Source organism: Xenopus laevis, chromosome 3L (assembly GCF_017654675.1).
Source record: "Xenopus laevis strain J_2021 chromosome 3L, Xenopus_laevis_v10.1, whole genome shotgun sequence".
Lineage (NCBI taxonomy): Eukaryota > Metazoa > Chordata > Amphibia > Anura > Pipidae > Xenopus > Xenopus laevis.
In genome coordinates this window covers 18,568,722-18,640,810 of record NC_054375.1, presented here as the reverse complement: position 1 = coordinate 18,640,810, position 72,089 = coordinate 18,568,722, and the positions used below count along the sequence as shown (strand labels likewise).

The 72,089-nt window shown below is 42.5% G+C and overlaps 1 protein-coding gene across 1 annotated transcript; it reads right to left on the bottom strand.

The window, feature by feature from the left end:
• Positions 1-31,929: 31,929 nt before the first annotated feature.
• On the bottom strand, positions 31,930-71,033 carry LOC108710767 (ubiquitin-like domain-containing CTD phosphatase 1). Its single transcript, XM_041585544.1, has 7 exons — positions 71,025-71,033; positions 70,812-70,941; positions 62,366-62,454; positions 39,865-39,877; positions 37,168-37,177; positions 33,364-33,425; positions 31,930-32,229 (listed from the first exon to the last, which is right to left on the bottom strand). The coding sequence occupies exons 1-7, from the start codon at positions 71,031-71,033 to the stop codon at positions 31,979-31,981; spliced, it is 564 nt and encodes a 187-aa protein (XP_041441478.1). The 3' UTR covers positions 31,930-31,978.
• Between the last annotated feature and the right edge of the window lie 1,056 nt (positions 71,034-72,089).

Below are 72,089 nucleotides of genomic sequence, written 5' to 3'. Positions count from 1 at the left end.
CAGAGAAGCCCAGGTACTGCCCTGAAAACCTTACTCCGGTTTTCACTGACGCCCTTTTGGGGCCCCGGACTTTATGTTGTGGAAATAGGCAGGGATCTTATTCACAAGTGAAGTTTACTGAAATGTGGTATCAGAAGGGTTAAGCAACAGGCTTACTCAGAACTGGCAGTGGTCAATTGCGGGTGGCAAAGGGTCAAAGGCTGGCTGCAAGATTTGTCTTTTTTGACAGGCAAAGCTTCAAAGGCTGGCAGCAAGATTCGTAGTATTAGGCAGGCAAAGGGTCAAAGGCTGGTGGCAAGGATCAGAGTCAAAACAACAGGCAAGGGTCAAAACCAGTAAAGATGCTTTGACAAATTCAGGGGAGCTGAAGACAAGCTTGAGCAATGCGTACAAAGAGAGATGCACCTTTTATTTTAGAATTTGGCGCCAATCGTGAAGTCAACGCGCCCGCTGACATCACAACGCATTGTCCGAGCGGATCGAAGATGACATCACGCTGGCATGTGTCTGGACACCAGTGCTGGTGAGACTCAGGGACCCGGTGCGCTTAAAGGTAAAGGCACACGCCGGTTAAATCTTTCCCAATATCTGGCTCAATATTAAAGGAATTGTTCTGTATCAAAATAAAAACTGGTTAAATAGATAGGCTGTGCAAAATGTTTCTAATATAGTTAGTTAGCCAAATATGTAATGTATAAAGACTGGAGTGACTGGATGTCTAACATAACAGAACATAGCCCAACTTCCTGCTTTTCAACTCTCTTGGTTTCCACTGCTGGTTACCCTGGTTACCAGGCAGTAACCAATCAGAGACTTGAAGGGGGCCACATGGGTCATATCTGTTGCTTTTGAATCTGAGCTGCATGCTGAGGATCAATTGCAAACTCACTGAACAGATATGTACCATTTGGCCCCCCTTCAAGTCACTAGCTCAGAGTTAGAGAGCTGAAAAGCAGGAAGTAGTGTTCTGGCTATTATGTTACACATCCAGTCACTCCAGCCTTTATAAATTACATTTTTGCTAACTAACTATATTAGAAACATTTTTTATTTTGCACAGCCTATCTATTTACACAGTTTTTATTTTCACGCTTAACTATTCCTTTAAACAACCATCTACACATGGCATAATATATGATAAAAAATTTCAATGGGCTACGCCTAATTAATAAATCCTGCTTTTTCTTCACAGTTATATAGTTGGTGGAAAGATAACCAATAGTTACATACCTCTATCACCACCCATGAAGTAGCTGAAAGAATTAACACAAAAATCTGACACAGAATATTTTATGCGTGACTGCTTTATTGGTAGATAAACACATAGAAATCTGGACATACTGTATATAATGTAATATATACATATAATGTAATATTTACAGTAATAAGTATAATGTAGCACACCTAACCCCACAAACGAAAGCTCAGCAACCCCCCATCACAGCAGGTAGCACACCTAACTCCTAACCAATTACAGCACAGCACCCCCCTCACAGCACAACAGCCCCCAATCACAGCACTGCAGCACACACAACTACCCCTCCCCCCAACTAAGGACAAAGCCATTCCTTTTGTTCAGTAAGAGTGTAACCTCCATCTCTACCCACTAACCCACTATTCAGGCTAAGGAAGGGTTACATCAGACTGAGCAACAGCAGCAACTGAAACCATGGCTGATGAATGAATGGATCCAAAATATATGGCAGCGCAGTAACTGTGCTGACTCAATAGGCCACACATACAAAGCAATGTTTTGTGTACACAATAAGACTGCATAGTACAGAATAAATAACGTTTAATTGCTGCTCCATACAGTTACCCATTAATACAGCCCTGTGGCCTATTTGCCCCTTGAGCACTTACTGCCCACATGTCACATTCCTTGTGCTCTCAGCCCCCTAACTAATCTATTTTTGGCCACAACCAAACCATTTTTGGGTTTGGGCTGATTATTTGCCTCCCTGCCCTGCATTAAGGGCAGTGACACACTCTCAGATTGGGGGAGATTTAGTCGCCCGGCAATAAATCACCTCTTCTTTGGGGCGACTAATCTCCCCGAACTGCCTCCCACCGGGGGTAAATCTAGTAAATTGCCGGCGGGATGGCTCTCGGAGCGCTTTGTTTTCTGAAGTCACCCGAAGATTCCTCATGAAGCAACTTCGGGTGACTTTGGAAAACAAAGCACACAATTACCACCCCGCCATCGATTTACATTCTAGTCGGCGGGAGGCAGTTTGAGGAGATTTGTCGCCCCGAAGAAGAGGAGATTTGTCGCTGGGCGACTAATCTCCCTGAATTGTGTGTCTCTGCCCTAAATGTTCCCTGTGGCGGGGGTAATTAATCTGCACTTGGGTAGTAACATTTTTTTTTTTATCAGCTAACCACGGATTGATTGCTATGGGTTACTGCCCAGGTGCAGTCTTGATCAGTGTTGTTATCAATATGAGCTAGACTGTATTTTCCCTTTTCTGCCACCACTTTTACTTACTATGGACACAGGATTGATTTACTATTTCTTACTACTCTAAATCAGTAGTTCTGGAATTGTGGTTATGCCCCGTAGAAGACTGATAAAAGCTCACTGCGGATTTGTTGCTACTAACATACTGCCAACTGCACTTTTGCATTTAGGCACCTATGTTAGTAAATGATCCATTGTACCAATTTAATCTCCTAGATAACACATGGAATCCCAGCCTGAACATCAGTTAGTGTGAAATTTGGGTTGAAAACTTTGAATGGGGGCTCTAAACCCTTGTCGCACCTTAAAGGTTTAAATGCACTAATACATGAAGCTGACATGCTTTTTACTCTCTTCTCTATAAAGATTGCCCGGCTGGCTTTTTGGTTCATGCTTTGGCAATATAACCTCTATATAGTTTTTCCTGGCTTCTCTTTATTTCAGATAATTCCATTCTCATCTGAATGGATTAGATTGTTAGAACTTGTTACACTGCGCTACATTAGGTGCCATATTAATGCTGCATCAGAGAAAGGTCAGTAATGAATATATCATTTTAAAAGCCAATATCAATAAAGCTTAGGGCTTTTACTTGATAGCATTCAAACAAATGCATTAACTAATGGATTAAATGTTAGCATTTTTTTTTAGAGTCATTGATCCCTCTTTACTGAGCAGCTTCTGGGAAACATAAGAAAGGGGATGCTGGGACTTCAAATAGGAAGTCATTATTTCTGGTGTATTATTACAGAATAATAGAAGGGGTTTGGGGGAGAACTGTCCCTTTAATGAGTTACAGTATGGACATACACAGTGGCTGACTCAGGATATGATTCCTAAAGATTTGATAAAAATAATTGTAAACAAGCTGCCAGGGTCAGATGGCATACACCCCCCGGTTTTAAGAGAGCTTAGTTCAGTTTTTAGACCGGCTCCTATTTCTAATTTTCTCCGTTTCGATTTCATCTGGTATGGTACCTATGGATTTAAGAAAAGGTGATGTGATTCCAATATTTAAAAGGGATTACAATCTCAGGATGGCAATTATAGGCCAGTAAATTTGACATCTATGGTGGGCAAATTATTTGAAGGCTTGTTAAGGGATTACATTCAAAATTTTGTCCTAGTGAATGGCATTATGAGCAGCAATCAGCATGGTTTTATGAAGGATAGGTCATGTAAGACAAATATGATTGCTTTTATGCTGGACAGTGGGGAACAGTAGATGTGATCTATTTGGATTTTGCCAAAGCATTTGAAAAGGTTGAAACCTTAACTTTGTGAATTCAAAACGAGTGTGGGAGCTGGTAAGTGAATGTTGCATGTGACTAAGTGTTCCATGTGAATTAAGTGTAAAGCAGCGTTAAAAACCTTAAGGAGTTGCTGTGCATGCTGGGAGTGCTGGGTGCAAGAAGGGACTACTGTAAGTGCAACAGTAACTGACTGCTGTGTGTTCTGTGAGTTATCTGACTGAGACAAACAGCTTTTTCTTTTCTCTGTTTGGGGTAAACTTTTAGATACATTTAGTGCATTTATTTTCTTTTTGTGTTTTAGCTTTAGATTTTCTAAGGGGAACAGTTTTTAAAAAAAGTTAATAAGGGGTGTTATTTTACTGCTGGTAGCAAACAGCATTTTTCCCCCTCTTTCTTCTAATTAAGGGGGAGGAGTTATTTAGGTAAATTCTGATCAGGCTTTGTGTGCTCTGGTTAAAACCTTAACTTTTTGAAATCAAAGCGAGGGTGGGAGCGGCTAAGCGAATGTGTTAAGCAGCGTTAAAAACCTTAAGGCGTTTAAAAACAAAAAGGTGTTTGAGAGGAATTCCATTTGGGAGACTGAACCCAGTGTAAATATAAGTGGGTTTGCTGGTATTACTTAGTGTGTGTCGTCACATGTATGTGGTGTTGGAGCAGCAATTCCATGCAGTATTTACATGTGAGAGATGTCGGTGGGTTTTCATCTTGGAATCTGAACAGGAGACTCTAAGGGGGGAACTTGCAGCACTGAGAGCAGCGGCAAATTTTTGGGGAGGAAAGGAGGCTCGCAGAGCAAACACTGGCAGGGGCTAGTGGAGTGGGGGGAGAAGAAGGGGCAGTGGAGGCTAATGAGGGAGTAAGGTTTGTGACAGTCAGGAGGGAAGTAAATTATCCAGCCCAATAAATTCCATCCAGGATGTGGCATCCTTGCAACATGATCTTGACAAACTGGCAATCTGGGCAGCTAAGTGGCAAATGAGATTCAATGTTGATAAATGTAAAGTCATGCACCTGGAATGTAAAAATATCCAAGCCACTTATACCCTTAATGGGACTGCACTTCCACTGTATAGAGCACTTGTAAGGCCCCATCTAGAATATGCCGTACAGTTTTGGTCTCCATCACCCAAACAGGACATTATTGTATTAGAGAGGGTACAGAGAAGGGCAACTAAGCTGGTAAAAGGTATTGAAAATCTTAGCTATGAGGAAAGACTGGCCAAATTGGAGATGGGGTGATATGATGACTATGTATAAATATATAAGGGAATCATATAATAATCTCTCTAATGCTTTATTTACCAGTAGGTCTTTCCAGCTGACATGAGGTCACCCATTCCGATTAGAAGAAAAGAGGTTCCGCCTAAATATTCGGAAGGGGTTTTTTACAGTGAGAGCTGTAAAGATGTGGAATTCTCTCCCTGAATCAGTTGTACAGGCTGATACATTAGATAGCTTTAAGAAGGGGTTGGATGGCTTTTTAGCAAGTAAGGGAATACAGGGTTATGGGAAATAGCTCATAGTCCAAGTTGATCCAGGGACTAGTCCGATTGCCATTTTGGAGTCAGGAAGGAATTTTTCCCCCTCTAAGGCAAATTGGAGAGGCTTCAGATGGGTTTTTTGCCTTCCTCTGGATCAACTGGCAGATAGGTAGTTAATAAAAAAAAAAAAAAAAAGGTTGAACTCGATGGACATGTGTCTTTTTTCAACCTTACATACTATGTTACTATGTTACTATGTAAGTAGGGGACAGAAGGGTAGGGGGGCTGGTCCACAGCTTGTCCAAAACAACAAATTCACCATTTTGGCTGAAGATGCTGGGGAGGAAAGCTCTGAACTAGTCTGTATGGAGCAGACTGACTCTCAGAGCACCCTGGGAGGCAGTGACTCTAATACGGGTGGTGGGGGGGGAGTGGAAGGAAAGGCATGTTTTAGTTATAGGGGATTCAATTATTAGAAAGGTGGATAGGGTAATCTGCCTTAAGGACCCTTCATGCCCAACAGTCTGCTGCTGGCCTGGTGCTAGGGTTCAGCATGTGGTGGAACAAGTGGACAGATTATTGGGAGGGGCTGGGGAAGACCCGGCAGTCTTGGTACACATAGGTACCAATGACCAAGTTAGAGGAGGTGGTGAAGTCCTCAAGAACAATTTTAAAAAACTAGGTGCAAAGTTGAGGGCGAGGACTTCCAAGGTAGTTTTCTCCGAGATATTACCTAGGCCATGAGCAACGCTAAGAAGACAGCGGGAGCTTAGGGAGATTAATGCGTGGCTGAGAGATTGGTGTAGGGAGGAGAGTTTTTGGAGAACTGAGCAGATTTCTCAGTCGGCTACAGGCTCGCTAGGGATGGGCTGCACCTCAATGATGATGGTGCAGCTGTTTTGGGGGAGAAGGTTGGAGGAGATCTTAAACTAGGCGTGGGGGGGAAGGGTTCAGTAAAAGATTCAGTGGAAGACAGGTTAGATGAGATAGTGGGCAAAGGAAGGGAAAATGGGGGAGGAGATTTGGTTGGGGGTACTGTTAAGGATAGGGAGGACCACATGTCATTTGTTCAATATGGCATTAGTATTAAATGTATGTTTGCAAATGCAAGAAGTCTGACTGGTATAATGGGAGAGTTGGAGCTGCTGGTGCTGGAGGGAAAATATGATGTGATTGCTGTGGCCGAAACATGGCATCACTGGGCAGTTAATATCAGCGGCTATACTTTGTTTCGGAGGGACAGAGGCAATAGAAAAGGAGGAGAGGTATGTCTGTTTGTTTAAAAGCTTATATAAAGGAGGAGGTTATGTTAGGAAATGAGGGGGCAGAAGTCTTATGGGTAGAGTTCTTCACCAATTGTAAAGAGTCCAGCAAATTAATTGCTAATGTAAGTGAGGAGGAGGCGAAGCTCCTGATGCAAATAGAAAAGGCTGCTAGTTTGGGTTAAGTAATGATAATGGGGGATTTTAATTACCCAGATATTGACTGGAGCAACAGTACTGCCAGATCAGTTAATGGGAAAAAGTTTATAAACTTGTTGCATGACAATTGTATGACACAGGTTGTTGAGAAGCCAACCAGAAAGTGATCTAGTGATTTCTAATGACCCAGAACTTGGGCAAATGTGAAAGTCATTGAACCCCTTGGTAATAGTGACCATAATGTTATATCATTTAATGTCTGGTGCAAAAAACAAATATATACTGGGGCCACAAAAACCATGAATTTCAGAAAAGCTAATTTTAGTACCTTGAGGGCTGCCCTTCAGAGCATTGATTGGGGCATTAAGTTTTCAGCTAAAAACACAGAACAGAAATGGTTGTCATTAAAAATGACATTAAATCATTACTGTTCTCAATTTATTGCCTTAAGGAGTAAATGTAGAAGCTCTCAGAATCACCCTACGTGGCTTATTAGAAGTTAATAGGAAAGAAGAGAAAGGCATTTAAAAACTACAAGTCTGTTGGGGCAGAAGTTGCATTTAATGAATATAAATACTATAATAAATGTTGTAAATCAGCAATCTGGAAAGCAAAGAAAGGAACTGAAGAGTGCATTGTGGCGGAGGCTAAGACTAACGCCAAAAAGTTTTTTAAATATATTAATAATAAAATGATGCGGGTTGAGAGTGTTGCTCCATTAAATAATGGTACCAGTATGGTTGTAACAGATACAGAAAAGGCAGATGTACTAAATCAGTTCTGTTCTTGAGTACAATAGAGGAGTCTGAGTTCCCAGGCTCACTTCATAGCTGCACTGATGGCTCAGGTCAATCTAGTCAGTGGCTGACTCAAGATATGATCCATAAAGCTTTAATCAAAATTAATGTAAACAAGGCTTCAGGGCCTGATGGCATACACCCCCAGGTTCTAAGAGAGCTTAGTTCAGTTTTAGACCAGCCCCTATTTCTGATTTTCTCAGATTCACTTTCATCTGGTATGGTACCTATGGATTGGAGAAAAGCTAATGTCATTCCAATATTTAAAAAGTGATTACAATCTCCTGGCAATTATAGGCCTGTAAGTTTGACATCTGTGGGCGGCAAATTATTTGAAGGCTTGTTAAGGGATCACATTCAAAATTTAGTCCTAGTGAATGACGTTATGAGCAGCAATTAGCATTGATTTATGAAGGATAGGTCATGTCAGACTAATTTGATTGCTTTTTATGATGAGGTAAGTAAGATGCTGGAAAGTGGGGGCAGTAGATGTGATCTATTTGGATTTTGCCAAAGTGTTTGATACCGTGCCCCACAAATGACTGCTTTCTAAACTAAGGTCTGTTGGGATTAATGAAGTCGTTTGCACATGGATAGGAAACTGGCTACAGGATCGGGTACAGAGGGTGGTTGTTAATGGTACATTCTCTAATTGGAGTAAGGTTCTTAGTGGGGTCCCTCAGGGCTGGGTATTGGGTCCACTTTTATTTAACTTGTGTATTAATGATTTAGGGGAGGGTATTGTAAGTAATGTATCAGTGTTTGCAGATGACACAAAACTATCCAGCCCAATTAATTCCATCCAGGATGTGGCATCCTTGCAACAGGATCTTGACAAACTATCAATCTGGGCAGCTAAGTGGCAAATGAGATTCAATGTGGATAAATGTATCAAGCCACTTAATACCCTTAATGGGACTGCACTAGGCAAATCCATTATGGAAAAGGACCTTGGAATCCTTGTAGATCAGGCATGTCCAAATTTTGGCCCGTTTTCAAATTTACACCGGCCCTCAGCCTCCATCATGAAATTAATAATAATGCAGCCCGCCAGCACAGTGCGATCAGGAAATGCGTAGCCGTAATATTTGAGCTCATGATTAGTAAAATGACTGCTGCCTGTGTGATGAAGATGTTAGTAATAGACACGAACTGGCATGTAGTTTACATGGCCACTTCTGCCATGAGGCAAGGTGAAACCCTTGCCTCAGGCGGCAGCGAGCGGCCAGTTACAAGGGGCGGCAAAAAGCCGCCTCTTGTAACTTTAAGAGCCGAACTTCCGGGTTTTAACCCGGAAATTCGGCTCCGCTAGTGCAAAGAGCGCTCTAGCGCTCAATGCACTAGCGATACTGCCCCCTGAAACCCGCTCTGACGCTAATTTTTAAGCGGGGCGGAAGAGGAGGGGGGCGGCATCTGGGCTGCTACCTCAGGCGGCAGCAGCCCCAGAATCGGCGCTGGTAGTTTACTGTACTGGCACGTCAGTAGGTCTATTGACACCTTCAGCCCTAAAGAAGTATGCGAGATCAACGCCTCACTACGTGCCAGTACGAGTCTATTGCTAATACCTTCAGCACACAGGCAGCAGTATAGACCAAGTGGCAGATCATTTCACTAATGTGCCCAAATATTACTGCTACGTGATTTCTTGTTTAAATAAATGAGGCGCAAAGAAAGTCCAAACAGACTCCACTTCCTAAACACTGTTTACGCGTCCACCTCCAGGAGTGAATGATTCTGATCGCAAGCTAGCTACCTTAGAATGGATGTCAGACTGAATGGTTGGCCCCCACACATTTTCACATCACCAAATCTGGCCCTCGTTGCAAAAAGTTTGGACACCCCTGTTGCAGATGACAAACTTGGCTGTAGCAAGCAATGCCAGTCAGCAACATTAAGGGCAAATAAGGTATTGAGCTGTATTAAAGCGGACATTGATTCACGGCAGGAAGCAGTCATTCTTCCACTGTATAGAGCACTTGTAAGGCCCCATCTAGAATATGCCGTACAGTTTTGGTCTCCATCACTCAAACAGGACATTATTGTATTAGAGAGGGTACAGAGAAGGGCAACTAAGCTGGTAAAAGGTATTGAAAATCTTAGCTATGAGGAAAGACTGGCCAAATTGGAGATGTTCACGCTGGAGAAGAGGCGCTTAAGGGGTAATATGATAACTTTGTATAAATATATAAGGGGATCATATAATAATCTCTCTAATGCTTTATTTACCAGTAGGTCTTTCCAGCTGACACGAGGTCACCCATTATGATTAGAAGAAAAGAGGTTCCGCCTAAATATTCGGAAGGGGTTTTTTACAGTGAGAGCTGTGAAGATGTGGAATTCTCTCCCTGAATCAGTTGTACAGGCTGATAGATTAGATAGCTTTAAGAAGGGGTTGGATAGCTTTTTAGCAAGTGAGGGAATACAGGGTTATGGGAAATAGCTCATAGTACAAGTTGATCCAGGGACTAGTCTGCCATTTTGGAGTCAGGAAGGAATTTTTCCCCCTCTGAGGCAAATTGGAGAGGCTTCAGATGGGTTTTTTTTGCCTTCCTCTGGATCAACTGGCAGATAGGTAGTTAATAAAAAGAAAGAAAAAAAAAAAAGGTTGAACTCGATGGACGTGTCTTTTTCAACCTTACTTACTATCTTACTATGTAACTGCAACATAACATCAACCACGTCTGAAATTTGCAGTGATAGCCCCTATCCAGGAGGGAAGCCATGTGTCCCCCAAACGACTGAAGAGAAAGAGATTTAACGGTGAGTACACCAAATCTCCTTTTCTCCGTTGTCTGCTTGGGGGACACAGGGACAGTGGGGACATACCAAAGCTGTCCCTTGAGATAGGGTGGGAAGGATAGGCCTATGTGGAACATACCACCATGGCTGAAGTGCCTTCCTACCGAAAGGAGACTCAGAAAAAAACGCAAGGGATCAAAATGGTAGAATCTTGTAATAAGTGGATAGAGAACCACATGGCAGCATTACCCAGCTGAGCTTAGAGCATCTGAGCTTAGGGCTAGATGTACTTTTCGATTCTGCCTGGTGGTCATGAGAACCACCTCCGGTACTCTCCACCAACTTGTTAGGTTGATGAAGATGTCTTCCGTCAGCGACCATTCCCCTGGATCTAACGACTGTCCGTATAGGAAGTCTGCTTTCCAGTTTTGAAGTCCTGGAGAGTATATGACTGGCAGTGTGTTTGGATGTTTTTCCCCGCCCCCTGAATAAGACATTGACTTCGTGAAGCGCCGCTCTGGTGCTCCTTGGTAGTTTATGTAGGCTACGGCCGTGGAGCTGTTGGATTGTACCTTAATAGCTTGATGTCTCAGTTCCAGTTGCCAGTGCATTAAGCCAAAGTGGATTGCCTGGATTTCTAGCAGGTTGATTTGATAGTTTGCTCTCTTCCAGGTTCCAACGATCCTAGCTGGGGGTCTGTCCAGTACCACACCCCAACGGGGTGGGATTGCATCCGTTGTTAGTGGGTGCCATCGGAGACGTTCGAGTGGTTTTCCGGAGGACATGTTGGTTAATCTAAGCCACCAGATGCGAGATACTCTTGTCTTGCTGGAAAGTCTAAATGTTTGAAGAAGTGACCTTCGTTTTCAGTCAGAAAAGGTGTTCCATTGCAGATCCCCGAGACGGAATTGAGCAAAAGAGAACCTGCTGCTATTGTGGAGACCATGATCCCTAGGACTTTCATGCAGAACCTGGTGGTGTGTTCTGGTTTTTCAAGCAAGGACCTAAGCAAGAATTGCAGGCGGTATATCTTCTTGTGATGGAGAGATCTCTGAGTTGAAGTGCATACTGAGAAAATTTGTCAATTGACTGGGAATCAGAGAGTCCCGGCTGAGACACCATCCCAGATCTTGTAGAATGGTGACTGTGACCTGAAAGGCCTGTTGAATCTCTGACACTGAGGGTGTCTTGATTAACTGGTCGACTAAATACCGATTGATTGAAAGCCTGGGTTTCTAAGTACTGCAGTGGTTGTTCCCATTACCCTTGAAAACATCCTTGGTGCTGAATCCCTTATGTCGAGAGGCACCAGGAATTCGCCCAAAGACCTCACTGCGATACCTGAGTGACTCCATCTTGAATTTCTGTAGTCAGGTGACCTGGTCAGCTACTTGAGGTCTAGGACCGGTGAATCGTTCCGTCCTTGTCGGGGACTACAAACAGGTTTGAGTAGTAGCCCTTGGTAGATTCCTAAAGAAGCCAGGAATGGAGAAGCATCGAGGGGGAATGGACTCAATTCCAGGTGGTAATCCCCGGGTCACAATTTTGTGAAACCAGGCGTCTTGGGGGAATGTAACCCCTGAGACACCATTCTGAGGAGTTAGCGAGGTGGCATAATCTTCCCCCAATCTGCCTGTAGTCAGACAGTGTGAGTAGAAAGTCCTGCTAAGGAGGGTTTGTCTGTGGACTTGGGGAAGGATTTGCAACCATGCCATGCCGATTTGGTCTTACCGGCCTCTTCCAGAGGAAGAGTGGGGTGGAGATGAAACTCTGTAGAGAGACCTGCGAGCTGGCACGACCATGGCCGATGTTCTGCCCATATTTTCGGGCGGTATCCAGGGATGATTTGCAGAAGCTGTGGTTTGCCTGTATAATATATGATGATATTCGTGCCTGGGAGTGCCAGACTGAATTGCATCCAGTAGTATCTCTGATCAGATTTGTATCGCTCAACTGACCCATGCAGTGTTGAGGCTGGGTGAATAGAATTGCCTGAGGCTGGAACGTAGTAACCCTTCCAGCTTCTGGATGAAGCATCTGGAACCGGTAGAGCTCTTTTCTTAGATAGGCGGGATACTGATGCGTCCACTGAGGGTGGATTGGACCACCTCGCCCTGGTCTCGGTCGAGAACGTTAAAGCTTTCATTTTGTTTGCCTGGAGACGCCTCTCAGGCTCTTTCCTGTTGAAATGCTATGGGGTAAATTTATCAAAGAGTGAAGTTCCGCCACTAGAGTGAAATTCCGCCACTCTCCATTCATTTCTATGGGATTATGAAAGGCGTATTTATCAATGGGTGAAATTGAAAGTTCACCCTTTGATAAATACGCCTATAAAAATCCCATAGAAATGAATGGAGAGTGGCGGAATTTCACTCTAGTGGCGGAACTTCAGTATTAACTTCACTCTTTGATAAATATACCCCTATGTCTCTTAAATAGAGAACTAGGTTATGCGACAGAGTTCTTGGACTCCTGAGAGTGGAGCATATCTAAAAGTGATAGAATTGTCTCTGAGAAATGTGAGATGGAACTGAAGCCACCACCACTTTCCTCTTCAGAGGGAGATGGGGCCCCCGTTACAGTGGCTAGCCCCCTCAGGAAAGGGAGGCGAATGATGGACTTCTGGCACTTGTCCTACCATCACTCACTAGAGATAGCTGAAGCACAACTAACAAGAGCTGCTTTGGCACTGAGTTTTTAATAGAGGTGGAGAACCAACTCATGACCCTTTGGACCATTAGGACCAGGGGCACGCACCCTAATGACTCAGCTATTCAGGAGAACTCCTTGTCAAGACCAACTAGGAGTTTATCGAGTGATTCTGCCTGTTTAGGGATCCCTGATGCTAGGTGCGGCCCACTCAGAAACGGCCGGTGCATCAGAGGTTAATACATCTGTGGGTGCAGTCCCTGTACCCACCATAGTTGTTGGCTTACTATTAGCTCAAAAAGGGGTCTATGTCCCTAGGACAAACTCTTGATAAGCTGGAGGTTGCCTTGGAGGAGGGCCATCACTGGGGGCCTCCCACATTAAATGTTTGTAGGTCAGACGGACCTGCGTGAACAATGTATTTATTTTTTATACACTGCCATGGCAACCAGACCCAACCGAGTGCGGTGTCGTGAATAAGTACATGTCGGCCACTCTGGGAGCAGTCTGGGCCCTCCGGCTCCCATGCCCAAAAAATCACACACACACTAAGCGATGAGGGGGCAATCAGAGAAGAGGTAAATCACACACTACAAAGGTCTCAACAAAAATAAGAGACCTTAACCCGTTGCCATGGCAACCGCACCCAACCGACTGCGGTGCAGTGAACAAGTGCATGCGGTCACTTCGGAAGCAGTCTCAGCCCTCCGTTCCCATGCATAAAAAACCCCACACAGTACTCCTCCTGTAAAGGGAAAGGAAACATTAGAGGCTGAGTGGTCAGTGTTAGTCCACAATAGACCCCGGTGACAAACCCACGTTGGGAGATGTCACTATTAACCTCCTACTCAGTGTAAGGTTTATGAGCATCTCCTGGTGTCAGTGACACTGAGTGACACTGACTGTATTGAAGAGTCAGAAGCACGTCCTACCTCCTGAGGACACAACAGAAAATTGATCTGGGCTCTGCCTGCTGGGGGGGTATAGCCAGCAGGGGAGGAGTTAGGTCTATTCTTTTTTATTGTTGTGTCCTCCTACTAGTTGCACCAGCTATACCCACTGTCCCTGTGTCCCCCAAGCAGACAATGGAGAAAACTCTATTCTCACAGACTTGAGTTTTTTCTCAAATAAGAAACCATTCAAGTTGTGAGTTCATTTGAGATATAAAAAACTCTAACATTCGAACTTTGATAAAGAACACCCTTAATATCTGGTAGCAGACCCCTTGGAGAGAACCTGGAACTTCCTAATGCCATGAATTAGCTTTTTGCATCTCTCTGGACTCTTTGCTGGGAATATCACAACAACTCAGAGTTTAGTTTTAACCATTCCTGTGTGTGTTATAGTTCCAGGGACAGCAAAGCAACTCTTAAACATCAGCAAACCTCTCCATATTTGACTGTAGGGATAGTGTTCCTTTCTTTGAAGGCTTTTTTTTCTGTAAAAAAAAAAAAAAAGATGTGCTTGACCGAAAAGGTTTTATATTCTGTCTCATCTGTCTATACAACATTCTCCAAGAATGATTGTTCAGGTGTATTTTGATTAACTCCAGTCAGGCATTGAGCCATCCTTGGTCTCCTACATTGGAGCCTCCCTTTACTGAGTTGGCAACGGAACCTTGTGTATAAATGTCAACATAAATCTGACTAGCAGTTGATTGAGTTTCATTCATAACAATTTGAGCAGCCTTCGATTTATTTTCTCTTTTGTTGACATCATAACCATCCAAGCAGTAAAAAATTAGAAAGCCTTTATTTTAACAACATGACTATGACCTCAGACAAACAGCAATGTTTCAGGTTGCCATTGATCTTGGAAATTTTGTCCAATATCGTGTTTAGATGGGTCGTGGCCATTAAGGACCATGCACCAATTACTATTACCGGTTAAGTTAAGATTCAGTAATTTTTCCAGACAGCTTTTATTTGGTGTTTCACTGCAACAAAACACACAAATATATAAGAAAATCAATGTTAATTTTCAATAATTTTCTGTCAGAATTGATGCATCATCTAAAAGAAAAGTGCAAATGTGCCAATGATTTGGCTCCACTATATACATTTGTTTTTGATTTGACACTTGTTATAAGCTGGAAGTGCCCTACAATATGTATCTGGGAAATACATGTATGTGTCTACTAAATACATATATGTGGAAATTCATATTACGAATTTATACTATGCATTTTTGTGCAGACACAAAATACAGGTTGATAGTTAGAAAAAGGGTTCCTATAAAGAAAACATTTACTCTACTTTATTCAATTAATGGTCTCTTCAGCAGAAGATATATTGGTTTATTGGCAGCTCCAAGAACAAGTGATATGCACTCTTACCCATAATGTTCCAAGTTAGTTTACCTTAAGCCCATTTTGAGGATCCATTAAGAAATTCCATCCAATGTCATCAAACATTTATAGTATTATTTTTTCTATAGAATTCTCCATATTTTCCCCAAATTACACCTAGCGGTTTCACCTGAAATATAGAATGACAGTAACATAAGTACACACTTTAACACTTAATCACTGGGCTAAACTGTTCTGATAGATATCTATTTTTCAGGGTGCATTCCAGGGAGGGCCTTTTATCAATGTAGTGTACAACATGCCAACAATTCAGTTATAAAGCCTTTTTTATATGGCATAGCATTATGCTCTCTGTGATAACTCCCTCATGTGTAATGAGGGAAACTGCATTATATGCATGCATGTCCCTAAGCAGGTGACACTTATTTCTGCAGTTGTGGCCATTCCTCCTGAAGGAAGATACCCTAAATCAACGCTGTCCAACTTCTGTGGTACAGAGGGTTGAAATTATTCTGGCCTACGTGGTGGAGGGCCGATAATGAAAGTCAGTGTTGACCACACCCACTTTTAAACCACACCCACTGTAAACCACATCAACATTACCACAAGAACTGTTAAGAGCATGTCCACATTAACGGTGGTAGCACACCAAAAAAATAAATGGCTGGTGCTCACTGCAGGGATATCCCTCATCATTCATATGTGAAAAATGTAAGTCATGTTTAAGCATACTCTTAAATCCATATGCCTCCTCCCCTGTGGATAATACAACAACCCCTCACACATGGTTAAACACCTTAGGGGCCCCTAACAACAATTTCCAAATGCTAACAAACCCCAGAACAAACCTCTACCAGGCTTACATCCCACAGGTAGCGTAGGGCAAGCAGAGAATGGCACACCCAAGCAGCACTGGGCAAGCAGAGAATGGCACACCCAAGCAGCACTGGGCAAGCAGAGAATGGCACACGCAAGCAGCACTGGGCAAGCAGAGAATAGCACACCCAAGCAGCACTGGACAAGCTGAGAATGACACACCCAAGCAGCACTGGGCAAGCAGAGAATGGCACACACAAGCAGCACTGGGCAAGAAGAGTATGGCACACACAAGAAGCACTAGGAAAGCAGAGTATGGCATGCACAAGCAGCACTGGGCAAGCAGAGTATGGCACACACAAGCAGCACTGGACAGGCAGTGTATGGCATACACAGGGAGCATAGGGAAGGCAGAACAGAGCAGGAGACAGGGAAACCTATCAGGACCAGTCTAAGATGATCAGTTCATACTGTGCTACATACAGTGACACAATGCTGGTGCCCAGCCAGCATGTTGTATAAGTGTAAATAGGTTAACAATGTGGGCAGTTTTAGAATTAAAACATCCAACATTCTTGGCAACATTCTTGACAACCACATGAAACTACATAGCCAAACTGGGTGCATCAGAGAGATGAGATCCAAAGTTATTACATTCTAGGAAAGTGAAATAAAAAAGGAAAGGGTCTGTGATATGTCTTCAAAGTGATATTATGCTTGTATTTCTAAATTTAAAATAATAACACAATCCTATGATATGTAAGTTACATTTCACATTTATTTTTCTATAAAATAGGATATCCTGCAAAGGAAGCCCTGTTGCTCTGCTTTTTATGTTTATTCTTATGAGTGGAGGCAGCCATTATTGCTTTCATGTAAAGAAATGGTAGAATGCTTGCCTGGATTTTATGTGTATTTTTTGTGTGCTAGTGCTTGCTAGTACCATTATTTTGGCCAAAAAGAACATTTATTACTGCTTCCTAAGCCATAACTGGTTAATGTAATGCTCCATCAAAATACTTCTGGCCACAGTAATTCATATTCTGAGTATGTTAAAAAAATGATCACTACCTTAAAAGATCTTATTAAAAATGGAAAGTTAATCCCTTTATCTGAGATACAAAAAAGATAGAACCAACATCCTAGAGATGTATGGGGATATAACCAATTGCAAACGTATTTCCAATCAAAAGTATCCATGGACCGGCAAAGACCTGAAACACAATGGGAAACCTTACGCTCCTCTTCAAAGGTCTTGGCTAAACCTCTCTCTAAATTATATAAACTTCTGGTAGAAACTTTGGCGGTAGGCCCAGATACTCAATGTCAGGAATGGGCAGAAGAATTAAAAACAAATATAAATGACAATATGTGGAAAGATATTCTTAAATCCACATTTCAGACATCTAAAGCCGCTAGAACTAGAGAAGCAGTATATAAACTGCTTACACGTTGGCATTATACACCGATGAAGCTGAAAAAACTCTATCCTAACAATAATGAGAAATGCTGGAGATGTAACATATCGGAGGGGAACCATACCCATATATGGATAACTTGTCCTGTTATTCAGGCATTTTGGAAAGATGTTCTTCAGATTATAAATGAGGTTACACAACAAGAGATTCAAATCGATATGCCTCAGACAATCTTGTTGAATATGAATTATGATAGGAGCACAACTTTAAAAGACCCACTCACCCTTCATTTATTACAGGCGGCAAAAGCTTTAATTCCAATAAGGTGGAAATCAACAGAACCCCCAAGTGTAAAGAGTGGTTATCTAAAGTAGAAGAAGTTAGACAAATGGAAGAAATTACTTGTCTAATTCACAACCAAAGTCAGAAATACTGGACAATTTGGCACCCCTGGGTAGAATTTATGAAGAAAATAAATTATTACATATGTGGATTTCTATTTGTAATATTAGTGGTGATTACAATAATGGATAAAATATATGAATTCTTAGTAGATGTTGTTTTTTCGTGAAGAAATGATTGATTGTTTCTTTGGGATAATTGTATACAATGAATAGAACCACACATCTCCTCTCCTCCCCTGTTTTCCTTTCTGTACCCCATTTCCCCCAATTTCCTTTTTCTTTTTTGTTCAAAAATGGAAAAAATAAAGAATTGATAAAAAAAAAAAAAGATCACGGGGGGGCGTGTCGGACGCAGCCAAGATGGCCGCACATTGAAACTGCTCCGTGACACTTGAGACGAAACTAACGGAATCAGGCAACTTATTCTATATTGCGGAGCACCACAGTGTCCTCCACGGCTACCAGACGCCCACCAGGCCCTGATGGCAAATCGCCGTCGGCGAAATACATCCACACGGAGCCGTAATAGATCGCAGAGTGTGCCATTGGTTGCGGCCTATCTCACTCAACCACACCCAGTGACGCCGCGGCGGCCTGTTATGGCGACGCAGGATAGTGATTCCATGTCGGCCTCGCCTGAACTGGTCTCGCAACCTCCGGACGCCTCTGCTGCCGATGCCCTGTTGCTCGGGAAATTTCAACAGATGTTGCAGGGTGAACTGGCGGTAACAGCCAAGAGAATTACTGATGACCTTACTAAACAGATTCAGGACTTGGGGGCCCGAACGGATATGGTGGAGAACAAAATCGATGATATGGTCACGGTGCTGGATGCCCATGAAATGGATATACAGAAACTACAGCAGCAACTCAATGAAGCTCTTTTAATGCTGGAAGACGGTGATAATTGCTCTAGACGCAACAATGTTCGGGTGAGAGGCCTGCCTGAGACGATAACGGATCTGCGGCTTGATATAACGGAACTGTTTTTGGGCCTGCTCCCGAATATCTCCGCAGACAGATTGGAGTTTGATCGTATACATCTGGCACTGCGGCCCTACAAGCAGGGGGACCCCCCCAGGGACGTTATTATACGATTCCACTATCATCAGACTCAGGTTGAGGTGCTGAGGGCTGCGCGGGAGCGAGGCTCCTTGGACTTTCATGATCATTCCTATCAACTCTATCCAGACCTCTCGCCTAAGAGACGTACGATGCAGCCGGTCACCAAAATTCTCCAGCACCATAAGGTACGCTACCGTTGGGCTTTCCCATTTTGCCTTGCCTTCTCTTTTAACAACAGATCCTACTCTATGGATAGTCCTGAGGAGGGTCTCGCCACTTTGGCTAAGTTACAGCTAGTGGAACAGCATCCTTCGACCCCTCAGGCCTCACCTCCTAAAAAGCTTACACCGATCTGGCAGAAGGTGGGACCCGCCAGACCAAAGCCTGTGGTTACGCGAGCCTCTCAAAGGGAGACATGATGAAGTCACCATTTACTACGTGTGTTCGCTGGCCGTTGGCCCCTACTTTGTAACATCCGGGACGCCTACACACTTATTTTTTTTTCCGCTTCAGGATTGAGCTATAGAATCGTCCGTGGCGACTTTCCTTCGCCGGAGATGTTTGACTCTGCAGGGTTTGGACTACTACGATCTACCTTTGTATGACTGCCCTACAATCACCCATCAGGAACATTTTTTCACCATGGAGCACACGACTGAAAGGTTTACTCATCTCCTGCTCCTTGGTTCTCCCTGAATAATGTCGTATGCTTATTTTATGCTTTCATGGTTTTTTTTTTGTTTTCTTTTTCTTTTTCTTGTTTATAATTTTGCATTATTGTTTACCTTATTGTTGCCTTATATGTTCTGATGTGGAGCTCTTGTGTTATGCCCTCCAACTTGCAGGCCTTAGATGGGGTTTAGACCCCAATGTAGGGTTTGTGCTAAGGCCCTAGTGTTTAGTCTATTTAGGACTAACTGGTTTTTAGTTGATTTTTTAAGTTTGTTTTGTTATACTGAGCGCCACCATACCCTAATTTTGTCAGGAAAATGCTTGAGAGTCACATGGAATCTTTATCTACATACTTCTGGGATTTTCGTTTTGATAGTTCTGACTTATGGCTACAGTTAAGATGGCAGTTTCTATAATTTCCCATAACGTGCAAGGGTTTAATTCACCCTCCAAACGGGCTAAAGCTTTCTCCTTTTATAATTCGCTTGCTGCCGATATTGTATGTTTACAGGAGACACATTTTTCTGCTGCCTCCTTTCCAAAGTATTTTCACCACAGATACCCTCTGTTTCACTTGGCTAAGGGGCCGACTAAAACGAAAGGGGTTGCTATTTTTTTAGAGCCGGATTACCTGTTGTAATAGAAAACGTAGTTGCGGATCCGGAGGGCAGATTCCTACAAATAAAACTATCACTCCAGGACTCAAAGTACACTATTGTTACATACTATGCGCCTAACCAAAACCCCCTTTTATTTCTATCCAGAATTATTCAACAGAGTCAGGCGGATAAAGAAGGGGGTCTTATTATTTGTGGAGACTCCAATTTGATTTTAGATGCGGGCTGGGATAGACAGGCTACTCCTCTTTCTACTTCTGAAATCTCTAACATTTACTCCATTCGCCAATTTAGACGCATAGTGGACCGTCATTCACTAGTTGATGTTTGGCGGGAACAACATCCTTACAGTAAGGGCTATACCCATTACTCTTACCCCCACAAGGTTTATACGCGCAATGACCATATCTTTATTTCGCAGGACTACACACCCCAAATATGCACTGCTAAGATCTTAAACGTTCCATGGTTAGACCATTCCCCTGTTTCCCTTCGGTTTACAATAGATAATCGGGTGGCCAGAGGGTACCAGTGGAAACTTAACGATTCATTGCTCATGGTACCTGATATAGCATCTGAAATTGAGTCCACCATAACAAATTACTTTAAGGAGAACGAAACTTCCGTCTCACAAATAACCACCTTGTGGGAAGCTCACAAGGCAGTCTTGCGAGGTAAATTTATTCAATTAAGTTCCAGACGGAAAAAACATCGTAGGCTAGTGATAGACAATCTTACTCGGCAATTAGACGAGGTGATGCAGAAACAGAGTGATCACCCAGAGCTGGATCTAAGAGGGGAAATTCATCAACTCCACCTAGATCTCGATCTGGCTCTCACTCATGAAGCCGAAAAGGCCCTTCGTTGGTCACAACAAAAGTTTTACTCTAACGCAAATAGACCTAGTAGGATGTTTGCCAGAAAATTAAATAATAGCCCTCGTACCATACTTGTCCACCCCATTAAACAATAAAATGGAGGGTTAACAACTAATCCTACCAAAATTGCGCAGGAATTTGCAGACTACTATATGAAGCTATATTCTAGCGTAGGTAACCCAACCACAGCCCAGTATAAGAAAGTGCTGCATAATCTTCAGCTTCCTACGCTTACTGATTCTCAGCTCGCAACTATTGAAGCCGATGTAACCACTGAGGAAGTTACTGCAGCAATTAAACATTTAAAATCTGGGAAGGCCCCGGGTCCTGACGGGTTTTCGGTCCACTATTATAAAAAATTTGCTTTCCTTTTAGCCCCTTACCTATCGCAGCTATTTAATTCGTTGCAACACGGTTCCCGGTTCTCCCAATTATCTCAAACTGCGAAAATTATAACTATCCCTAAACCGTCAACGGACCCTACTAATTGTCAAAATTATAGGCCTATTTCGCTATTAAATAACGATATTAAGATTTTGTCCACGGTTTTGTCAATTCGGCTCAATTTGTACCTTCCTCAGTGGATACACAAGGATCAGGTCGGGTTTATCCCAGGGAGACAAGCTAGTGATGCCATTAGACGCCTTCTACTGCTGATTCATAAGGCCCAGGCGACTTCCACTAAAGCGTTACTACTGAAGTTAGATATTAGGAAAGCTTTTGACACGCTGTCTTGGTCTTATCTGCATCATATACTTAATCTGTGGGGTTTTGGGCAGAAGTTTCGAACTTGGGTACATTCGTTGTATCAATCCCCCTCGGCTTATGTATCAGTGATGGGATATCAGTCCTCCTTATTCAGTATTCATCGTGGCACTAAACAAGGATGCCCATTGTCCCCCATATTATTTGATCTTGCTATCGAACCATTGGCCGCACTTATAAGAGCTAATCCTAATATACACGGTCTTCGAATTAATGGTTTCCATCATAAAATCTCATTGTTTGCGAATGATGTAACGATGCTTGTGACACAACCCCTTTCCTCTTTGCCTAATCTGTTTGATCTGTTGGGGAAATTTGGGGATGTATCTGGTCTAACTATCAATCATGAGAAATCTGAGGCTCTCAATCTGACTCTCGCCCCCGAAGCTCTTAAATTATTGAAGCTTAACTTTGATTTTAAGTGGCAGCCAGTTTGTAGCTCAATACTGGGGGTTAACCTCACCGCGCTATATTCGACCTTATACAAACACAATTACCCTAAACTGTACGTTTCCCTAACTAAATCATTGGAAGAATGGAGTAGATATAATATTTCTTGGGTGGGACGTATAAACTCTATCAAGATGACGATACTACCTAAAATTTTGTATTATTTCCGTACTCTGCCAGTCTCCATTAGTTTACCGGATTTGAAGGAATTTCAGGGGAAGATAATGCGATATATATGGGATAATAAGCCACCCCGGGTTAATAAGAAAACCATATATGCTTCCAGGGCACAGGGAGGTTTGGGCCTCCCAAACCTTCTTCACTACTTTTATGCTGCCCAACTGACTGCCATTCCACTTCTGCATATGGGCTCGGTAGGCCCGCAATGGGTTCAATTGGAAAACGACATTTGTGCCCCATACTCAGCAGATGCGTTAGTTTGGTCTATGTCACATAAACGATCTTTGGTCCAGAGCCCAAGCTTGAGCGCCACTTTAAAGGTTTGGGATAGTGTTCGGTACTCAGCCAAACTAATGTCGCCATGGGCGCCGATTACTCCTTTGCTCCAAAATCTGGATTTTGTACCGGGTCAGAATATTGCCCTTTTCCGGTGGTGGAGTTCTAGCAATATTCTTAGAATCTATGACTGCTATAACGTTAGGGGCACACTTACTATAGCTCTCCTCCAGTCCCAATGGGACCTTCCGCCATCAGAAATTTTTAGAGCGTTACAGGTGTTACATTACATATCTTCACTGAAAAACCACTGGGAAAGGTCACAACACAGTCTGACATTTTTTGAAAGGTGGTGTCTCCGCCCCTCCCACCGCACGGGCATGATCTCGCTGTTGTATTCAGCCTTAAATGACCTGTCAAACCCAAGAGATCACACTTATGTTAGGGCATGGGAAAAGGATGTCTCGTTTTCATATGATATGGAACATTGGGGAAAGTGTTGGGAAATCACTAAATCCAGTTCTATGAATACTGTTTTGCTGGAGGCCTCCTACAAGGTATTATTGCGATGGTATTTAACGCCTGATAGGATAGCGAAGGGTGTTGCTACGGCAGATCCCAATTGCTTTAGAGGCTGTCAACTGATTGGTTCCATGTACCATATATGGTGGACGTGCCCTAGGGTGGTTAGATTTTGGATCAGGATCCACACTATCATATTCTCTGTTTTTAACATTAATGTGAGGAGAGACCCAATGCTAGCACTTTTAAATGGTAAATGTGAAGGTTTCTCTAAAATACAACACAAATTGTTGACCTGTATATTTTTAGCTGCAAAACAAACCATCGCTAAGGCGTGGAAAGCTGGATCTATTCCTATTCTAGCCTTTAAACGTAAAATGGATTGGATTATGGTGAATGAAAAATTAGCTAGTTTTCTCAACAACACCCATGATAAATTCCTAAGGATTTGGCAGCCCTGGTTGGATTACAGACGCAGTGATCCCAATGTTTATCAGCTCCTTTCCATTTGACTTTCCTACTATCACTCGATTTTATTTTTGTGATGTATTAATATTCCTGTGACTTATTTCGCTATTTATCAGTCTTTTCCATGCAATCTAATGACTAGGTGGCTCTTTGATTTCACTGTTTTATAGTTGTGTAACGATTACGGTTGATAACCAATGCAACATAACAGACTCACGTAGTCTCATGATAATTTGCAACGATTTTATTTTGTTTACTTACTCCAAAGGCATTATTTAGAATCCAAAGCCTTGAACCTTACTCCAAGTAGAGAATGTACCATTAAAGGAATTGTAAGTGTAAAAATAAAAACTGGGTAAATAGATAGGCTGTGCAAAATAAAAAATGTTTCTAATATAGTTAGTTAGCCAAAAATGTAATGTATAAAGGCTGGAGTGATTTGATGTATAACATATCAGTCTGAACACTACTTTCAGCTCTCTTGGTTTACACTGACTGGTAACCCTGGCTACCAGGCAGTAACCAATCAGAGACTTGAGGGGGGGGCCACATGGGTCATTTCTGTTGCTTTTGAATCTGAGCTGAATGCTGAGGATCAATTGCAAACTCACTGAACAGAAATGTAACATGTGGCCCCCCTTCAAGTCACTGAATAACTCGGAGTTATAGAGCTGAAAAGCAGGAAGTTAGATTCTGGTTGTTTTATTAGACATCTGTTCACTCCAGCCTTTATATATTACATTTTTGCCTAACTAACTATATTAGAAACATTTTTTATTTTGCACAGCCTATCTATTTACACAGTTTTTATTTTCACACTGAACTTTTCCTTTAAAGGGCACCTATCACAGCCAAAATCAAATACATATGAACAATCTGACCAGTACAAGCTAAACACGTTTAATCAAACTACATATATAGTTTTTTGAAAAAACTGCAGGTTTTAAAAAAATCCCTTACTTTGTCAAATGGGTTCTTTCACTGAGAGAGGCCATACTGAGACTATAACAGAGACTCTAATATTTAAATTTCAGGAGCATGCTCAGATTGCTTTGAGTATTCTACCCAGAATGCCTTGTTTAATTAAACTCCTCCACTAGAAGTATCATGAGATTTCCCTATCTTGTCCCCTGCTGGTAAAGTCATTATGCAAATGAAGGGCACACACTAACTTCCAGCAGGTGGCAGCACTACTGTACAGCAGCTAACACACAGGTTTGGCTGATTTGAAAATAGCTTAGGGGGGCGTGGTTTGGTGTGGAGCTGAATGGCTGCTTGAGGCTGTAGCTCTCCGCTGAAAGCACCCACATAAGCTATTAAAAGCAACCTAGGAAGCCCCTTTCTGTGCCAAAATTGTGGGAGAAAGTCCACAGATGACCATGGAGTGGAGAAAGGTGAATTACAAGAGGAAAAACGTCTCCCCTATCCCTAGAAAGCTGTCAGAGTTCTATGAAGAGGAAATCCAAGATGGCGCCCGCTATCACAAGCACAGAGATCGAGATGATCCTTCCTTCCATACCCCTTCCCCGCTACCTCAAAAGAATAGATTCTCCCCTCTGCTCACTCCTCATTGCAAAAAGGACCCAGCAGACCTTGAGGAGGACAGCGAGGAGGAACAACCAAGAGATCGCAGCCCTCTGAAGCCCACGAGGCCCCAGCCTGCATCGGTCCGACAGGAAGATAGTGAGTCCCAGGTAGGACAAAATCTACAGCCCCCACCCCATCCAACCCCTTTCGGGATCTATCCTTGTACCAGGACTTGTCCCAAGCAACCCTGCAAGCTAGGAGGGAATATTCACAAATAACTGCAACTTTAAGATACAAAAATATCCAATACTCCTGGGGATTTCCACCTAAAATGATTATTAACGACCAGGGAGTATCACATGTCATTAGGAGTGTGAAAGAAGGACAGGAGCTGCTTGCTTAATGGAACATTCCAATATTCACCCCCAGGGATCCAAGAAGGGATAGACCCATACACCAACCACCCTTGTCCAAACAGCAACCAATGGACACCTCCCAACCGCAAACTGAGAAAGAGAAATCTTCAGTGGCTCCTGCGGGTACTTGAACTGCTGGGTGCTCAGCAATAAAACTTTTCCCCCCACTTCTGATTTTTCCCTTGGGAGTTATTATCTTCCCTAAGGAGAAACGTCCGACTGAAAGTTCACAATAGTGGACCTTGACCTGATAGGTCACTGGAAACTGTTTTTGAAGTTTTCCTATTTTTTTTTTGAAACCTTTATCTTTTCCATTTTCTTTTTCCGTCTCATTTGAACTAAGAACTAATTTCAGTGGCACTTACAGGTGGTAAAACCGGATGCCTTTGTACTTGTCGCTATTTTTGTTGCTGTTTTTGTTGTTATCCTTTTGTTCCCAGAAGTTTTGTAAACGGTTGTCCCATCTAACCACTTTTTTTTTATCCAGAGTCGAGGTTCATGAACACCAAACTGAGGCTTTGTTTAGAATTCGTGATCTAAGGACTGACATGTATGAGGTTATCAATGTGATGTTATGGTTTGCACGTAATAGCAAAATTGCAGATAAGTATGCCACAAGAATGTAAACTATTGTCATTGAATGTGAGAGGGCTGAATTCTTATAGGAAAAGGTATCTATTGCAAAAATTGGTAAAGGAACAAAAAGCTGATATCATTTGCCTACAGGAGACCCATTTGAACAAAATTGCAGCAGGGAAACTAAAAATCCATCAATTTTCCAAGATTTATCACTCTACTTTAAAAGACAAGAAAAAAGCTGGGGTATGTATAGCTGTCAGAGATACATTGGGACTAGTGGTGAAGGAAACATTTAGCAGTAGTGATGGTAGAATGGTCATTATCATTGGAACAATCAACTCCCAAGAGTTCACATTCGCAAATATTTATACTCCCAATTCTCACCAAATAAACTTTATTAACAAAAAACTTAAAAAAAATAACTACTATAACAAAGGGTAATTTATTTATAGCCGGAGATTTCAATTCAATAGTTGACCCCCAAATTGATTGTACTTCTAAATTAAGGAAAACCCATTCAATACTACAGCCAGCCTTAATAAGATTTGAATTGTTTTATACCTGGAGATGTGTTCATCCTAAGGAGAAACAATTCACCTATTATTCATCAATTTACAAATCATTTACAAGAATTGATTATTGTCTCACTGACAGATTTTCTTTACCACTGGTCTCAGGTATTGAGATAGGCTTCAGAATTTGGTCGGATCATTCCCCCATAATTGTCAATTTCCATCTCCAAAATTCTTTCCCACAACCGTACATTTGGAAATTAAATAAATTTATATTAAATTCTGAACACACTTACCCTAGCATTAAAAAAGATTTATTAGAGTTTTTTCATTTTAATGATACAAAAGAGATTTCCAGAATAACACTCTGGAATACACATAAAGCTTTCATGAGAGGTGTGATTATAAAACAGAGTGCCATACAAAAAAATAAGATAAGAGAGAAAACTGACCTTTTACTAAACAAGATCAAAAACATAGAAAAGGAAATATTCACTAATCGAAAAACAAACCTGATCCAAACATTAGAACAGACTAGACAGGAATTGGCAGACTGTATGTATTATCAATATGATAAGTGGCAGACTATTCTCAAAGAGAATTGGTACTATGAAGGAAACAAAGCAGGGAAAGCCATGGCTCAAAAAATAAAAGGGAAAAGAATACATCAGAGAATAGTCAAAATTAAACATCCCAAAACAAAAATAGAAGTACATCACCCTAAAGATATAGTAGACGCACTAGCAGTCTATTATGAAAGCCTTTACAATCTAGAAAAAGGCCCAGATAAACATATCCCCACTATACAAGAGATTGACAATTATTTAGATAAAGTAGAACTACCCTTATTATCAGAAATTGAACAGAAATCCCTTGCAGTCCCTTTCTCTCAACAAGAGGTTGAATCTGCCATGAATACCCTAAAAAGGGATAAAGCACCTGGCCCTGATGGTTATATTAATGATTATTAAGAAATTTATAAATATATTAGCAAAACCAATTACAGCTATGTTTAATGAGGTTGTCTCACAAGGTAACTTTCCCAAAGAATCATTAACAGCTCTAATTTCAACTATTCCCAAAGAAGATAAAGACTCAACAGACCCGAGTAGTTATAGGCCAATTTCACTTTTAAACACAGATATTAAAATATACGCCCGAGTAATAGCCAATAGATTAGCCCCCCTTAATGCCCCAACTAATTCATCCAGATCAAGTAGGATTCACCAAAAGTAGATCTACGAATGATGGTACAAGAAAGGTTCTTGCTCTACTTCATAAACTCAAGCTCTGTCGAACGCCTACCCTTCTCGTCTCTTTAGACGCGGAGAAGGCATTTGACAGAGTTAACTGGTTATACTTGTCTAAGGTGTTGACAAAATTCCCTGGTTTTCCTTCACAAGGCAATTTTAGCACTGTACACACAACCTTCTGCTAGGGTACTAACATCTGGATCACTGTCCTCTTCCTTTGATATAAAAAATGGTAATGTCCAAGGTTGCCCCCTTTCCCCATTAATATTTAACTTAACTTTAGAACCCTTAGCCCAACAAATAAGAAATAACCCCAAAATATATGGTATTCAATTAGAAAGATTTCATACTAAATTAGGCCTTTATGCAGATGATATTATCCTGTATATTCAAAGACCCCTTATATCACTGCCAAATGTAAAAGAACTTAATAATTTTTCTCAAATTTCTTTCTACAAGCTGAATGAAAAAAAAAACAGTCATTCTCCCATGCTATGTTCCTCAAAATATTAAGGACACTCTTAAAAAATCCTGCCATTATTCTTGGAATGATAAATCCCTAAAATATCTAGGTATTCAATTAACTCCCACAATTGCTCAATTATATAGAAAAAACTATAGTCCCTGGTTAACCAAATTTAAAACTAAATTAGAAGCCCTGGCAAAGATGGAGTATTCCTGGTTAGGTAGAGTGGCTGCCTTTAAGATGATAGTATTACCACAGCTTCTCTACCTGTTTAGGAATCTTCCAATAAGAGTCCCTCAAACATTTTTTAATACTTTACAAAAACTACTAAACCAATATATCCTTATGAACAAAAAATCTAGATTCTCTAATAAAATTTTAACATCTCACATCTCCAACCTAGGCCTTGGTGTCCCCAACATTGAACTATATTATAAAGCAACCATTTTGGACCAATCCAGGACAATTTGGACTGAAAATATCGACAAACAGTGGCTCGCTATTGAGGAAGAACAACTTCCATATAAATCTTATAGAATGTATTTAGAGTCTAGATTGGTTTGGAAGGTCCAACAGAATATTCAAAACCCAGTGTCGGCTAACACCTTGAGAATATGGAAGGAGATGATAAAACTCTGTAAAGGAGATAAATTGGCTATACTATCTACTACCCCCTTGAGAACCCTACATACTGTCATTAGAAATATTGAATTAGATGATTGGGTAGATTGTGGAATAACTTCTATAGAAGATCTGTTGGAAGACTCTGAAATCAAAACCTTTGAGTATCTAAAGACAACATATGGTATCCCAATATTTGATAAAGTTTATAAATTCCTAGCCAGGCACACATATAATCCAATTGCTTTATTACCTAAAATTATTAAAGTTATCAAACCAGAGGGAGCTCATTTGAAAGGCATATCCATCTTCTACAGAGCACTACTTGATATGAAAGAAGAAGCTCCTAAATGGCAATTGACAAAATGGCAGAATTATTTAAAATCTGAAATTGACATAGAAGAATGGGAAAAGGCTGTTAGATCTTTAAAGAAATCGTCTCATTGTGTCAGTCATTATGAAGGCTTAATTAAGAGCATCTGGCAATAGTATATGACCCCTGAAAAAATTTCTAGGTTTGATATTAAAGCATCACCTTTATGTTGGAGAGGTTGCGGCCAGACGGGTACCATTGAGCATATCTTCTGGGATTGTCCCAAACTTAAAAAATTTTGGGACGATATTGGATATTTCCTTAAACAACTTCCAATGTCACTCCAATCCATTTCACCTGGGATGGCACTGCTTCATTTGGGAACCGGAGACCTGCCACCTCAGGAAAGACTGATTATAAATCATATTTTTATTGTAGCAAGAAACTTAATAGCCGTTAATTGGAAATCTGTATTTATTCCAACACTTAAAGAAACTCTTAAAAAAGTAGAGTCAAATCTCTTGGCTGAAAAATCCTGGTCGATTAAGTGTGGCAGTCTACAGTCTTTCCTGAGAAGGGCTAGTCTCTGGCCTACTATATATAAAGAATCAAAAATTCTGGATTTTTGAAGTAATATAGCTCTCTCATAAAGGAGATAGATTATTGACCTCATCAAGTTCAGTCCTGAACATTTTTGGTTAATATATGTGAAGCCTATATCTTTATGCTCTGGAAGACCTTTTGGGACAATAGTGTAGTGTAGTGTAGAGTAGAATAGAATAGTTAGTTTAATAATTTAGTTTTATTGTTTAATAATAATAATAAACGATAATTTTGATATTTTTGTAAATTGGAGTTCTAAATCTACATCTATATGGAAATATATTGGCTGTTCCTTAGGATTTGTATTGATGGACAGTCTTAGCAAATACAGAGTGGCATATGATAACCAATGACTCCACTCCCTGAAATCTTTGAAGGGTGGTTTTAATCCCTCATTTTACAGGTTGAGGGGATCTTTATAAAAATAAATTTACTAATTAGATACTACACTGTGGTAAAAACAGGAAAGTTGTTGAACAGTACAAAACTAAATACAGCTTAATTGGTAATACTTGGATTGACGGTTAATATATGTATTAGGAACACAATGTCATATCTGAATGACACACAGAACTTGTTTTTATAGTTTAAAAGATAAGAATTGATTGGTTGATTGGTTTCTAGGTAAATCAATATGTTTAATGTTCACATAGAACTTCTTAATAAATATAGCGTTAAAAAGTGTACTTACTCTGACTCTAAGGGATATGTCAAATTTGAGATTTGACTGTTATATTTCATTGTTAGTAATAATTACTGAAACAGGTTTAAAATGATAAGGATATTGGACTTGCTATATTGGTATGTCATTAATGCCTGTATATATGCTTTTGAAAACTCCAATAAAAACTATTGAAAATGAAAATAGCTTAGAAGGGTTGATAAGCAAGCAAGGAATTTCAACTGAGCATGTTTGAGATTTCAGAGCTACAGTTGGCTGGGAAGATATAGGTAGGAGGAGCCAGTGAAATCCAAGATGCCTGCCTCAGCTAGAACTGCAGGGGAGATAGGGGAGAACTTGCAGAAGGTATAGTGAGCTGATCATTGACATTATACAAACAATTCTAACTGTTTTAAAAATCGGATTTCTTGAACTTTCACATAGTGTATTTACTTAGTAAATGATTTTGGTCATGATTGGTGCCCTTTAACAACCACCCTCTGTACCTGATCCTGTAGCCAGTTTCCTATCCATGTGCAAATGACTTCATTTAGCCCAACAGACCTTAGTTTAGAGAGCAGTCATTTGTGGGGCACAGTATCAAACAGCCACTGACTAGATTGAGCTGAGCCATTAGTGCAGCTATAAAGTGAGCCTGGGAACTCAGACTCCTCTATTGTATACACTGATGGAAATAACTGATTTAGCACATTTGCCTTTTCTGTATCTGTTACAACCATACTGGTACCGTTATTTAATGGAGCAACACTCTCAACCTGCATCATTTTACTATTAATATATTTAAAAAACTTTTTAGGGTTAGTTTTCACCTCCACCGTGATTAACTCTTCATTTCCTTTCTTTGCCTTCCGGATTGCTGATTTACAACATTTATTACAGTGTTTATATTCATTAAATGCAGCTTCTGTCCCAACAGATTTGTAGTTTTTAAATGCCTTTCTCTTCTTTCCTATTAACTTCTTTACTTCTGTATTAAGCCACATAGTATGATTCTTAGAGCTTCTACATTTACTCCTTAAGGAAATAAATTTAGAACAGTAATGATTTAATATCATTTTAAATGACAACCATTTCTGTTCTGTGTTTTTAGGTGAAAACTTAATGCCCCAATCAATGCTCTGTAGGGCAGCCCTCAAGGCACTAAAATTAGCTTTTCCAAAATTCATGGTTTTTGTTGCCCCAGTTTATATTTGTTTTTTGCACCAGACATTAAATGATATAACATTATGGTCACTATTACCCAGGGGTTTAATGACTTGCACATTTGCTATAAGTTCTGGGTCATTTGAGATCACTAGATCCAGTATATCATTTTTCCTGCTAGGCTCCTCAACAACCTGTGCTATAAAATTGTCATGCAACAAGTTCATAAACTTGTTCCCATTAACTGATCTGGCAGTACTGTTGCTCCAGTCAATATATGGGTAATTAAATCCACGCACAGTATTATACAGCAAGTAACTGAATGCAAGTTAAGTTTTGATAGAACAAAAGTAAACTTACCAAACAGTGTGTAATCGACATCCATAATCAACAGTTTATTCCCTTCCCTCGGAGGATTCAGAACTTCCACTTTGTAGTCTTTTACACAGCAAGAGATTTTGGCTACATTTTCTTCTCTAAGTAAAGATTAGGTTTTACATAAAACAGATGTTAACAGGAGTTATTTTATCAGGGTTGTTTTAACCCAGGGATGGTAAATTTAGGCTTCCAGTTACGCCCCTAACATATTAATACAATCCCCGTTCCTTTTACTGCAGGTCTCCCCCAAAGTGCTAGCCAATGCCCTTATCCTCCCGAATCAAAATGAGTTGTTTTAGTCAAACAAGGATTTACAAATTAGTTTCTGAGTAGAACTAGAAAGTAATTTAAAGGAAAACTATATCCCCCAAACAATATAGGTCTCTATAAAAAGATATTGCATGAATCAGCTCATATGTAAAACACTGATTCATGTAAATAAACCATTTTCGTAATAATATACTTTTCTAATAGTATGTGCCATTGGGTAATCAGAAATTGAAAATTTCCATAAAAAATAATGGATCGTACGATTCACTGTGCACACAAACATACCAACAAATCATACTTGTTAGGTCACATGAGGGAATTAACAGACAAGAGTTCTGTCTTTTGCTTCAACACTTCTTCCTGTTACAGTTAGAGTTGTAGTATTTCTGGTCAGGTGATCTCTGAGGCAGCACAGAGACCATCACAAAATGGTGGCTCAAGGCAAGAGATGTAAAAGGGCAAGATTTACTTAAATATATAGACCAGTTTGGTAAGATTCTTTAATACACCACTTAATATGATATAAACCAGGAGTGCCCATACTTTACTAATGTGAGGTTTACTTTTAGTGATGTTGTCCCATTATGATCTACATCCATAATAGCATTGCTAGCATTTTGTATTGCTTAAATATTATATTGATTTATGGGTAAAGTTATATTGCTATATTTAAGAATGTTATTATTTATTATGTATTATTATTATACTGTATTATATTATTTTATTCATTTATTATTAACTATTTCTTATATAACCTTAACAGAGTAAATATCTGAATTAAACAGAAGAGTGATTTAGACAAACTGTAGATCTCAAGACTAGACATTGTCTTGAGATCTACTGATCACCAGCTAAAGGTCTACTGGTAGATCCCAAACTACCTTTTGGGCACCCCTGATATAAACTGTTGCTTAAGTGTTCATTTTGGGGGTATAGTTTTCCTTTAAATTGAAGAAATACCGGTTTTCACTTCCACAACTTCCTCTTCAATATCAAAATCATTCACAACATCATCAATATTCCTGCAGAAATAGAAATTAAGATTGAAGTCTTACTCTAGAATAATGTGGCAGGGATTTTTTAAAGAGGCAATAGTCCAATTGGGAGCAAGATACAACTTGAAAGTATAGCTGCAAAACAGACCGTAGAATATACAACACCGACATGCTGATAATTCCATGTCAGTACTGCGGCATGGGAATAGTTAAACTGATTATTCCCTGAGTTAGACAATTTCCATGCAGCAGATTGTAAACGCTACAGCACTGACACAGAAGTACCAATGTGCCATGCCCAAACCTGCAGCAATACCCTTATCACCAACGTGGCACATTAGTGAAAGCAGTGTTATAAAAAGGGTCCACTCTTTTGACCAATTCAGATCACTGTACATTTTTAGGGGACGGCTCTAAAATCCATTTTGCTCTGAGAGTTGAGCAAGCAGCAAAAGGTAAATATGTCTTTCTACTCCAAACTACCAAGTTGCAATTCTCTCCTAAACTTGTTAACCTTTTTGAAAAATTACCCGAACAATTCAGTTCCACCAAACAGCTTGATATCCAATGTACATAAGTTTACCTAAGTATGTTGCATATAGGGGCCCCAAATGAAGATACCATTATTTGATTATTTATGTAATTTCATCTATTTCAAAATCATTTTATGAGAGGTAAAGCTAAAAATGTACACTCACCCCAGAAAGCCTTATATTTTTAGGAAGTAAACATTCCAAACACATTAGAAATTGACACAATTGAGAAACCCTGGGGTGGAATACAATGTAACTATTGCATCCGCTCTGTGGTTCACAAGTTAACCAGTTCAGGTGCTGCAGTAATTAGCCACTTAAAACTTAACTTTTATTAGTGTTACATTACAAAAACCACGCTGCTATACAAACAAAACTCATCACTGAGACAAAAAGATTTCAGTGATGCTAGGCTGTGCCCATAAAAATACATTTAAATAGTTTAAAAACACATAGGTTGGAACGGTGAGAAAAAAACGTGATGAACTGCAGAACCTGCAGCCACCTTTCAATAAGGAGATTGATATTGGGGTGTATCTAAGTTGCACCCCTTAGTTATTGGTCAAGTTTAATTGTGCCCAATTTAGGTCTAGTCAGTTACTTCCAATAGATTGATTAACACAAGACGCTATCATGTATCAAACACCTTCAGTGTATGCCAAAAAGGTTCCAGCCACCCTCACCTCCCTTCCGCTTATTTTTCCCAGAAATTCTGCCTGGCTTCGTAGGGAGGGTATGGGAGCTGGTCTCCCACTGTCCACCTATGCCCACCCAACGCATTTCACCGGGGATCTGGCTTCTTCAGGGGCATAAGTAATTTACTCGTGTCTTCTGACTGTTTAAATAGGGTTCTAATCTCCAAGCGACTAGTACTTCCGCATTCGTCACTGAAGTCACGTGACATGTATGCGCTTCTCAATGTTCGGATCATTGCCGTTTGAGAGCCTGTTTGCGCATGCGTCACCTCAAGTATTAGCGCTTGCCTCAGTTCATTTCAGTGTATTTCATCCTCTCACAGATATATTTGGAAGAAGTTTCTCCAGCACATACAAACGCTGGCAATGGTTAAAGGACCAGTAACATCAAAATTTTTTTTTTAAAAAATTCGTTAGTACACAACGAAAAAAAAACACATACACAAATTATACTTTAAAAAAGCAAAGTCTTTATTAAGAAATAACTTACAGAAACTCTGCTTCCTGTCTTCTACAGAAACGGCGAAAGGGCGACCATCCATTGAGCGGTGCTTGATTTCTCCTCCCTGGCTCTCTGCTGCTGGATCCTTCAGCTGCCACATTCTGTGTTTCTGTAGTGCAGCGGCGCTTCCAGCAGGAACTTGAGGCAGATCTGCGGTGCCGGTGTTCTCTCTCTCATAGCTCTGCATCCAGCTGACTACAAGTCCCTGCGTCCCATTGCCGGTAACGCTTTCGGAGAAGCTGCCCAGCAGATGGGACGGATGAATGGTGGGACTTGTTGTTTTGTCCGTAGCTGCGAAGCGCCAGAGAGAAACAGTTGCAGCGGGTGCGCGCAGCTGCGAGGGCTCTAGGACGCACTACCGGTTGTCCCAGCAAACTGTGAAGAGAACCCCAAATACCTCCGCTCCCCCCTAAATACCTTGGTGCCCCCTTCCAAGTCTTCTTTCTCCCCTTGCCACGCAGCCGCCCTACAGGGAACTGACCCGGACCCTTTCGCCGTTTCTGTAGAAGACAGGAAGCAGAGTTTCTGTAAGTTATTTCTTAATAAAGACTTTGCTTTTTTAAAGTATAATTTGTGTATGTGGTTTTTTTCGTTGTGTACTAACGAATTTTTTACAAAAATTTTTTGATGTTACTGGTCCTTTAAACAAGTAATCTAGTGAATGAGTAATCGAAGTATTATATTTAGGATTTGGAATTTTAACCCTAGTTAGTTATGTGTTGAGGGCAAACTACATGGATGTTAATATACCGCTCCAAGTTATAAAAAATATATTACAAAATCCTATAGAGCCCGTGCCTTGTTCTAATCGATTAATTTCACAAAAATTACCAGTGATATCATAGGCATGGGTACTAGATGATTCAATATATATTCACAGATATATTAGTCAAAATCACATTGACTAATACATGTTGGAATTTAAAGTGGTAGTAAAGTTAAGTAAGAAAAAAGGGGAAAGTGTACAGTAAAGGAAGGGGCTGAACGTAAACCCTTCATTTAGGCCTATGGGTGCTTTACTGTTAAAGTCCTTTTACTATGCTCAAGGCGGAGCTAAGATGGCGGCTTGAACAGATGCATAGAGAAGGAGCTCCCTGCTCAATACCCCATCCGGCAGTAATCCTGAGCTTATAAGGCAACAAAATCACCACACTTTGACTACACCTTTGAGGCGATGGGCAAATATGGTCCGAAACCTCCAACTAACAAGCTGGATCGCTTTCTGCATCCCTCGCAGCAGGCGCCAGAGTCAGACCCTGACTCAGACCAGGCCGCACCCTTCCATTGGACGGGCCTGACAAGGCAGTGAACGAGGCTCCTGACCCCACCAACAAAGAAATCCTTGGGGCGATACAGGCAGCACACGCATCCACCAACTGCGCAACTCGACACAATAACTGTTGACATATCCCTCATACGTCAAGACTTACAGAAACTGCGGGAGCGCACTACTGAAGTGTAACACTGTGTCTCTCACCTAGAGGACATCACTGCACCTATTCCTGCAGGCCGAGCTCAAGTCCAAAAGCAGTTGTCCGACGTGGCTGACAAGGCCGATGACCTGGAGAACCGACTACGCCGCAATAACGTGCGGATGATTGGGCTGCCGGAGGGGACAGAAGGTAAAACTCCAGAACGCTTTCTAGAGGACTGGCTGAAAGCTACATTCAGCCTTGACGCCTTCTCGCCACTTTTGACCATCAAACGCGTCCCCACCAGGCCGCTACCACCTGGGGCCCCACCTAGAACACTCATAATGCGGTTTTTAAACTATAGAGACCTAGATGCTACGCTCTCTGCTTCGAGGAGTATAGGCCAATTGACCCACAATGGATCCTTACTCTCTCTCTTTCCGGACTACTCCATCGCAATACAACGGCAAAAAGCTACGTTCCCTGGAGTTAAACGGTGCCTCCGCTCAGCGGGCTTCCCCTATTCGATGATGTTTCCAGCTATGCTCCGTGTCATCGCAGACAACGCTACCCATTTTTTTACCACCCCGACGGAAGTGGATCGATGGCGCGATGTAAGGGGGGGACGGAGGCCAGCCTCCGGGGAACCAGACGAGGATCCTGCTTGACATGCCTTACTGGGGTAAGCAACATGGGGGCCCCTCTTCCATGCACTCTTTGTTTTTCTCTCGGCCCTGAAGCTCTAGTTATCCGCATTTGCCCCGAAACACCTATTCCCTGAGTTAACAGTGGATCCCCTATCCTTTGAATATTAGCTCATACTGAACTGTATATTGCTTATCCTGGTGATAGACTGTAATAACTCATGGATCCACGGAAAGAACTTTTTCATAACGCCCTACCCTGGCGGGGATCTGCTATACCAGCCTGTTGCTATTTTCTCTATCAAGTGACTTTGACTTTATTTCCCCTTGCCTTCCGAATGACGCAGGGAAGCTGCCTTGGCGTTAGCACTACTTCAGACCGCCACTACCTCACCCTGCTAAAAGTTTAACGGTTTGTTTTTCTCATGTTAGGGGTACAGGTCTACCCAAGTTTGGGGGGTAGACAGGGTACAAACAGGTCGATGCTTGCACTGACCACCGTAGTTCTTTTGATTTGTACTGTTAGTCTGCTATTACTGTGCACCATATCACCCTTAGGCACTAATGGGTGTCACTTTTCTGGCCTAAGGACCAGTAACCCGCTATCTGGGAGTCAGATAACTATGCCTATACCATGGGACATCCCACCTTAATATCCTGGAATGTCAGGGGTCTTAATTCAAAGTTCAAACAAGCTGCCCTGTTTGACTATGTTAATAGATTTAAACCCTCAGTCTTGTTCCTACAGGAGACCCACTTAGTCTGTCAAAAATTATTGGCTCTTAAAAAACAATTGGTGGCCCATACCTATCATGCATCGTATTCCGTTTACTCCAGAGGAGTCTCTATTTTGGTTAGGAAGAATTTTCCCTTTGAATTGCTCTCTATACGGACTGATTATAATGGAAGGTATATTATTGTGCATTGTAAAATATTGTATCAGGAAATGCTGTTGGTAAATGTATATATGCCTTCCCCCTTCTCTCTATCCCTTTTGGAACATATCTTCTCGGCACTTGCCTCCTTCCCATTACTACCACTTTGCTTAATTGGTGATTTCAATGCCACGCTAAATGGGGAGAGGGAACGATTAGGGCACATTACTGAACACTCCACGGTTTTTCGAGACTGGGTCCAGGACATGCACTTCCTAGAATTATGGAGGTGGAAACTCCTCGAGACATTACAATACTCCTGCCATTCAGCAACACATAAGACCTTCTCCCGTTTAGACTTGGCACTATGCAATCTTGACTTTGCACAATATATTCAATCAGTGGAATACATGCAACGTGCCTTCTCAGATCACTCTCCCCAATACTAACATTTAGGGAAATGTCTACTAAAACACATAGTTGTTGGCGCCTTAGCCCACTCTGGTTATCCAACCCACAAGTGCTGGCTCAGAGCCAACAAGGATATCAGGATTACTGGGATCAAAATATTGGTTCTGCCCCCACTGGTACACTTTGGGATGCTTCTAAGGCAGTTACCCGGGTGTCCTTATCAACAGCATCTCACTAGCTAGACGTATTGCCAAAAAAGAGGTGGAGGAAGCAGCTGGAACCTGCGCCCAGGCTGAGGCTGATCATGTGGTAAATCCAACTTCTGAGAGTTATGCTTTGGTCCAACAAAGTCAGCGGGCCCTGGAACTAGCACAAACCAGTCTTACACGTAAAAAGTTGCTGTACTCCGGCCAACGGGTGTTTGAACAAGCTGATAAAGCAGGGAAACTGTTGGCCTATCTGTCTCGTCTGACCCACTCCCCTACAGTAATTCCCCGACTTCTGGGCCCCATGGGAGAGGTTATTACCAACCCGACTGATACAATGGGTGACTACTACTCTGCCCTAAATACCTCACGTACTACCGCTACTCCACAACAAATTGAACAGTTCCTCTCATTGATTGGCTTCCCTGCCCTCACACCACAGGAATCAACCTTTTTAGATAGCCCTATCACTAACTTAGAGGTGCAAGAAGCGCTCATGGGACTATCCTCTGGTAAAACCCCAGGTCCAGATGGTCTTTCCCCCCCCACCTGGTATAAAGCTCAAGGTAACATCCTCGTGACTAATCTAGGAACCACAATAGCGGATACAATGGAATAAGGCTCCCTACCATCCTCCTTCTATTCTGCCCTAATAATATTAATACACAAAGACGGGAAATGGGACTCCTATCACCCTATTTCTTTGATAAACACCGATACTAAAATCCTTGCCATGCTACTGGCCACCCGCCTAGCAAAAGTGATCACTGCTATAATCCACCCCGACCAATCGGGCTTTATGCCCCATAAATCGACCTCTATTAATCTTAGGCAGCTCCATACCCATCTCCAGCTTAAGCATGATAACGTAGGCTCCAGAGTAGTTGTGTCCATTGACTCAGCAAAGGTGTTCGAATGGCAATACCTTTGGACTGTTATGCACAAATTTGGGTTTGGCCCAAATTTTATTAAATGGGTCCAACTGCTTTACAAAGCCCCCTCTGCCCAAATTAGGGTCAATAATATAAATTCTAAATCCTTCCCTCTATCACGGGGTACTCGTCAGGGCTGCCCTCTTTCTCCCTTACTTTTCACCTTGGCCATTGAGCCCCTAGCCTCACTACGTCAAACAATCATGGTGCAGGGATTCAGACTGGGTGCCCTTGAAGAAAAACTGGCCCTATATGCCGATGACCTCCTCCTCTTTCTCACAGATCCCAACCAATCACTATCTGCAGCCATGCAGATACTGGATGACTTTAGTGCCTTCTCTGGTCTGACTATTAATAGAGAAAAATCTGTGATTATGCCACTAGACCTTCTTCCAGCCCAAACTGCTACTATTCAGGGATTGCGATGTGTACCCCAATTTAAATATCTTGGCATTACTATTAGTAGGGATTTAACCACCTTCCCAATGAATAACATAGACCCAATTTTGGTCTGTTTTAACCAGGCCCTCACGACATGGTCTAAGCTACCCATTACACTCTGGGGATGGGTGAACATTTATAAGATGACATACCTGCCAATATTTTTATATGTATTATTAAATTCACCAGTGAAGGTTTCACCCCTTTTCTTCCAGAAAGTCACCTCCTTGCTCATCCCCTTTTTGTGGGACAATAAACCACCCAGACTTTCCTGGAAGGTCTCAGTGGCTCCTATAGACAGAGGCGGTCTGGAGCTTCCTCATTTATACTTATATTGTATTGCTGGGCAACTATACCATGTCCACTCTTGGTTTCATCCCACTGAAGATAACCCTAATAGTATATTGTTGGGCACATTATTAGGTTACCTTGAGGCACTTCGAAACATTCCTTATAGGAAGTTAGGGGACTATGATAGGCTACCTACGACTGTTACTACTCCACACCATGCATGCGGCCTTGCCTGAAAATTATTTAAGGTGACAATCCCTCTTAGATCTCCACATTTGCCCCTCCGGAAAAAATCTCCCACATCTACAGGTGATTCCAGACTTTCAGTATTGGCCCCAACTACAGGTTAGAAGCCTGGAAGACCACTTGGTCGACTAAGAGGGATTGTCAGCTTTATATTACACCAGTCAAGCAAAAAAAAACTTGGCAGATCCCCCGAGGCCAGATGCCCTAAATGCCGGCAACCCGATGCCACCTTCCACCACCTGGTCTGGGAATGTAGTCTTGTCTCTCGGTTCTGGAATAGTGTCATTGACCACTTGGCCTTCCCTGGTACTGCTACTCCTGAGGTGTGCCTGTTGGGAATAGTAAAGGACTTACTCCCATTGTCTAGATCTAGAACTCTTATTAAGACTGCTCTGTACTATGCTAAGAAATCTGTAGTGATGCGATGGATGTCTCCCCAACCACCTACCATGCAACACTGGCTATCGCTAGTTAATAAGGGACTTCTCTACATTAAACTGACCTACGAAGCTCGAGGCTGTCCAACTAAGTTTGAGACAGTGTGGTCCCCGTGGCTTGATGTACATCCAGAAAACGACCCCCACATTTCAATGCCTCCTACCCCCCAACAATAATATTACTATTGGTTTATAGGTAGACTTGTGTACCCACTGATAGCTGGAATGATATGCTTGGTGTAACTACTGCAGACTAATGTACAACCATTGCTTATTATGTATGTATGCTTTTTTCCTCCTTTTTTCTTTCTGCCCCCCCCTTTTTCTGTTGAAAACTCAAATAAAAAGATAATTTAAAAAAAAAAAAAGTCCTTTTACTATGCTCAGATCTAAAAGTAAATTAACTCCATTGAATACAATCTGTAACAAAGTTGAAGTATTTATAGAAGGTTGCACACAGGATTTAAAACTTCTACATTCAAAATCTAAATCTAGTCCCCACTATACCCAGAACATGTCATGGAAAGAACGTCAGGGCATATTACAATTGGAAAAAAATGATGATATAATTATCAAACCCAGTGATAAAGGGGGTAACATTGTAATACAAGATAGACTATCTTATGTACAGGAATGTTTACGCCAACTACGAGACACTAGCTGCTATGTACAACTAACGGGGGACCCGACCAAAAGCTTTGAAACAGATTTACTATAGGATTTGCATTTATGAACATTTCCTTGCATGCCTCGATGTTGAGTCCCTATACACTAGCATTATACATGATGTAGGGTTAAAAGCAGTAAAAGAGGCCAACAGTTTAGTGGACATAACCTATTTGTTCTTGAACTTCTCGAGTTCATCCTGAAACTCAATTATTTCACCTTCAGTGGCAAGTACTACCATCACATAAGGGATACCGCCATGGGTAGTACCTGCACGCCCACATACGCAAACCTATATTTGGGATGGTGGGAACGCATATTTGTCTTCAGTGATGAACTAATGACCTAATTGAATATACACAACATATCTCCCTATGGCTTTGTTATATTGACGATATAGTGATGCTCTGAACTGGACTAGTGTTAAAGTTTAATGAATTTGTAAAAAATTGAATTTTAATGAAATTAATTTACGAGTGACCTCTGAAATCAATCACGATACTGTTAATTTTCTAGACATCCACATTTTTCGAGATAAGGATAACAACCTCCAGACCTCTGTCTATAGGAAATCTACAGCCACCAACACCCACCCAACAATCTGATTAAGGGTATACCCACTGGCCAATATCTCCGCGTTAGGAGACTATGTAGCACCTTGGCTGATTTCAAAATTAAAGCCAAGAAAATATACGCACATCAAGAAATATTAATAAACAATCGATAAGACTATTGGTGACTACAGCTCACAACACAGAGAAAAAGTATAAAAAGTATAAGCCGACCCGAGTATAAGCCGAGGTACCTAATTTTACCTAAGAAAACTGGGAAAACTTATTGACTCGAGTATAAGCCTAGACACAACTACAGCTCTGTCTCCCAGCAGCGCACATTCCACCAAAGCGACCCCCCCAGCGATCAACCGGACTTCTTTGCAAAGTTGATGCAAAGAATTGCCAAACGGATTACTGTGTGCTCTGTCCCACTGTCCCACTACCATGTGCAGAGGGTGCTGTATGATATTGCCATCACTGTTAATCTTTCGTATAACCAACAGAGGCTGCTGTGTGATATTGCTATCACTGTTAATCCTTCATATAACCAACAGAGGGCGCTGTGTGATATTGCAGTCACTGTTATTCTTTCATATAACCAACAGAGGGCGCTGTGTGATGTTGCAGTCACTGTTATTCTTTCATATAACCAACAGAGGGCGCACTGTTATTCTTTCATATAACCAACAGATGGCGCTGTGTGATATTGCAGTCACTGTTATTCTTTCATATAACCAACAGAGGGCGAACTGTTATTTTTTATTTAACCAACAGATGGCGCTGTGTTATCACACAGCGCCATCTGTTGGTTATATGAAAGAATAACAGTTCTTGTAGTCACTGTTATTCTTTCATATAACCAACAGAGGGCACACTGGTATTCTTTCATATAACCAACAGAGGGTGCTGTGTGATATTGCAGTCACTGTTATTCTTTCATATAACCAACAGATGGCGCTGTGTGATATTGCAGTCACTGTTATTCTTTCATATAACCGACAGAGGGCGCTGTGTGATATTGCAGTCTCTCCCCAAGCGAACTGTTGGTATAGGAATGATTAAAAGTGACTGCAATCTCAGCTACTGCCCGCTGACTCGAGTATAAGCCGAGGTAGACTTTTTCAGCACATTTTGGATGCTGAAAAACTCGGCTTATACTCGAGTATATACGGTTAATATTCTTCAGAAACATTGACATATTCTTGGACAGGATGCAGATCTCAAAGAAGTCATAGGCGAAAGTCCACAGATAAGCTACAGATGGAGCAACAATTTGTACGACAGACTAATACAAAGCCACTACATTAATTTGACTAAAACGACCTGGCTCTCACATAACACCAAGGGATGCTATAGATGTGGGGACTGTGTGGCCTGCCCATTTGTATCCAAGAGGACTACATTCCTCGGCCGATTAGACATTAAGGAATACACCATAAAACATTTAATAAATTGCAAGACCACAGGCATTATATACGTCATGGAATGCATATGTGGTAAGAGGTATGTAGGCAAAACAAAGAGACAAATTATGGAACATGTAGGAGATGTGCGTAACAAAAGAAATACATCAATTGCTAACCACATCAATGGGCATCATAACGGCGACTGTGGTATCATGAAATTCATTGCTGTAGATCATGTCAAATCCACCACAAGAATAGGTGTTATTGATAGAAAACTGTTGCAACGAGAAGCCGAATGGATCTTTTGGCTTAACAGTAAAGCACCCATAGGCCTAAATGAAGGGTTTACGTTCAGCCCCTTCCTTTAATGTACAGTTTCCCCTTTTTTCTTACTTAACTTTACTACCACTTTAAATTCCAACATGTATTAGTCAATGTAATTTTGAATAGGGCTCTGATATATCTGTGACTCTTATCATTGAATCATCTAGTACCCATGCCTATGAAATCACTGGTAATTTTTGCGAAATTAATCAATTAGAACAAGGCACGGGCTCTATAGGATTACATTGTATTCCACCCCAGGGTTTCTCAATTGTTACATGTGTTTGATATATTCTACTTAACCTGTGGGTGCATTGAAACACTTATCTCTTAAATTACCATTCAGTAAGGTTGTGAAGTAAACATTTCCCTGAATCTAAAATGTATACAGATGTGTTACTACTCTAAAGTACAAAGCTACAAGACTTTCCTTAACTTGGTGATTTTTATGACATTTACAAAAATCAACTCAAAGTGTCCGATTTAGCGCCATTAGTTACCAAGATAAAACACCCTAAATATGAACACTACGGGTCTGCTGAACAGTTTGATGCCCAATGTAAATATGTTTACTTAAGTATGTGGTATGTGAGGGCCCTAAGACGGAGATACCCCATATAGATCATATGGGGAATCACATGCCACATTCCAACCACTGCATCAACACATATACAGCAATTTATGAGGGTAAAGTTATAAAAAATTTGTCCACCCCAGAAAGCTATATATTTTTGAAAAGTACACATTTCTCCAAATCCAAAATGGGTACACACCTTTCTACTCCAAAGCTGCAAAGCTTTCCTAGATTTGGCGATTTTTCACCTCAGAGCTTCCACTTTGCAGCATCTTATCTCTCACTTATAGTTAGGTACCAAGATAAAACAGCCTATAAATGCCAGAAGTCCACTGAACAGATTGACAAGTTTATCGAAGTATATGGAATGAAATTACCCCAAAAATACCTTGTGCATACTTATTTGATGGCTAATATTTACACATTTATAAACACACTACAAATTTTGTCTATGGTTAAAGTTGTAAAAAAATTATGGTGACCCCTGAAAAAAACAGGATTTATGTACTCAGTAGGTGTGAAGCTCCTCCCTCCAGGAGGCAGGACACTTGAGGTAATCAAAATGGGCGTGCCCTGGTATCTTTACCCTCTGGCACTAGCCTTACCTCATCAGTGTTAACCTAAGACCAAGGGGCCCCAGGTAAAATAACAGAAGTAATAGAACAGTAAAACCTTTCCCTGACCAACGTGGTGTAAGTTTATATAGTATATTATATAATTATTAATAATAATAATATCAATATACCTCAACCCACTTACTAGGGTTTCTGGTTCTTTTGAGCAAGCAGACAATGAATCCACACCAATGAGCGTATAATAAAGTGATGTATTGTAAAATAAATCAATTGATTGTTCTACATAAATGATTACACTTAGACTAAACAATAATTACAATATTTACAGTTACACATTACACAAGTCTACATTGTTGTTACCAAAAAGGCAGAGGAATAGAGTTCAGCTTCATCTCTGCCTACCCCTCTGGTCTGTATTCCTCACATATTGTCTTGTGCCAGGTTCCTCCGGCTTCTCCAGCTCCCTAGCTGCCTCCTCTCAGCTGCCCAGCTCCTTTCACATTTGTCCAGCGTTCTTTTATCCTGGTTTCTCACCTGCCCCCACAGAAACCCTCCCAACTGCCAAGATGCTGTGATAAACCCCCAACTTGCCTACATCCTGTTGAGCAAGTTTTCTCACATACAAAATCAGTTTTATGGTCCTCACAGCAGACATAGGCCTTGGTAATCACAGGAAAACCTTTGTTATGATAATCAGGGCTTCATGTAAATTCCCTGAACAACGGCTTTCATATTAAATAACAAAATCAAGATGGCAATTTCTTACAATCCTAGAGGGCGAAGGACTTCACAAGGAATGAGCCCTCTAAATTAACAAAAAGCATAGCATTGCCAATGCAGGGACACCCATTAATACACTGTTACTGTATGTATTGGAACTGAAAGTGATAGGATTTTTGAGACCCACATGATGTAACACTCACAAATATTTTAAATTTGGGATACTGTGAGTTGAATTTTAACCTAATTACACAACACTCACAGTTGTTCATACTTATAATGTATAACCCTTCAGTCAGTTATGAGCCCACACCCCAACTTTTAGAGGTTTAATATCCAGATTATTGCGCTGCTTTGTCTGTGCCCCACTTACCACCTGACCCTGCTCCACCCAGGTCTGGGCTGGATCCCATTTTAGGCCTCTACCTTTAGAAAACCATGGTCTTTGCACTTTGGTGTTTGCAGCACCTGACACATTTCTGCTTACCACAGTTTTCATATTAAAGAGACCACACAGGAAAAACAATTTATTATATTAGGGTAGGGTGTAAATGTCTGTGGCACATTTTATTAATCAGCATCGCTGGAAAGAGCATCTCAATTCAGCAATAGGTGTGAATGTAATACCAATACTGGCCTCAGGAAATTCAGAAGATACACTACACTAAATTGTGCAGCACTATCTTGGCCAAATCACTAGTGAGATGTTTCTTGTCTTTGTCTCAGTATTTCCACAACAGTTTCATGCCTGATTATCACAACCCAACAAAACAGAAATTAGAATTATTATCAGAAGAGAGATCATTTGGGACAGAACCCACACAAGAGTTATTTAACAACAAAAGAACAACACAAGAAGTAAACTGCTGTCTCTCGCAGATCTGTTATGTAAATAACCCCATGCATATCAACGTAAGACACTTGTACATTTGCATTTGCTGAAGGCTCTGGTAACTTTTACCATGTAGACTGTATATTGCAGTGTTTTTTTGTTTTTGTTTTTTTAAACACCCCACCTTGAGAACTGCAAATAATTATAAACTACAAATACAAACAACGACAGACAAACTTTGGAAAAAAAAAGTCAAAAGAAAATATAGAGTGAATACTGCTTTGATTAAGAAACACATACTGATGTTATCAAGCAGCATGCAGTCTATGTAAAAATGTTATAAATGTGTTGCTGCTAAACCAAGAGTAAAAGAAAATGTCACTCAGGCAAAAATACAGCAAAAATAAAAATTCAAAATATGCCTCAGTGCTTTTTACTCTTCTACGACTAACACAGCAAATATTTCAAAACTCCCCAGTGCAGGCAATTCTAACTATTAAAAACAAAAATATTTTAGAATTTTTTCAAACTGACTGTACCATATCAATTTAGAGGCTTTTCCTTAAGTACAAAAAGTGAAGAAAAGTGAAGAAAAAAAACAAATAGGTAAGGTCCTCTATAACTCATTTTTTTCATGAGATAAAAGGGGAAGGGAAATTATTTGGAAATTCTTCTTTTTGTGAACTGCCATCCTGTTACCTGGAAAACAAACTCATAGAAGATATTAGCACCGATTTACATCATCTTTTGTTCTTTTCATTTGAGAAATCTCTATCTTGAGACTCTCCAATTCATTGTTAAATTTTCCCCATGCATTTTTCAGACTTGAGTTCTCTTCACTCAGCCTTTCATTTTGAGTTTTAAGAACATGGTAGGGAATCCATGTATTCCAACTCTTGCTTTTATTTTGGAATCCCCACCTAGAGGACTTCCAGCTTTAATTTCTATTGTACATATTCTTATGATTGTAAGTGTTGTAAAAATTCATGGTACAATTTCTTGCTATGTGCCCAACTTTGGAACACGCATAGCATCTAAACACTTTATTTTGTGTACATTTTTTATCTGTACTGTACACACTTTGTTTCTCAGGGTGGGTAGCCTTTATGGCAAACACCCTTTCACTGCCAGGCTGCTTCCTGGGTTGAATAGGTTTGTAAACCTGTACTTTAGGAATGTCCTGCTTTTGTACCACAGTCCTATTTTCTGTACATTTCAATGTCACTATAGGAGGCTTGGCCTGTCTATAACAATCCACTCTTAGCATTTTACTTTTGACTGCTAATTCACAATTCATATTGCTGTCTTTTTTGCATTTCACATCAGTAACATTTCTATCATTTTTAGCAGTGTTCTTTACTTTAACTGCAGAAACTACACAATCTCTTGCTCTGAACTGAGCCTTTAACTGTTTTTTTTTTTTTTTTTTTTTGCAATTGAGAAATTTTATTGCATACACTATACAATATTGCATACACTATGCAAACTATAAAATTCACAATCGCTTCTTATTGTCGTGTGAGGGGCAAAGTGTTCTCCAATGCATAATTTTTCATTATGCAAACATTTATTCGAATTGTGAAGGGATTGTGAACAATTTTGCTTTAGCGACCAATATTACATTCCCCTATAAGAGGCCTATTCCTCATGCCCCGCAAAACACTGGAGAAAAGCAACACCGGTGACGTTGCCCACCAATCAATCAGCAGTTAGATTTCAACAAGTTAGAAAATAAAAGCAGATCTGATTCATTGCTATGGGCAAAATCACCGTTGATACTCTTCTCCACTATTCCACATAACATGATAAATAGGCCTCTAATTGTTAACGTGTATCTACTATCAAGCGAATAAAATGCTAGAGAGGAAGCAAACAACATTTTTGCAAACAGAAAACAGATTTCTGTTGCTCAGCACTAACAATTACAGTTTTAGTTATCCTGTACCTTAAGGCTCATTAATATGGTATGAAGCTATTTCTAATAATTTGCCCTTTTTGCTTATATTCTATATACTACTGGTCCTTTTCTAATAATTTTTGCAAATTACATTAATTTTCTTTCACCATGCAAAATCTCTGGACACATCTCTGGCACATTTCCCTTCTGATTATCTTTTTTTTTTTTTAAAAGTTTTTATTTTTGCATTTTCAAAACAAACATACATACACACACGAAAATAATAACAGGACATACATAGTGAAAGTAGAACCAGCAGTCAGAACCTCGTCACAAAAGCAATACAATCCTAGCGCTTCTCCTCGTATTCCAACCAAGCTCCCCAAATGCCCTCGAACTTCTTGGGGCAACCCCTAGCAACATAGACCAATTTCTGGTAAGGGAGGATAATATTAACCTGTCTCCTCCAGAAGGTAACGGTCGGGGGGTCCACTGATTTCCAATGTAGAAGAATAGATTTTTTAGCATAAAACAAAAGCTGTAAGTAGCACAGTTTGACTACAGCTTTCAAACCCAGATCATCCATAATGCCCAAGAGACAGACTAAGGGGGTCCTCAAACTCGGTACATCCAAGACTAGAGAGATGTGCTGCAGAACCTCTTCCCAGAACCCCTGAATCCTCGGGCAATCCCAGAAAACATGCATAACAGTGCCTACCTCCTGGCTGCATTTGTTGCATTGGTCCGAAACCATAGGATATATTTTCGCCAGTCTATACGGTGTAAGGTATACTCTGTTTAGAAACTTGGTTTGTATATACCTGTCTCTAACTGATATGGTGATATCTGGGACCTGCTTCAGCGCATCAGTCCACATCTCCTCGTCCAGGCCCGGAATATCCTCAGCCCACTTATCCCTAATCTTCGTGAGAGGATCTGGACTAGCCTGTTCTAGTATGACATAAAACCGGGAGGTAGGTTTCCGTAGGTCCACCTTCCTCAGATAAACCTCTAAAGTAGTCTCAACCAGTGTAATGGGTCTAGTGGGGAATTGGGTGGTAAAGGCATGCCTGAGCTGAAGGTATCGGAAAAACATGGAATGTGGCAAGTGGTAAGTGCCCTGTAGGCTTTGGAACTGCTGCAATTCCCCATTGACCACAATATTGTTCAAGGTTTTAACCCCCCGACTGGCCCAGCTGCTGATATCCGGCAGATCCTGCAAGTGTGGAAGAGCACTGTTCCCCCAAAGAGGCATCCAACAGGACCACACAGGTCTTGCCTTCTGGGCGATCCTCAGCGCTTTTTGGAACGAGCCTTTAACTGTTTAAGCTGAGATTTGCAATTTGAATGATCTGCCCCTGCTTTTCTGAAGGTTGCAACCAAACTTTCTGCATCCCTCAGCCTTTGTTTGAGCTGCTCATTCTCTATGCAAACCTGCTTGTACTCTGCAGATGTTTGCTGGTTGCTAACATTAATAGCAGCAGCATTTTCTACAGAAAATTTTAGAGAATCTACTAACACATTTAATCAATGAACCTTTTCTTCAAGATTCCCTTTTTGCACAGATAAGATTTTATACTGTTCTGCTATCCAACAGGCAGCATAAACCAGTGCACCTTTACCCTTTGATTTAGACAGAGATTTGTCATGAATTGCCCTGGCCACATAATCTTGAGCCTTAGCCCATGGATCTGGAGATCCTTGCATACATTTAACAATCTGTCCTGAGCATTTGACCATGGCCATCTTTTTAGCTAAAACCTCCATGATTATTTTAACAACAATTAAAACACAAAACAATCAATTAATTTACTACACTATATTACACACTCATAAATATGGATTAAATGCCATGCATTGAACTCCTGCCTGGCTTGCCATTTGTAAGTTTCTATCGTATATTATATCATTATTAATAATATACCTCAACCCACTTACTAGGGTTTCTGGTTCTTTTGAGCAAGCAGACAATGAATCCACACCAATGAGCGTATAATAAAGTGATGTATTGTAAAATAAATCAATTGATTGTTCTACATAAATGATTACACTTAGACTAAACAATAATTACAATATTTACAGTTACACATTACACAAGTCTACATTGTTGTTACCAAAAAGGCAGAGGAATAGAGTTCAGCTTCATCTCTGCCCTCCCCTCTGGTCTGTATTCCTCACATATTGTCTTGTGCCAGGCTCCTCCGGCTTCTCCAGCTCTCTAGCTGCCTCATCACAGCTGCCCAGCTCCTTTCACATTTGTCCAGCGTTCTTTTATCCTGGTTTCTCACCTGCCCCCACAGAAACCCTCCCAACTGCCAAGATGCTGTGATAAACCCCCAACTTGCCTACATCCTGTTGAGCAAGTTTTCTCACATACAAAATCAATTTTATGGTCCCCACAGCAGACATAGGCCTTGGTAATCACAGGAAAACCTTTGTTATGATAATCAGGGCTTTATGTAAGTTCCCTGAACAACAGCTTTCATATTAAATAACAAAATCAAGATGGCAATTTCTTACAGTGGTCTATGAACTTATTCAAAATAACAGGGAGGGAAGTCCTGTGTCACCCTGTCAAGGACAGAGAAATGGATTTAACGGTGAGTACATAAATCCTGTTTTCTCTGCCCTCTCCGGGGGACACAGGAGACAGTAGGGGACTTAACAAAGCGGTCCCAACAACAGCATGGCGGGCAGATCACTTAGCATTAGTTCATTGCACCACCACCTGAAGAATTTTTTTGCCGAATGAAGCTTCTGCTGAAGCAACCTTGTCTATTTTGTGAATATGTGTATGGACAACCATGTCGCCGCTCTGCAGATTTGTTCAATGGAAGCGCCAGGCCCAGGAAGCTCCCAGAGCTCTGGTGGAGTGCGCTCTCACTTCAATTGGTGAAGGTTTCCTGACCTGAATGTATTATGAACAGAATGTCTGATTTGCGTATGGACTTGGAGCGGTCAATGTATATTTTGAGCGCTTGTACGACATCTAATTTGTGTAGTCTCTTTTCTTTTTCGTTCTTTGGTTCTGGACATAAAGATGGAACTACTAGGGCTTCATTGATGCGAAAGGAAGAAACCAACTTAGGGAGGAAGGATGGTACTGTGCGTAGCACTGCCTTGCTATGTAGGACCAGAAAAGGTGAAGCGCAGGAGAAGACTGCTATCTGACACTCGTCTAGCTGAAGAAATGGCCACCAGAAAGACCACCTTCCAGGTGACCCAGACAAGATCAATCTTCTCCATTGGTTCAAAGGGTGGATCGAGCAGAGCCTCAAGTACCAAGTTGAGATCCCAGCCCGGAACTGGTGGCCGTATTGGTGGTCTCAGATGTTTTACACCCTGCATAAATGTCTGTACAGAGCTTTCGAGAGCTAGCCGACTTTGGAATAGTACAGAGAGTGCTGATACTTGGACCTTGAGGGAGCCCAGTTTAAAGCCCATATCCATGCCTCTTTGGAGAAATCTTAAAATGTGTGGTTTAGATAGTGTATCAAATGGAACTCTGTGGTCATGACACCACTGCCAGTATGTACGCCACACCGTGTGGTAAGCCTTGGATGATACGGGTTTCCGGGCCTGAAGCATCGTTGCTATGATGTCTTCTGCTAGCCCCTGGCGTCGCCAGATGGAGGCTTCAGTAGCCATGCCGTCAAAGCAAACAGGCCTGGGTTGGGGTGCCGGATAGGCCCTTGTGTTAATAGGTCTGTTCTCTAGGGAAGCTGAATGGACTCTGCGCTGGACATTTCTCGAAGATCGTGAAACCAGGTCCTGCGAGGTCACAAGGGAGCTATGACGATCACCCGTGTGTGGGATCAACTGATCTTTTTGAGAACCCGTGGCAGCATTGGGAGTGGTGGAAATACATAAGCTAGATGGAACGACCACTCCTGGGTCATGGCGTCAACTCCGTCTGCTAGTGGGTCTCTGTAGCGGGCAAAGAATCTTGGCACCCTTTGGTTTCTTCTCGTTGCCATGAGATCGATTTGTGGAGATCCCCAGTGACAAACTGCTGTGAGAAACACTTTCTGATGAAGTTCCCATTTCCCCGGATCTAGGTGATTTTGACTTAGGAATTCTGCTTCGATGTTGGAGACTCCGGGGATGTGTATGGCTGTACGGGGATGTTGGTCTCTACCCACCATAAAATCCTCTGAGCCTCTGCTAGAGTGTCTGAGCTTCTGGTCCCGCCTTGTCGGTCTATGTACGCAACTGCTGTCACGTTGTTGCAGTGTATTCGTACATCTCGATTGTGAAGGTTGTGAGACCAATGCCTGAGGGCAAGGTAGATTGCCCGGAGCTCTAGTATGTTTATGGTCAGTTTGGACTCCTCTGGAGATCAGCGGCCTTGTGCACTCATCTTGTTCCATGTCGCTCCCCATCCTGTCAAACTGGCGTCTGTGGTAATAACTGTCCAGGTCGGCATTGCCCAGGATTGACCCCTGTTGAGGGTTGTCGGGGATAGCCACCACAGTAGAGAATCGCTCACACTTGTAGGGAGTTGAATGGTTTGGGTTAGTGGACCTCTCTTCCACCTCTTGAGAATGGTCGACTGGAGTAGCCTCAGATGACTCTTTGCGAAAGGAACTGCTTCCATTGTGGCCACCATTGAACCCAACACTTGCATAGCTTGGTGTACTGTGGGTGTGTTTGGGCTTAGAAGTGTTCGCACTTGGTTCTTCAGTCTCTCTTGTTTCTCCTCCGGGAGATATACTTGCTGGGTTAGTGTATCGAATTCGAGACCAAGGAAAACCATCTTGTGGCTGGGATGTGGATTGGACTTGCGCCAGTTGATGGTCCATCCAAATTGTTGGATCATCATTGCCGCTTAAGTTTCATGTCCACGTGGGCTTGGAGTAGTGTTCTGGACTTGATTAGGAGATCATCGAGGTAGGGGGTTACTGATATCCCCCTCAGCCGGAGGGAAGCTGCTGTGACTGCCATCAGCTTTGTGAATACCCGTGGGGCTGAGGATAGGCCGATTGGTAGGGCCACAAATTGGTAGTGTTGGTTGGCGATTGCGAATCTGAGATATTTGTGGTGGGGTGGCCATATTGGGACATGTAAATATGCGTCCTTCATGTCCATGGACATGAGGAACTGGTCCGGTTCCATCCCCTTGAATGACTGAGCGAAGCGTCTTGAAGCGGACTGACTTGATGAATTTGTTCAATCCCTTGAGATCCAGGATAGGTCGGAAAGTTCCTTCTTTCTTTGGGACTATCAAGAGATTGGAGTAGAAACCTGAAGAATCTCTCTTGATTACTCCCTCCCTTTGGAGTTCGGAGATGCAATCCATGAAGGCCCGAGCCTTGATATCCAGTACAGGTACTCTTAACATGAGGAACTTCCTGGGTGGGTAGGAAGGAAGTTTAGGTTATATCCTTTGGTGACTATCTCATTTACCCAAGAGTCTGAAGAGTGGTTGGAGCCATACCTCCCAAAAACGCAGAAGCCTCCCCCCGATGGGCTCTTGTGCTTCCGGAGTGGGTGCCCCGTCAGGCTGAGGTTGTCTGCCAGGGGTTTGTTGGGGGGCTTGGTTGATCTCCAGTTAGATCTGTTCTTGTCAGTGTGTCTGGGGGACAGCTGGAACGACGGGGAGAGTTTCCCTGTCTCTGTGCTTTATTGTTTGAGCTACGAAAAAATCCTGTTCTGCCTCTTCTGCCTCTTCTGGTAGTATATGAGGAACATGACTTTGATTGGAGAAGGAAAGTGCTCTTTCCACCTGTTGCCTGGGAGATTATCTTTTCCAGTTCTTTGCCAAATAGTTTATGGCCCTTGAAGGGATGTGATGTAAGAGACTTCTTGGAACTAAGGTCTGCTGAGCAGTGCTTTAGCCACAGGTATCTCCGAGCTGCTACTGCTAGGGACGACGTTCTAACCAAAAGTTGGGCAGTATCCATGATGAGTTGGCCTCTGACCACTTGTGTGCAATATCTAGAAGCTCCGATCCTGGCTGCGGCTAAGGTGGGTCTGAGTGCAGAGCCTGCCGCCGAAAAAAATCGCCTTTAGTCCTCCCTCCAGACATTTATCTGTGGGGTCTTTGAAGTCCACTGCGTCAGTGACAGGAAGTGTAGTTGATTTAGAAAGTCTGGATACAGGTGCATCCACCACAGGTGGAGTACTCCACTTCTCCACCACTTCCTTGGGAAATGGATATGACTTGTTGGCCTTCGGGAGGATCAATCTTTAGAGTCTCTGTGACTGCTCTGATAATGCACTCTATGTCATGGTGAGAGCCCTTGATCCTTGTCTTCGTTCTCATTATCACTAGACTGTTCATCGTAAGATAGCAATTCCCCTTCTGATGCAGACTGATAGGATCTCTCGGGTGAGGACGCCTGCGGGGGAAGGGGGTCTCCCCTCTTTTGGAGGGCCCGCGTTTGCGTTTACTGGCGGGGGCATCTCCCAACTTGGCTAAGCTTTCCCCAGTGTATCAGCTAAGGTTGGAATACTTTGCAGGGAGGCAAGAGACTGGGAGAGCTGGATTGCCCATCGGGGTGCTTCAGTATCCATGGAAGTTCCTGGTGCTGTGCCTAGGGAGACCCCCTGGGAAGAGACTTCTGGTTCAATTCCCGGGGAGCTAGCTGGGTGTGGAGCAGACCCCCCTTCCATTTGGGAACAACAAACCGAGTGGGTCAGTTTGTCCCACTGGAAGCTTGGAATGGCATGTGAAGCATGCAAGATAAGTAATCTGCGCGGGAGCTGTTGTGGGGACTTTGCCCTCTCCCTAGTGAGGGGTCCCACTGTCCTACCTTCTGCAATGTCACCTGGTCAGGAGAATGCGGGACTCCTGCTATAGTTCGAGCCACGCTGGAGAGAAGGCTGTACCTGCTGCTCGCTGGACTCTCCACCGGCCAGAGCCTCTGCCCCCTATGGGGTCAGGAATTCCTCTGGGTGGTTGTTGCCCATATAAGGCAGTTGTGGAAACCCCGGTGGGTCCTTCCCGCGTAGGGGGCTAACCTCTATAACGCTGGGCAAAAGCCTGTGGTTTCACCCCAGGTGTTAGCACTATCTGCTGACCGACACTTTCCTTGCGTTGGGTCTCTCTAGAGACCAAGAGTGTCCCCAGGACAATTAAACTGATGAGGTAAGGCTAGTGCCAGAGGGTAAAGCTACCAGGGCATGCCCATTTTGATTACCTCAAGTGTCCTGCCTCCTGGAGGGAGGAGCTTTACCCCTACTGTCTCCTGTGTCCCCCGGAGAGGGCAGAGAAATATATCTTTTTGGAAAGTACAATTGTCAAACTGCAAAAACAGGAAATTGTTTATACATATGGTAATTTCTGTTTCCTGGTCATTCTCCATGGCAGCATTCACCAATGGGTTAACATCCCCGTGGGCCAGCGGACAGGACCTCCCCCAATAGTTCAAAAGGTTACACTTCCCTTCTCCCTTCAGTCTAATTATAAAGCTTGTCCTCAATGAGGGTGGGAAACTCCCTGGTGAATGCTGCCATGGAGAGTGACCAGGACACAGAAATTACGGTATGTATAAACAATTTCCTGTTTTCCCATAGTCACCCATGGTCAGTATTCACCAATGGGAATTACCTAAGCTAAAATGAGGGGCGGGAACGATTGCATAACAGAAATTTTTAATCAACATAGTGTAATACAGATTGCAACACTTTTCTCCCAAATGCTGCTTCTTGGGAGGCCAACACATCTAATTTATAATGCTTCACAAATGTATTGATTGAAGACCACCTTGCCGATTTACAGATGTTGTCTGGCGACACCCCAGCCTCTGTCGCCCAGGAACTCGCCAACGCCCTGGTAGAGTGAGCCTTCAACCCTTTGGGAACCTTCCTGCCTGCCACATTGTAAGCCTTAGCGATGGCTGCAACAATCCAGGAACTGATGGTTCTCTTAGTCGGAGCTTGACCTTTTCTTGAACCGTTAGGAATTATAAACAGTTTATCTGATCTTCTCCATGTCTTCATCCTTTCCAAATAGATTTTAATGGCTCTTACTAAATCCAAAGTATGCCATACTACTTCTTCTTCTGACTTAGGATCTGGACAAAAGGAGTGAAACTTCGAAACGACTTTAGGTAAGAACCCAAATGCAGGTCTTAACACCACCTTGTCTTCAAATACCACTGTATGTGGCTCCGAGGCTGCTAAAGCGGACATTTCCCCTACTCTGCAAGCCGAGGTTATCGCCACTAGCAGAACTACTTTTAAAGTCATGTTCCATAATGAGGACTTTTGCAATGGCTCGAAAGGTGCTTTCGTTAACACTTTCAAGACAAAAGGAAGATTCCATGGAGGAATAAAACTTTTCTTTATTGGTTTTACCCTTATTAGGGCATTAAAGAATCTCTTTACTAGTGGATCTTCTGCCCACGTATTACCAGTCAGGGCTGAGATTGCCGATATTTGGCCTCTGAACGTACTTGATTGCAGATTTTTCCCATAATCTGAGAATAAAAAACTTACAACCATTGCGGAAGATGGAAACAAAGGATCTTCTCCTTTTCCTGTGACAAACTCCGCAAACTTTCCCCACACTTTGTAATATTGAGAAGAAGTATTACTTTTCCTCGATTTCAACAACAGATTTATAACTTCATCTGTAAGCGAGAGGCTCCTCAATCTTTCCCTCTCAACCGCCAGGCCATCAAAGATAAATGATTATGCTCTTGTATCTGGATTGCTCCCTGCGACAACCATCCTGGGAAGTTCGGAATTATCATTGGCTCCTCTATTGCCAACTTCTGGAAAAGAGGAAACCAAGGCCTCCTGGGCCAATAGGGAATTATTGCGATTGCCTCTACTTTCTCTCTCCTTATCTTTTTCAATATCCTCCAAATTAATGGAAATGGTGGGAAAACATAGATTAAGTTCCCCTACCAACTTTGGCTCAGGCCATCCACTGCATAAGTCCCTTTGCAAGGGAATCTTGAATAGAATTGGCGACATTTCTTGTTCTGTGGGGATGCCATGACATCTATCCTTGGCTGCCCCCACCTTCTTACAATTTTCTTGAAAATGTTTTTGTGTAAGCTCCATTCCCCTGGGTCTATCACCGTTCTGCTGAGAAAGTCTGCTTTTAGATTTTCTCTGCCTGGAAGGTGAATCGCCGTTAACCCTTCCAGCCAACCTTCTGCCCATTGGAATAAGGGTTCTACTTCTTCCATCAGTGACATGCTTCTGGTGCCCCCTTGTTTCACTACATATGCCACTGCCGTGGTGTTGTCGGTTACAATCTTTACTTGTTTGTCTTTTAACAGGTGTGCAAAAGAAAAAAGAGATTGCTTTATGGCTCTTAATTCCAGAATGTTTGATGAAACATTTTCTCCTCTCCAGGTGCCTTGCACATACCTTTAGCCTATGTGGGCTCCCCACCCCACACTTGATGCATCGGTGGTTACCATCACCCACTCTGGCTCTTCTAAGGGAACTCCTATTGCCAGGTTCTGCCGACTGCACCACCAGGTTAAACTTGTTTTTACCTTTTGTGGCACCTCTACCTTCTTTTGTAAATGTAAGTGAGGATGTCTCACCTTCCTTAGCAGAAAATTCTGCAAGGGCCTTGTGTGCCATCTTGACAACTGACTATTTGACAGGTTGCCGACATGGTTCCCAACACTTTTAAACATTGTTGTACTGAGACCCTCTTCTGCTTTTTGAATGTTTCTATCAGCTCTATCACCTTTCTTTGTCTTTCCACTGGCATACTGACTAGATTTCGATCTGTCTGAAAAAGGGCCCCCAGATATTGAAGAATTTGTTTGGGGTTTAGATTGCTTTTTTCTTTGTTTACTATCCATCCATGGGCTAGAAGAAATTCTTTCACTCTGTAAGTATGTGTCTTGGCTTCGGATCTTGAGTTTGCCACCACCAGGATATCGTCTAAATAGTGATACACTGCCAAACCTTCTTTCCTCAGTTCTGCTATAAGTGTCACTAGCACCTTCGTAAAAACTCTTGGAGACTGGGATAGACCAAATGGTAGGCACCTGAACTGCACATGCAGATCCCCTACTGCAAATCTCATAAACTTTCTGTGCATGCTTGCCACTGGTATATGAAAATAAGCATCTCTCAGGTCTATGCTTGTCAGCCAATCCCCCACAGACACAGCTTGCATAATGGAGGCTAGAGACTCCATCTTGAATTTTCTGGCTCGCAAGAACTTGTTCACTCTTCTCATATCGAGCACCGGTCTTTATGTTCCTGATGCCTTCTTTATCAGAAAAAGTCTTGAGTAAAGGCCCTTGAATTTCTCCTCTGGAGGAACTAGTTCTATCGCCCTTGACTCGAATAGTTGGTTCAAGTATTCTTGTACCACCTCTGCATTTTCGTTTCTTACCTTGAACACAGACTCAATGAAAAAATCTTTCCTGGGTACAGACTTGAATTCCAGTCGACATCCTGTCTCTATCACTCCTTGTACCCAGGCATCTAGAATGGTTCTGGCCCAGACATGTGCGAACTTGGCTAATCTGCCTCCTACCATGTTCTGGGCCCTGCTACCTTCATTGCTGATTGGAAGTAGAAGGGGCTGAGGAAAAACCACTTGATCTTCTTGACGTCCCCCTAGAGTTTTGACGTCCTGATCTCCACGAGGTTTGTCTAGAATATTCTCGCCCCGGCTTATATTGTCTGGAGCTTTTAAATGTTTTATCCCTAGCTTTCCCATAGCTGGGTTCATAATGGCCTTTCTTAGCTGGATTTTCTTGTGGAAGAAAAACACTCTTGCCTCCAGATATTTTCTTTATAATAGCATCCAGCTTTTCACCGAACAACATTTCCCCTTCGAACGGTAGCTGGCATAGGTTAGATTTGGATGCAGTATCTGCTGCCCAAGATTTTAACCATAGTGCTCTCCTAGCTGCCACTGATAAGGCCATGGATCTAGCCGACAAATGCACGAGATCAATTGAAGCTTCCGACATAAACTCTGTCGCCATCTTACAATCTGATAGCATTTCCAATAGCTTTGGTCTTTTTACATTAGATGAAATTGCATCACCAAGCTCAGACAGCCATACTTTTAATGCTCTAGACACTGATGTTATTGCGACCGCTGGCATACAGGCTGCCCCTGCTGCTCCAAATGCCTTTCTCAGATTAAACTCTATTTTCTTTTCCATTGGCTCTTGAAATAATGCCCCATCATCCACTGGAAGGTTCGTCTTTTTGGCCAATCTGACTATGGCTGCATCTACTTTTGGTGGTGACTCCCAAAACTTCGACTCTTGTTCCTCAAAGGGTATTTCTTATTGAATTTCCCAGCTGTTTGGGCTCTCTTTTCTGTCTTCTTCCATTCTGTCATGATAATCTCCTTGATGGAAGAATGTACAGGAAACCCTACCGCCTTTCTCCTTGAAGAGGGAAATAGCTTATCTGCTGAAGAGACTTTTGCCGCTTCCGTAGGAAAGGTCAGGGTTTGTCTGACTGCATTTATCAGTGGATCAATAACAGCAATATCAAAAGTGGATTCCTCCTCTGACCCCACTTCTCCTTCCTCTGATCCCACCTGCGAAAAAGCTTCGGGATCTTCTGACAAATCTCCTTTTGTGACATCAGACAATGATTCCATCTGTCTCGAATGTCTAGGCCTCTTTTTGGCACTCGATACTTCCTGGAATCCTTGAATAACTGCTTGTTTTATCACTGAAGCCAAGGATTCCGCAAACATCTGATTTTCCTGCGACATAGAAGTACCAAGTTCTTGACGTGCTTCTGCAGAAACTGAAGGCTTTTTAGGTGACTTTTCTTTTCTTCCATCTGAGGCAGGAAGGCTTAACATAAATAACAATGTATTAAAATCAAGCCTGCTGTCCTGCATAATTATTCCACTCTCTTAAAACCTCACCTTTTCCCTCTGGGTTGAGAGGTTTTCCCCATCATACCAGGTTCCATAGTTGAACTAGGTAAAGAGAGTAACATAATTCAGCAACTTTCCTTTTTAAAAAGGGGTTTTCCAGCTGATAACTCACATAAAACATCACATACCTGTAACAAGTGCTCTTACTGCTCAGCATACACTGCGTGGCAAAATGGCACTCACAGGAAGTGTGGTCTCTTTAAATAGTTGAGGCTGAACTCTGCCCCCATAAACTTTCACCCCAGAGTGTAAGGGCCTTACGCAACCTTGCGCCTGTATAAGCGCTACTTTTGCTTTAGTTTTGGCGCAGCATCGTCCATTCAAACTTGCGATGCCTTCCCTTATCCAAAATGGCCGCCCGGCCACTTCCGCCATTACTTCCTGTCTTCCCCGGCTATGCGGCTCTCCATTACCAAGATGGCTGCCGGGAACCTGCACGCTGACGTCACTTCCACCGCCAGCATGCTGCTATGCAAGTCTTCCGTGTCTTCTCTCCAGCGCGCACATCCCTGCATACCGGCTTCTCCTAACCCATTCACAGGGAGGATTGCCGTGAGACAGAACACTGTCCCTCTGCTCACAGAAATCACCTGACCCGCAAGCAGGAGGAGAGATCTTGCTCCAGGTAAACTCGACCCTGCTAACCCCTGAAAGGGGAGCTTTTTTAGGCATTTACCCTCCTGTTCCATAGATAGTCTTCTTCCTATAAGATAACACTATCCACCGGCCCGGACAAAAAAGACTGAGGGGAGAAGGGAAGTGTAACCTTTATTGGGGGAGGTCCTGTCCGCTAGCCCACGGGGATGTTAACCCATTGGTGAATGCTGACCATGGGTGACTATGGGAAACTTTACTAAAATTTGCGGCTTTGATGGCATTTTTTGAAAATCTCCTAAAAACATTGCAATTTACTGCATTTATCAAGCCTAGTTTTTTACATACAAAAGTAAATATGAACGTCAGAGGTCTACTGAACAGTTTGATGGTCAATATGCATAGCAATACAAAGTACGTGGCATGGAGGGACACTTTAATTAAAATGATGCATATTAAATGTGATGGTTAATTTGACTGATGCAAAACATGTACTCTGCATGCATTTTAGGTAAACCACTCTAAATATGAATGTCAAAGGTCTACGGAACAGTTTGATATCAAATATGCATAAGTATTGTCAGGGGCCGAAGTCAATCCAGGGAAAAGGTTAATTCAGGCAGGTTCTTACTCAGGATACAGGCCGAATTCAAGATCAGGAGTTCAATAACAATAAAGTTGTTGTTCGACCCTGCACATTTTGATGCTGGCGCCATGATGTTTGACGCAGGCGTCATGACGCTGCGTCCAGATTGACGTGCTGGCGTCAGATAGCCAAGTGGTTCCCCCTGTGCGCTGCCATCTTGGACAGGACACGCCAGCGAGCGCTCCTTACAGGCATACCCAAGCATGCAATATAAAATTTCGCGGTTAACAATTTGGCTGCTGCAAAATACGCACCCTTGGAAGGAGAACATCTGACTCACACCATTGTCAAATGCAGAGAGAAACTCTTTACTGCTATGAATGTAGGTACTATGTGCTTGGAAGTTTGAGCATTTTCCTGCAAGTATGTAGTAGCTAGGTGCTTGGCAGGTAAAGGGTTAAAAAACAATTGGTATATATGCCTCCTCTATACTACCTCTTTAACAAAAACAAAAAATAGGTTTATTTAAACCTATTTTTTTTATTTCAAATTGGAACTTTCATCAGGGAAGATGATGAAAGTTCCAATTCGGACCTGAAACAATCTATTTAAATAAACCTATTTTTTGTTTCACATATATCTGTGTTAAACTTCTTGGAGTGCTGCGGTTTTTGCATTTTTATTCTATTTCTGATTGGATTAGCACCCAGGTTTTCTATTTGACTCAAGGTTGTGCATCCCGTATGCATTATATATATAAAAATAAATATTTTACCAAACTTTCCTCCCATGCTCCCATCATCGTAATCTTGGTTTTTGGTTTAAGCTTAAGTACACCCAGTTTCAGATTTTCTGCTGGTTTACCTGTATTAAAGATAAATATATGTGTTAGCGCATATATGTATTTACTACGTTCTGTTTACATTGTAGGTATCTCTTAAAATTCAACAGCATATTACAGCTATTGGGTCAGCTATACTTCAAATGGGATGCAAATTACTGTCTCTGGGGGTTTGCATACTAGTACATTTATGGGACCCCCTAATGCACAACTTGGCTGTTATTACAGGCCAGAAGAGTGTCCAATGGGAATCCCGCCTACCAGCACTGTGTGTCAGTCAAGATAGGAACAGTATTATGGCATTTGTAAAAAGGAAGGCATACAGTTGTTGTGGTGTTGTATAAAATATATCTAATACCTTTATCATCAATAACATGAACCGGTTATAGACATGGCAGGCAAAATTCTATTTGGTGAATCCACGTATATATATAGGGCCACCATAGACCATGGAGTACCAGGGAAAAGGTTTTATTGAACAGTTGCTTTCTATGTCTATTTCTGATGCTGCTGAACAACAGCTACAAGTATGCTTTAAAATCATTGTGACAGTTTCAACTTTTACCAAGTTCAAAGTGGAATAAACCCTCTGCTTCCCTCCTGTGGATCCCCTCTGTGAAGGGGACTGACCTTTTTCTAATCAGATCTTTGGGCAAATCTCCTGAGAGGCTGGGACATTTTATTTACATTTGTCTTAAGCCCATAGGAACTTTTGCCCACATCCACAAGCCTGATGTTAACCGAATCATCAGGGAAAAAGAATTACCCAAAAAAATGGTAGCAATGGTCTGTGGGGAACAGAGGGGACAAGATGCAGAAAGAGTTTATTAGAGCTTTAGTTATATTCCAGTCTCTTATTTAAATCAGTGCATGGTTGCTAAGGTAATTCGGACCCTAGCAACCAGACTGCTGAATGGAAACTGGAGAACTGATGAATACAAAGCTAAATAACTCAACACCCAACAATAATAAAACAAAAATTGCAAACTGTCTCAGAATATCACTTTCGGCATCGTACCAAAAGTTTTTTTTTTTTTTTAACAGGTGTTCTTTTTATTGAAATTTTCAAAAAGGGGAGGGGATACAGAAAGGAAGGGAAGGGGGAACAGATAAAACAAAGCAATAAAATAAAATAATATTACAGCAGCAGTCGTAACTTCACATTCTGAACACAGTCAAAGCACAGCAATATATGTACCACACAGTTATGGCAAAGTTAACATATGTGTCTCCATCCAGACACCCCATATCCTATCAAATTTGTCAGGTTGCCCTCTAGCCTCGTAGGTCAACTTTATTAGAGGCAGCATCTTATTAACATGAGCAAACCAGATCGCTTTCTTGGGAGGAGCAGGGGCCATCCAATGCAGTATAATTACCTTTTTAGCATAAAATAGCAATGTCCTCACCAGAACCCTGGTTTTATTGGCTGGTATCATATCATCTAACAGACCCAGGAGGCATATTTCTGGTTTCTTTAGAGGGGGTAACTGCAGTGTATCAACAATATAGCCTACCACCTTAGCCCAGTATCTAGCTATTATAGGGCACGTCCATATCATATGCCAGAGAGAGCCATCATTATCTCCACACCTTTTACACAGTGGAAGAGGTATTTTCCCCATTTGATGAAGTCTATTAGGGGTCAAGTAAATCCTCATTAAGAATTTGTACTGAATAAGTCTGTCCCTGGTGCTTATTAGGAACTGGTAAAGCCTATCCGTTACTTCCTCCCAGTGCTCTTCAGTCAAACTGGGGATATCAGCCCGCCACTGACTGAAAAGGCAGCGGAACGGGGGGGATTTGGAGGATTGCAGACAGGCATAGAGCCGGGAAACCATTTTAACTGGGTCCTCCTTCCTCAGTTGGACCAGAAGGGGGGAATCCCCCAATACCAACTCCCCAGACCCGAATTGTGCCCTAAACATGTGTCTTAGCTGCAAATAACAGTACATAGGAAGGTCTGGAACGCCCATCTGATCTCTCAACGGAACCATATCCATGAACCTCCAATTACTCACAATGTCCCCCAGGTAACATAGTAAGTAAGGTTGAAAAAAAGACACATGTCCATCGAGTTCAACCTTTTTTTTTTTTGTTTTTGTTTTTATTAACTACCTATCTGCCAGTTGATCCAGAGGAAGGCAAAAAAAACCCATCTGAAGCCTCTTCAATTTTCCTTAGAGGGGGAAAAATTCCTTCCTGACTCCAAAATGGCAATCGGACTAGTCCCTGGATCAACTTGGACTATGAGCTATTTCCCATAACCCTGTATTCCCTTTCTTGCTAAAAAGCCATCCAACCCCTTCTTAAAGCTATCTAATGTATCAGCCTGTACAACTGATTCAGGGAGAGAATTCCACATCTTCACAGCTCTCACTGTAAAAAACCCCTTCCGAATATTTAGGCGGAACCTCTTTTCTTCTAATCGGAATGGGTGACCTCGTGTCAGCTGGAAAGACCTACTGGTAAATAAAGCATTAGAGAGATTATTATATGATCCCCTTATATATTTATACATAGTCATGATATCACCCCTTAAGCGCCTCTTCTCCAGCGTGAACATCTCCAATTTGGCCAGTCTTTCCTCATAGCTAAGATTTTCAATACCTTTTACCAGCTTAGTTGCCCTTCTCTGTACCCTCTCTAATACAATAATGTCCTGTTTGAGTGATGGAGACCAAAACTGTACGGCATATTCTACATGGGGCCTTACAAGTGCTCTATACAGTGGAAGAATGACCCCCTCCTCCCGTGACTCTATGCCCCTTTTAATACAGCTCAAGACCTTATTTGCCCTTGATGCTGCTGACTGGCATTGCTTGCTTCAGCCAAGTTTATCATCTACAAGGACTCCAAGGTCCTTTTCCATAATGGATTTGCCTAGTGCAGTCCCATTAAGGGCATAAGTGGCTTGGATATTTTTACATCCCAGGTGCATGACTTTACATTTATCAACATTGAATCTCATTTGCCACTTAGCTGCCCAGATTGCCAGTTTGTCAAGATCATGTTGCAAGGATGCCACATCCTGGATGGAATTAATTGGGCTGGATAATTTTGTGTCATCTGCAAACACTGATACATTACTTACAACACCCTCCCCTAAGTCATTAATGAACAAGTTAAATAAAAGTGGACCCAATACTGAGCCCTGGGGGACCCCACTAAGAACCTTACTCCAAGTAGAGAATGTCCCATTAACAACCACCCAGGTATTTGACATTGTTCTGGGCCCAGAACCACATGGCCTCTGATGGAAGGAAGTGCTGGAGGTGTGAATTCCTCCAGAGAGGCAGCCTTGGGGACAGGATAGGGGATGGCGTTTTGAATGTTCTCAGAGCAACTAACCAAGCCGCATGAGGGGCTACCATGCAAGGGGGTAGTGTAGGCGAGTCCCTTGGTTTCCTGAGGATATAATTACTAAGGGCTTCTAGGGATCCCACTAGACGGGCTTGTAGAGGTACATTAGGATTACTCAAATCTTGCGTTAACCACCAGTTAATATAACTAAGTTGGCTAGCTATATAGTAGTCGTGAAAACTAGGGAGATTCAATCCTCCATTCATAGACGTGGCCATTAGCTTGAGTGACGAGATTCTAGGGGCTTTATTACACCAAAGAAAAGGGGTAATCAGAGCCTGTATGGCCTTACAAGTTTGTTTGGGTATAACCGTTGGGGAGTTATGAAAGAGATATAAGTACTTGGGTAGATAGACCATCTTCACAATATTGATCCTGCCCCAGAGCGTTAAAGGGAGATTGCCCCAAGCCTGTAATACTGTGGTCAGTTGATGATTAATGGGAGAAATGTTCAAGGGTACAAATTGTTTTGGATCCAGATGGATGGTGATCCCCAAATATTTAAAGGAATCAACCCACTTAAGGCGGGAATCAGCCGCTAGCTGGGGGTCTAAATCCGGGTCCAGTGGAAATATCACAGATTTAGTCCAATTGATGCGGAGGCCAGCATATATTGTAAATCGGGCAAAGATGTTTAACACTTCCGTTAGAGAGGGACCAGGGTCCGCCAAATAAATTAGAACATCGTCCGCATAGAGTGAGATCCTTTCCTCTATCCGGCCATACTTCAGACCAGTGAGGTTAGTGGAAATACGAAATTGAGTGGCCAGTGGCTCTATCGCCAAAGCAAACAGGAGGGGCGACAAGGGGCAGCCCTGGCGCGTCCCCCTGCCAAGAGGAAAGGACCGAGTGATAAAGCCATTCACTAAGACCTGAGCTGTGGGATGACTGTATAGCAACTTGATCCACTTAATAAATTGTTTACCAAAACCAAAGGACTCCAATACTGCCCATAAGTATGGCCATTCAATAGAATCAAACGCTTTTTCGGAGTCTAAGGAAACTACCACCCTGGATCCCAGGTTGTCATGAGGGACCTGCAAGTTATAATAAAGCCGTCTTAAATTAACATCTGTGGACCTCTTGGGCATAAAACCGGTCTGGTCAGGTTCAATCAACTGAGTAATAACCTGTTGCAATCTGACCGCCAGCACCTTTGCCAGAATTTTGGCGTCTACATTTATTAAGGAGATGGGACGGTATGAACCGCATTGCTCTGGATCTTTCCCTTCCCTTATGGATCAAAACAATGAGTGCATTAGCAAAGGAGGGCGGGAGTTTACTGGCTTGGTTGGCCTGATTCAAAATTTCACAGAGTGTGGCCGGTGTTTTCTCCCCCAAGGTTCGGTACCACTCCAGGGGTAACCCGTCTGGACCCGGGGCCTTGGCTGGAGTCATAGAGGCAATAGCTTCACGGATTTCACCTGGTGTAATGGGACTGTCAAGCAATGTAGGCAGGGGAATATCCATAGAAATTCTGTTAGCTGGGCCTCAGTATAAGACACCTGGGAACAATATAGATTGGTAAAGTACTCAGCAAATATGTCTGCTATTTCACGCGGATCCGTAATCGGATGCCCGGTAGCAGATATTACCCTATGGATGATTGTTTGTGGATTAGTAACTCTGGATAGATAGGCTAACAGTTTGCCTGACTTGTCTCCTTGCTCAAACCCCCTTTGGGAGGCATATAGTAGCTTTTTCTGGGTAATAGCTGTCATTTTACATTGCAGTTTAGTGTGGGCCTGTAGTAAGCCGTTATGTAGGTCAGGGGAGGGGGCCTCAATATACGCTAATTCCGCCACCTCCAACTCCCAAGATGCCTGCTGAACCTCCCGTTTGGCCTCAGTCCTCACTCTACTTATGGATTGAATCAGGGTACGTCTCGAGACCGCCTTAAACGCATCCCATAGCATAGAAGGGGAGGCTGAGCCCTGGTTTTCAGCCCAATATGTTTCTGCCGTCTCGCAAACTTTATCTGCCACCTCTTTCTGTGTCAGCCACAGAGGGCTGAGCCTCCACCTTCTATCCCCGGACCTTGCATAGGGTTGTATAGTGATAATTAAAGGAGAATGGTCGGAAATGGACCTGGCACCATACTGAATGTGCCCGATTTTGTTAGCCATCTCGGAGGACATCAGGGCCATATCTATTCTCGAAAGAGTTTGGTGTGAAGCCCCATTGAGTCCATCCAGGCCTTCAATTTAGTTGGTTTGGTATCCGCTGAATTAAGCCTATCTAACACAGGAGTCATGCCACTATTGAAATCACCCACCCAGCACTGGGGGACCAATGGAAGAGCCGCCACCTTCTGCATTACCGTATCCATTAGTTCCGTTGTGAAGGGAGGGGGTACATATAGATTGACCAATATAAATTCAAAGGAGTAGATAGTACAGTGCATGATAAGATATCTACCATAGTGGTCCACATGAATGTGATGAAGCAAAAAATGAAGGCCTTTCTTGACTAGAATGGAGACCCCTCTCGCATGAGTGGAAAAGGTAGCGTGGTACGCCTGAGCAACCTACGCCCTTTTCAGCGCTAGGACTTTTTGGCCTGTTAAGTGGGTTTCCTGGAGGCATACAATCGCCGGGGACGATTGTTTCAATGCATTGAATAGGAGTGCCCTCTTAATTTTATCATTAAGGCCTCTGATATTCCATGAAACCAAAGTAACCTTAGCCATAATCAAATAGAAAAATTCTACTGTATGTCAAAACCTCGCTGCTGTACGAGTAAAGAAGGGAGTGGGGGCGAAAGGGGGAAAAACCTGGGGAAGTCCCACAACACCCTAGCCCGCCCTGCCCACCCTGTAAACTGGGGTGGGCCTTGACCCCTAACAAAACCCTAATAGCCATCGCCAGGGACATGGCGACTATAGCATAAACACTATGTAGTTAAACAAAACACTCAACATAAGCACGTGCCCCCAGTCCTCCGGGTTTTGGTGAGTGTCCCCACATAAAACAGCTGGTAACAATGGGAGACTTTCCGTTGAAAACATGAGTGGTAGTCAGTAAATAGGAACACAGCTTGGTACACCATGGAAGGAGGGTATATACTCACGGACCCAAGGCCACAAGTCCGCATCTGAAGAGTGGACAGAAACCCCCAAGGGTAGGTACACCTCAAGGGGTGGGCAGGATGCAGGAGGGCCTTATCGCCGTTCCAGCCAGTCCATGGCCTCCTGTGGCGTCACAAAAAATCTGGTGTTGTTGCCGTCCACCACTCTCAGCTTGGCTGGGAAAATTGTAGAGTAGAGAATGCCTTTTTCTCTGAGCTTCCTCCGGACCTCAGCATACTTGGCTCTTTGCCGCTGGACTTCCATGGTATAATCTGGATAGATCATAATCTTGGCATCTCCGACGTGCAGGTCTTCCTTGGTGCGCAAGATGGCATCTCGATCCCTGTAATTAAGGATTTTGGCAATCATGGTGCGCGGGGGAGCCCCCGGGGGAGGTTGCCGCGACGGAATACGATGGGCCCGTTCAACCAGGAACATCTGAGATAGTTGGGCAGCCCCCAGGTGGTCCCTGAGGAGGTTTTCCAGGTACAGTTCAGGAGTGGCACCCTCCTGTTTTTCGGGTATGCCGACAACGCGTATATTATTGCGTCTCTGCCTCCCCTCGTGGTCATCAGCCCGTGTCTTACAAAGTTTCAGCTGGTTCTGAAGATCTGCGATTGCACGTGGGACCTCTCTGGTAGCGTCCTCTAGATCCGAAATCCGGCGCTCCGACTCCGCTGTGCGCTCTCTCAAGTTTTGGAGATCTTGGCGGAGTAGTGCCAGATCAATCTTCACCTCCTCCACCCTAGTATCAATCTTTACCTCCACTGCTGTCCGCGTATCCCGAATCGCCTGCAGGACCTCCTGAAGTGTCGGTTCTGGTTGCTGAGGAGGCTCAGGTCCGGCCGGATCAGGAGGGGGTGGAGGTAGCGGGTCAGCCCTGCACAAGCGAGCGCCATCTTGGTTCGGATGCCGCACATATTTATCCAGCTTGCTGGTCGTTGCTTCGGCTGTTTTCTTAACGCCTCCCATCTAGTGGCATCTGGGGGCACTCGGGCACCCACAGGTTTCTAGTAGAACCATGGGGGCACAGGATCGACTGTGACGGAGCAACTGCACCAGAGCTCCGAGTAGGCGCGTCTCTCTACATCGGCAGTTAGGCCACGCCCCATGTACCAAAAGTTTTTTAGTGATTTCAACAACCACTAATGGTTTGGCTTCCTCTTGTGCTTACAAATTGTGGTCAGCAGCAATAATATGACTGCTCTGTTAGGTTACAATGTCATTGTAACCTTTCTATTCAGGCCCCTCTCCTATTCATCTTGTCTCCAGAGTTGCCAGGTTGGTGGTTTTCCAGCCAAATTGGGCTACTAATTTAACGCCCAGGCGGGTTTGTACTTTGGCTGGTTTATACTTTGAAAACCAGCCAAAGTTTTTTCTTCCGCTAATGTGCGAATCCTATGTCTCCCAATGCATGTTGGATAATGTAGTTTTTGTTTAACAATTTGCCAAGTTTAATGTAAGACTACAATACCCAGCATGCAATGGGATTGACTTGTGTAGAAGTCGGGAATTACCAGATTTTAGGCCCTGTACCCCAGTCTCCCATCCCTTAAGCATTCTCAAATTTTCCGGTGACTTTCCTCAATTTCAGACAATTCTGGGGCAAAAATCTGCTGGCCACCAAAATGTCTAAGGCATTATGTAGCCCCTATACCTCCTGGCCTTGCCCCCCCCCCCCAGAGATTGCAGAACCTGAGATTGCCACCTTGATAAATCATCTCATTATATCGCAGTTAGCAGAGAAGACAGTAATGATCTCTCCTTATCTCCCTACCCACCAGGTCCGGACTGAGAATTAAAATAGGCCCTGGCATTTCAGGTACACATGGGCCCAATCAGTTCCCACCAGTCCACCAAATACTGACTTTCTGTGGGACCTTATAGGTATATCAGCCCCTCTGGCATTTGCCAGAACCCACAGATTGCCAGTCCGGGACTGCCATCCACCCCTATATTTGAGGCCCAGCAGTTTCATGCTCTCAGGCAGGACCCCGGTAAGGCTCTTCAGGAAATGCTCGAGGTCCAGCACTGTGTCTTCCTCTGACAGGGTGGACAGAGGGAACAACTGGCCGCCCCACTATAATCAGAGACAAGGTCATTAGGAGCTGGTTGCTTAGGAGTCTATGACTAGTTGGTTGGCACTGTTTTTTATGGTTCTACTAGAAACATTATCCTATGTTTGCCTGCCAGTGAGGGCTAGGGTAGGAGCTTGGGCAGAATATGTGTGGCTCCTGGTTCATAGGGGTGCCCCAGTGGGGCCATACTTCCCAACTGTCCCTTTTTCGGAGGGACAGTCCCTTTTTTTTGACAGCTCAACCTGCAGTCCCTCATTTGTACTGGAAAATCCCTATTTTCTCTGCACTGAACAGCCAGAAAAAGAAACAAAGTTTCTAACTTAATTGGCTTTTAGCAGAGACCACAGAACAGCTAACAGGTGCAAATAAGATACTTTGTAATGGGGGGGCGCATGCGCAACATGACCGAGTGAGGACGATGTTTTACGTCGCTCCGCAGTAAGAGGCCTTAAATCCCCGAATATTAGCAGTTTCTGGCACACAAACGATCGGGGAATCCCGCAGCTGCACCCTCTGGAAATGGGGAAAAAGAAGAACCTAGAGCCGACAGGTACTTTGACGCCATTTCTCCACAAATCTGCGGCACCTAATATTGCACCGGCGGACCCAAGATGGCGGCGCGGACTCGGATCCGGAACACGCTAGTCCATACAAGGCACCCAAAAGCTCACACAAGCGTGCAGCATCGCTTCACAGATTGCCAGCCGGCGACAAGCCTCGCAAGTCTAGGGAAGGGGGAGACGACTTTGATGGCCGCAAACTCCCCCACCGGTCACCCTGCGTGGACTCCCACCCAGCAAGCATTTATGACCAAAGACCAGGTGCGTAGGGTTGGGAACGATATGGAGGTTTAGAATACGAGCCAATCCTCGGCCTCCAGCTCTCCATGTGGGGCCCCCTCGCAGACACTGCCCCAGCCTACACGTGTAGCTCACGACAAGCTGAGCCAGGCCAAAGATGGCGGCATGGATTTAGACCATGAGGCAGGCCCCTATGCTCCCTCACGCCCACGCACTTCAGACAACTGGATGGAAACATCCTCGAATAAGGCAGACGACTCTTACACTTCTTGGCCTGTTACAGCTGACATACTTGCACTTCAGCTCTCGGCTTTACGTAATTCACTGACTGCTGCGATTGCGGGTGCAGT

What these genes read in the sequence shown, in the direction of transcription:
- LOC108710767 (XM_041585544.1), bottom strand. An exon ending in GCTGGGCCTCAAATATAGGG is followed by an intron (nt 62,455 to 70,811) that starts GTGGATGGCAGT and finishes TCTTTAATACAG; the next exon opens with GTAAACCAGCAGAAAATCTG. An exon ending in AGTTGTGGAAGTGAAAACCG is followed by an intron (nt 32,230 to 33,363) that starts GTATTTCTTCAA and finishes CTTTACTTAGAG; the next exon opens with AAGAAAATGTAGCCAAAATC.